Source organism: Thermobia domestica, chromosome 3 (assembly GCF_964235325.1).
Source record: "Thermobia domestica chromosome 3, izTheDome1.hap1.1, whole genome shotgun sequence".
NCBI lineage: Eukaryota > Metazoa > Arthropoda > Insecta > Zygentoma > Lepismatidae > Thermobia > Thermobia domestica.
In genome coordinates this window covers 336,943,142-337,015,230 of record NC_137456.1, presented here as the reverse complement: position 1 = coordinate 337,015,230, position 72,089 = coordinate 336,943,142, and the positions used below count along the sequence as shown (strand labels likewise).

The 72,089-nt window shown below is 36.4% G+C and overlaps 1 protein-coding gene and 1 long non-coding RNA gene across 4 annotated transcripts; one reads left to right on the top strand and one right to left on the bottom strand.

Moving 5' to 3' along the window:
• Nucleotides 1–17,513: 17,513 nt before the first annotated feature.
• On the top strand, nucleotides 17,514–34,995 carry LOC145681241 (uncharacterized). Its single transcript, XR_014130746.1, has 3 exons — nucleotides 17,514–17,684; nucleotides 31,121–31,227; nucleotides 32,274–34,995. It is a non-coding gene; the product is annotated as an uncharacterized LOC145681241 (long non-coding RNA).
• Nucleotides 34,996–35,148: 153 nt separating this feature from the next.
• LOC145681240 (uncharacterized) lies at nucleotides 35,149–56,226 on the bottom strand. Of its 3 annotated transcripts, XR_014130745.1 has the most exons (3): nucleotides 55,624–56,223; nucleotides 40,855–40,995; nucleotides 35,149–39,560 (listed from the first exon to the last, which is right to left on the bottom strand). XR_014130745.1 is itself a non-coding variant. In XM_081752791.1 (2 exons), exons 1-2 carry the CDS (start codon nucleotides 55,983–55,985, stop codon nucleotides 39,546–39,548), a joined length of 456 nt encoding a protein of 151 aa, XP_081608917.1. In that variant the 5' UTR covers nucleotides 55,986–56,226; the 3' UTR covers nucleotides 35,149–39,545. The 3 variants fall into 3 exon arrangements, 2 of the variants coding, with proteins under 2 accessions (XP_081608917.1, XP_081608916.1); XM_081752791.1 differs by lacking the exon at nucleotides 40,855–40,995 and having other exon boundaries at nucleotides 35,149–39,639; nucleotides 55,624–56,226; XM_081752790.1 differs by lacking the exon at nucleotides 40,855–40,995 and having other exon boundaries at nucleotides 55,624–56,221.
• Between the last annotated feature and the right edge of the window lie 15,863 nt (nucleotides 56,227–72,089).

Sequence of the window (72,089 nt, the reverse complement as noted above, 5' to 3'; positions counted from 1 at the left end):
TTAATCTCGGCTTCATTTTTTATCCATTTGAGAGAAAATATTGCTTCTTTACGCCTTCAGGTAGTCCACTCTTTTCGTATTTTTCACTGTAGTTCACAGTTAAAGTAACTGACTATTATTCTTTCTACGAATGATGGATCTTCTCTTTGGCTTCATGTCAAACACGCACACGTAATGAAAAGACGCTGTAGATAATAATAATAATAATAATAATAATATGAAATATTAGTAGCTAACTCGTGTGTGTATTTCGACAACATAATTTTATATTATTATGTGGAAATAAGTAAGGCTGGCTGGCGCCCCCCCCCCTATTTTTTGGATGCGCCTTATGGGTCCACTGTGTCCAACGTTGGTCCCATCCCGGTATCACCTCCTGTTTTCTCGATATAAGCTATCGACATTTTGCCTAAAGAGGGCTCTGCCGTGGCCCCATGAGTACCCATGACAATGACTCTTCGTTCATTTTGCATTGAAATCGCTTACTTTTCTGAGTACTATGAGTGCATACTGTCCAACGTTGGTCCCATCGCTCTACAGTTTCCCGTTCTCACGATATAAATTGCTAATATTTTGTTTGTAAGGGAGATATGGCGTTACAATCATTACGTTTGAAGAAGAATTGATTAAGATATTACCTTGCCACAAACAACACCTATTATTATTATTATTATTATTATTATTATTATTATTATTATTATTATTATTATTATTATTATTATTATTATTATTATTTTATTTACCACTAATGGTGCCTACCTTCATTTGCAATGCAATGTGTTACTAAAAAGCAAATCAAATAACACTCCTCGCCATTCAGGCTCCCGAACTCGAAATACATGATTTACAGTTCTCTGTGTTAGAGGAATGCACATTTATTATATTATTCTTTCAAATAACACGTTACACAAGTTACTTCACTTTCAATGTGTAATTACATATCATCACTAACAATCATCTTGTTCCGATAGGAAAATAACCCCCTCCTGCAAAAAAAAAAAAAAAAACTGACCGTAGCGAAAGGGCGTGAACCTTCTTCAGGCGATTAATCGGGTCCAATATTTCAATAAGTTTCTGCACACAAATATTTCAGTAAAAGAGGAAAATTTATTCAAACTTTCTGAATACCTATTTATGGGCGAAATTTGGTTCCCTTGGAACTTTCTAAGAGTTTGAAGGGCCACCATTTTGAACATTTTCATCTGATTATTCTGGTTAACGAACTCATCAAGATATTTCAACAATTAATGTTTGTGCCAAGTTTCGTCTCAATCCGCTGAAAATTAGGGTGGTTATGGCATTCACAAATAGCGTTATATATATACAAATAGATAGATAAGTAGACACACAGAGGGAGAGAGAAAAAGTGTTTTTCTCCCTTCTCTCACCTGTGGTGCGTCAGAGCTAAACCGGGCCCCTTTGCAAAACGTATTGACGAGCCTAACCTAAACACAAACCTCTTACTTGCTAACGTAGAAACGTGGTCGGGAGGTGTAAGGCATGTAGAAATTGTATTTTTAGTAACCATGAGTATGGTCCACTTCCATGTTTTTCTTTTTACTTTTTGCAGCTACATCGGAACGTTCAATTTTTATTCTTCACTAATTGCAAATGGCGTTTACATTCAAAATATGAGGAATTTTGGTGGCATTTCTTCGGATATTCTTCTCTTTGGAAATGAAGAAAAGAATAAAAGCAATACGCAAAGACAAAAAGTATTATCAGTACTAAACATTACCAATAATAATTGCTACGAAAAACTAAATACGACCTCTTTTACCATCTCTCATGAGTTGTATGTATTATTAACAAAAATTTTTAAAATGTCCTCGTTTAAGATTCGAACTTGCGTCCTTTGCATTTGTAAGCCAGCGCCTTAACCACTACCAAGATCATGGCATGGTGACCGTTTAGTTGTCGGCGTATTTGTTGGTATTTGTGTTTTATGTTCCCACTTCGACAATTTTTACTCTTTTTTTGTAAGTTTAACAGCTGTTTCTGGCTTTCTCTTTCGGTGTCGTCCTTTATTTACCCAATGCACTATTCGTATTCACAGCTTTTGCCCCTCTGCAATGTCTTATTCAGATTAAGCTTTTCTTTTTGCCCCTCAGTAAACATTTGATTGATTTAATTCTCATACTCTCCACGGATGGAGCGCAGGAATGCCAGACTCGAAAAATAGGTGTACATTTACTTTCCTGACAGATCATACATATGAAGGGCTCGGGGAGAAAACACGATAACTGACATTTTCGGTATTTTGACATTTTTAGATATCTGTATTCTTCATCATACGAACAGTCGATCGGTGGCGAAATTTCGTCAATCCTCCAATAGATGACACAGTAATCCGCGTTGAAAGTTTTTTCTCTTACGACTTCCTGCAAGTAAATTACGGTAAATAGAAAAGATGGCGACAAGAAGAGAGCTGGTGTTTCCCAGCACGTCCAAAGAAAAGAGTGATAATAAGAGTAGTAGCGACGGCCAGACTTATTCGGAGGATGATTATGATTCCGATAAAGATCCAGAATATGTACCAGAACAGAGAATGTTCCAAAACAAAGGGGATACTGATTTTGAGGTGAGTAAAAATAGGCGCCAAAAAATCTTTACTTTCATGTACAATGTGTTATCTACTGTTGATGTCATTGTTTACATGCAGCAGTGTGCTTGATAATAGTTGCGAGCGGAACGCTATTGTTGTATGTAGGTATTGGTCATTATTGGAAAGGAGAGAAAATATTTGCAATCTCAGTGCCACAGACCATGTAAAATAATAATATTGTTTGTTGTTTTATTATAGTTACGCGCTAAAATGGCCGTGACTAGATACCACATTTTACTTGCAGTTATTAATTTTTCTATGTAGATATACCGTACATACCTCATAGCAGCAGTCAAAAGAAGAGTTACCTGCATTAAGTGTCTCCTCTTCATACGATGGGCAAATGGAAACCGTTTCTTTGAGGAAAAAAGGACGACCAACTGCGTTCTTACCACAGTTCAACAGAAAACTGCCAATGAAATACAGTGAAGCGCATTCAGTTGATCAATCAAAGATTCGAGATGTACTGTCGTGCCTGCAGTGGATACCCCCTGTGTACCATAGTTTTTACAACAGTCTTCGAAAGTAAATATGTTATTTCGTAGATATCTCTAGCTAGAGGATTAGTAACATGTCATTCTTTAGTGTCTCACATTATGCGTAAGTAATACTTGCACTAAGAAAATGCATAGGCAAATTCTCAAGTCTTGGGGAGGGGGATTCGAACAACGCACCTGCTGATTACCGGTCAGGCTCTCTACCAGTTGAGCTACCAAGCCAAGAGACTTCTATGCATGTTTGTAACGATTCGCCTCAAACATTAAAAGAAATCTCGTTGTCTTGGTAGCTCAACTGATAGAGCGCCTGACCGGTAATCAGGAGGTGCGTTGTTCGAATCCACCTCCCCAAGACTGTGAGAATTTTTAGCTGCATAGGGCTTCTATGTAAGCAAGAGCCACATCTAATAGTTGCACTATTTCATTCGTAAACAAAACATTGTAATCTTGAATATATTCTTGCACGTAAAACATGGTATCTATAAAACATATTTTCATATACTTTCTTTAAAATTTATATAATGTTGCAAGAAAAAATATATAGATGAAAAACTTGTGTTCCTGTGGTTTAAAAAGGTTAAGAGAATAATATTTCATGCAGTTAATGTGTCTCTTTGTATTAACTTTTGTGTAGGATTTTTTCAAAATATATGTACTCATTATCTCGAAACATGAATTTGTCAGTTATCGTGTTTCCCCCCCGAGCCCTTCATATATGTAAACTTGTAGTATGTACTTATTTCTAATAAATACATATCTTTGGGCATATAAGTTTTATTCAATGTATTTATCAATATGAAATAAATCGAAATTCAACAGCAATGATTTCCACTTTAAACTACTTCAAAAAAATAATATTGGTCAGGACTTTCACAGAAATACTCCATTGTGCGATGCGGTCAAAAAGTTGTAACATTGCTATTTAGAGATGTTACTTTAGTAAAGAGACAAACTTTCCCATGATTGTACGTTTTCCGCTAGAAGGGAGGGGGAAAATTTCTTAGTTTCCCTCCGGGTTTGCCTATGTTTAAGCTTGAATTCATTCACTCTTATATTTGCCAATATTGTCGATGAACTTCTGTGGTTTAACGTTTCCTCAAGTGTGTTCGCACGTTGGAGTGCAACTCGGTCGAAAAATATATAATGTTTCTCAGACCAGTCATCATGAGTGTGGATTTCCCTGGGTTTTATTCTACCCACATTCGTGTGGCTTTGTATCAATACATAGCAAAATTTACGTTTTACTTTGCGATAACAGGTATATAGCGCGAATTTCAGGGTAAATACCAAGTCGCTAAGCTCTCATGATCCCGAGATATACAGAATTTCAGTTGAAGTTTACCACAAATTTTCTCAGCGTCAACGCAAATCGTTACCGAATGAGTGTTTTAATCAATGATATCAACATAGAATTTATGCTTACTACGTTTTCCTTTTCATATTGCAATCCACAAATTTTGCGGGTATCGTTATAGAATAGAAATTCACTGAAACTCCACTGCTAGAAATTCTCTGAAACTTCCGGTTCCAGTTTAACCTACATCATAAAGCAAAGATGCAGGAAGGAGTTGTTTTGGGGATCAATTTAGCGTTGTGGGAGTATTTATCATCCTCTCTGCATAGGCGTGCCCACCAAAAATTTTCTGGGGGGGACAGTACTATTCACTCAACATTGTGAGCCAAATTTAAAGAAAGGCTGATGTTATTGCACCCCCCCCTCATTTTCAAAATGTCACACAACATGAATTAAAGTGCTGCAATTTAGGATAAATAAATCATATCAATGATGATAACAGAATCTATTCCAACGACACGAAAAATCCTATTCATGGTACTATTGACAATATTTATTAAAATTAATGGGGTTTCCTTGGATTGATTTGTAGGTTTCATGACAATACAATGAACTTATGATCAGTGACTAAGCATATTATTCAAGTTCATGTTTTCATTTATGATTTGTATTGTTTCCCATTTTGACCCTGAAATTGGGTCTTTAACTGTCCTGTTAAGAAGCTTCAACCTCTGATAATATCTCTAGCCATATGAGCCCAAGAAACGTAGATCCTTTTTCAGAAAGCCTCAAAAGCCCAGCTGCTGGTCCTAAAAATGTTTTGACAATTCCGTCAGTCTTCATCTTTTCCGGGTTTAATGTTTACAATGTTTGAGGCGAGACCACCAGCATTAGCCTCGATCAGAGCAGAGAATCTTGACCTTACTAAAAGTGAATGCGAAAACAGTACTTCTGACGCACTACAGGCACCCTTAATCACAAGATTAGTACTGTGAGCTCCACAATGTACGTACAAGACAAGAAGTTGCTGTTTACATATAATAAATTTAGATGGAACACTAACGTTTGCACCACTCGTATTTCCAGAGCCATTATAAGCTTGTCCTCTGAGTTGAGCAATGGGAAGCTGGAGTATCACCATCTCATCCAGAATAACTGAAGCTATAAACTCACCAGTAGTTTACACATATATATATATATATATATATATATATATATATATATATATATATATATACTGTAGAACACAAGAAAACTTTCATGAGAACAGAGATCTTCATCAACTCACCTGGCACAAATACTTAATTGTTCTTGGGGGGCCGCGGTTGCTCAGTGGTAGAGCGTTCACCTCTGGTGCTTGGGGTCCCGGGTTCGATCCCAGCCCCCGCCAAGTGAACTTTGTGGTGGACAAACACGGCGTGCGTGGGTTTTCTCGGGGTTCTCCCGTTTCCTCCCACTTTCTTCATTCCACCATTTCATTCATTACTCATCATCACCGTCTCCTTTAGCCTAACCGGCATAACCGTGGGACGTAAAACTCAAAGATTTCATTTCATTTCACTTAATTTTTCTTCACCATTCACATCACGGGAACCATCATACACGATAGAGAACATAGGATGGTTTTGAGATTTGATTTTGTTACATATATGAAAAGCAATTTCTTGGCCCATGGTTTCGAGATTTCGTTCTGGATTTTAACATACATGAAACTACATCTCTTCGTGTTTTCCTTTATCCAGCTCTTCAATTGTGGAAAATCTTCAGAACGAAGGCTCATCAACTTAAAGAAATTCCTGAACCGGGAGTCATGTCCTCTAAATGCAAGTCCTTGCCTTGCAAGTTAACGTGTATTTGAGATTACATTTTTTCCAGGAAGTTCCTGGTTTTCAGTTGTTCATCTAAAATTTGTCTGTTTAGTTGGTTTTCTATTGGATTTTTTTCTCTGCATGTAGCGCAGTACAGCCAGTTTGTGGCATTCTGAAGTTTCGTGTATACGGAATTTTCCTTTAGCCTTCTTTTAGTTGCAAAATCCTACAGTAGAGAAAGCATCTTCCATGGTTTTAGTAAGAACTTTTTTTAAAATTGTTTTTCAAGATGTCCATACAATAGAAACAAAAAGTGACGTTAATTTTGTTTGGATCGACGAGCAACCACGGAAAGAACCAAGTTCGTACAAATTTCAATGTTATATCTTTCAGAGACTGTTGTGGAAAATTTGTAGGTAACACTAAAGTTTAATTGGGCTTTGGAAATTTCGAAGGGTGGAGAGAATCTGAACCACTTGCTAGACGTGGAGATTGAGAGGTTTCTTCTATAGACATTGAGGGTGATGGTGGCCGATACGAGATTTGAATTTCCATTGTCACTTTCAGGTTGTAATCCATCAGCAAAACTATCATTTGAATTATTTTTTTCTTCTTTTCTTCAATAATGGCACTGCTTTGACCCACGTGCTGTCTTCTTTTCACTTTCTTATGACAGATTGATCCATTTCAAAAAATAAAACAACAATAAACAGAAACAACAGATAAAAAACTTCATATCAACGTTATATTCACAGTAACACACATAAACACAGCTGTCTAAATAACATTACTGTTGGAGAAAATACGCTGCAAAACATGTCATTTCAAAAACAGTGGGGCACTTGCGCACAGCCCAGTTGACGAAGTTCAACAGTACATTAGAAAGGACACGAAAAGTGACCTACGTTACCCGCACACGAAGAGAAAGGTCTTTTTAGGCAGATTTTGAGTTAAATTTCCGAAACTAAACACAGTGTTGTAAGTCTTCCATCGATTGTCAAGGTTGATGCAATAATGGTGGTATTTTTACACGAAGCCGATACAGCAAGAGTCGGTATATTAAATTTAAAAAATTCATTCCACGTTTTCTCTTTTCTCTTTGTAATGCTATAAGTGTAGAGGGAAATGAATCTTTTTGGATATTTAGAAAGCGACATTTTTTTTCTTCCGGCTACCCCTTTCGTGGAAGACTAAAGATAAAATCTCAAGGCAGAAATATTTGAAACTGAGCATGAAACTTTTGATGAGTGCTAATTCGAATTTGAAATATTTTTGCCTTGGAACCAAGTTGTAAATCTTTCACAAAGCGGTAGCTGTTTAAAATGAAAAGAGACACTAAGAACTGCATATTTTCAATTAGATAGCTCAGCCTGCGCTCACTACACAGAACATCATTCACATATGAACATGAATCTCCATGTCATTCCTCACAACATTTGTACATGCCCCTCTACAGACACAAGTGAAGGATGTCTTGATAAAAATCGGCAAAGGGTATCATAAAGGGGAGCTTTTCTCGATTATTTTTTCAATATCTTGCACCGTTTGCAAGATTTGAGCCTAATTCCGGCTGGAGTTTCTAATTCATGTATGATCAGTGTTTTCTTTCTTCTTGCATGCAGTATGCAATGAGCAAACACATTACACACACAATGAATTATAATGTCAGTGATAAGCTATATGGCGTTCACTGGACCAAGCACTCTAAACAATAAAGATTCATCTTACACTGGAGAAATAGTTATGCTTCGTTTTTCATTATCATTTGACCATGAAACAAATGCCTGATATATATATATATATATATATATATATATATATATATATATATATATATATATATATATATATATATATATATATATATATATATATATATATATATATATATATATATATATATATATATATATATACTAACCTGGTATACAAATGTACGGTGTTGGGATGTATAACTCGTAGGATATGATGTTTTACTTTTTAAAATTTCAATACTTCCGTGTACTCCTAAACATGTAATAAAGAAATAACGTCCATTTAAAAAGAATATTAAATTAGAACTCAGTCTTCACAAAATTTGCAATCGATCAGTGAAACCGGCATCTTTCCAGAGTTTGTAGTTTCCGAGATATCATTGTTAAAAGAATTTGCCACAAACATATAAACTTTTCTTAACCACAAACATGTAAATGTAGCATTTTAATATATAGATATTTCAAAATTTTCTTTTTTGCTGCAAATGAATGTGTGCACGTTTTATGGTAGTTTTCGACGTAGCTTAGCTATTACAGTGTCCCTATGTTCTGTACTTCATTTGTATGCCCTGAAAATTGTTACAGAATTTTCTTCAATGAAACTGTAATCCCTTTCAATTCCAGGAGTTATTAATTGACAATCGACGTTCCCATTGCAGCATTTCATCATTTTTGCCGAGATACGAGAAATTTCTGGGGAAGGATTCCTGATATACAATTTTCTTGGGGGGACAATCCCCTCCTAGAAAATTTCTGGGGGGGACGCGTCCCCCTCATCCCCCCGGCTGGCACGCCTCTGCTCTCTGTTAAACTCCTAATCAAACCACAAGTGGTGAAAAGGAAAACATTTCTGAGTTTTAGTGTTGATAACTATCGGTATGGGTAGATCAAAAACATTAAAAGATAGCGAAAAGCAGCTTTGTTTAATCAAGTATTTTAAGAATGTTCTATCTCGACTCTAACTTTCTACTAAAACCGAAGGTGGGGAAAATGAAACAGTTTTCGTTTTAACGTTAATGTCTGTATAATGCAGCTAGAAGGGCTTTTGTGTAATTCATGAAGTGCCCCAAGATTATATCGCATATCAACACTAATCTCTATACTCAAACCGGAAGAAAAGATCCGGTTTCCATGTTGAAAAATATTCCATGATCCTCTTTACGGTATTTACTAGTGTTCATTTATTTGTTTATTTTTACAATAAATCGACAGTCGTAACTAACCAGGAATAGGAATTCTGTCGTGTTCAATGGATGATTCCTTTGGTATTCATTCTGCTAACATCTTCAGGTTATAGCAGAAACAAGGACTCATCTGCAGGAGCGTAAATGATCCGTTGAAGAAGATATCAAGCGAATATTCTAGTATAGTAATTTCAGTCATCTGTGTCTTGCTTTTATTATGATACTGAAGAGAACATGATGAGAAAGAAGATGGAAACGAAGTAAATGGTACTGAAAAAAACAAGGTTAGTTGTTTCGTTAGTCGCACGAGCAGTTTATCAGTGAAACTACCACAATCTTCGCCATCTATGTTGCCTTTTCTTTGCTCTGGGAGAGGTATTCATTAAAAATCCCAGAAGCAATGTGTGATGTCAGGGAAGATTCCATTGGAAATAACTGACGTAGTATGCTTAATTCATGATCCATATTCGCTAAACATTTATTTTTCCCACCGCAGTGTCCAGGTTACATCCACGGACCTACACAGACTTATTTGGATGACAATTAACGTCGCAACGGACCCATTTGTAAATCCGTAACAGAACGGACCAACTAAGAGGTACATAAACGTACAAGCGCATAGCTTGGATTTGGTTAAAAGCAGGGCATAGGTAAGTTTTTTTGTCTCTCTCTTTGATACATATATATATTCATATGGGGTGTCGGGTGAGAGAGAGAAAGCTTAATGCAAACGTTCTTGACGATTTGTGAACATGTTTTCGCACTTGGTACGAATGGCTCCTGGCTTGACTTTCCTCAGGAAATCAAGAATTTAGGTGCTGAGAGAGTTTAAGTGCTACTTAGAAAAAAAAACGAGTTTCAGACCTCAAGACTTGATAAGAAGGGAATTATGGTTATTTTAACAGCAACAATCTTCTAAATTTGATTTCATGTTGAGTCAGAATTCACAAAAATATACTCCCATGGAACTACTCTTACAGGATCACCGGAATAGATAGCTTGCTGAGTTATTTGTATCTCTCTAATTAGTTCTGATGATGAACTAACATACGTACAACCTGCAACAATCAAAAGTATATTAATACCCACACAGCAAGGAATATTTCCTCAATCAAAAGAAAATATTTTCCTTGGTTTCCAAAAGGTTTTCCTCTTCTCTGAAGATTTCCATGCTGATTTCCCCAATGTATTCCGAATATTTCCCGAAAATATTTTCCCAAAAATGTTTGTAAAAGATTTTAGAAATTACCAGGAGTACATTTTGAGAATGCTTGCCGGAAAGTAAAACCAGGAAAATATTCACAAAATGTATTAGAAATATTGTTTTGGATCTAATTTAATATGTTTTCACTGTTAAGAAGGAAAATATTTTCGAAATGATACTAAAAATGTTTTCCATATATGATACGGAAAACAATGAAACGAAATATATTCCACATATTTAAAAAATGTTTTCTAATACGTTATTTGTAATATTTTCTACTTTTACGAGAAAACGTATTAAATATATATTTTTTAAACACATTTAGAATATTTTAAAAATAAATTATTTTGTAATATAAGAAATTTTTTTCAGAAATGTTTTAAAAAGGTTTACTTAATTTTACGAAAGTATTTTGGTAATCTTCTCCTATAACTTAAATTAAATATTTTTTTATGATATTTTAGTATTATTTCCAAAATATTTTCTCGAATTTTGAATATAAAACTTTAAAACAGGTAAAATGAATAGTAAATGTTTTCCATTGTGTTTTGGAAGATATTTTGTGTCTTTAGTGAACAACATTTTCTGTTATAGGTCTATTATAGAAACATTTTTATATTGTTTTCAGAATATAATCTTCCGTTACTGGGGAAAACATATTCATTGTTATATCTGAGAAGTATCCCAAACATTTGCCGGAAATATTTTTTAAAATGTGTTTGGAGAACATTTAATGAAGTACAGGAAGCAGTGGCGTTAAATAAGCTTTCCGCGCTTAAGACCCCCCCAAAAATTGTTTTACTATATTAAAGTAAATGAAATATCCTGCACAATTTTCATATTTTCAGGAATAAAGTTAGCAAAGATTTCCTCCACGAAACAAAATCGTAAATACGCCACTGACAGGATGTGCATTTTTAGAACGTTAGTAGGAAAATAATGTCAGGCAATTTTCACAAATTGTAATGGAAATATTGTGTTGAATGTAATGTAATATGTTTTCAATGTTGAGAGCAGGGGTAAAAGTGGATCTGAAAAGTTGGGGGGACGGTAGGTAGCGTAAGACGTCACGCTGTTCCCCCTGCTCTGCCCATTGTATTTTTGTTTTTTAGAAAATGGGGAGACGTCGTATATATTTTTTCGAGGTGGGGGCGGCGTCCCCCCGCACTTTTACCACTGGTTGAGAGAGAAAATGTTTTCGAAGTAACACTAAAAATGTTTTACATGCATGATAAAGAAAACAGAATAGGCCTATGAACAGAATAAAATGTTATCCAACACGTCATTTACAATCTTTTCTATTGTTACAAGAAAACATAAAATATAATTTTTAAAATATTTCGAATATTTTAAAAATAATTTCGTTCGTAATATAAGAAATATTTTTAAAACGCCTATTAATTTTGTATGGAAATATTTTCGTTACCTTGTCCTGTAACTTAAATGAAATATTTTCATGCAATATTTTAGAATTATTTCCATAATATTTGATCGAATGTTGAATAAATTCTCTCACGAGAGTATCGTAGTAGCATTATTACCAATCATTACACTAATTATAGTAGCATCAAAGAAATATATTTGTTATAAATTTGAAATTTATGATATCCTGTCTGAGATCGCATAGCATTATGTGAGATTGCAAATTAGCATCGCTACATCAACCGTCATTTGTTTATCAGAAGTACCTGCATTCCTTACGCGCTATGTTGAATTAAGACATGATGGCAAGTGTTATTACGAACGTACGAGACGTTGTGAGCTTCGACTGAGTGTAATTCTGTGCTAGGTCTACAGCCGATTTTGAGTGCCCTTTAGTTTCGTTGTTCTCGCATTATAGTGTATTTGACTTGAATAGTGTTCTCTTCCTTTTATTTACTACGTGTGTGGTGCATTAGTGCAAGTTTTTTTTAATTTTTTTTTCACTTTCGTCGCTGCCAAATATAGCAGCCTCCTCAGATGGACATGGGCTCCAATCAACTAATATGGATACTTCATCATCTACTAATTCTACTTCTCATGTATTAACTGTGCCCTATGCACACACTACCAACAACAGTTATAAAAATCACCATCTAGGACCTTATGTCGTCCACGTGTCCTCCACGTCTGCCTTGGGCAAACAACATCCTATGAAGTTAGGTCGACTCTTATATAATAACAATCTTACAGATGTCACCGATATTCGCACTCTTGGCCCTCAGGGTTTAAAGGTCTTTTTTCGAACTGGCAAAGCAGCCAACGATTTCCTACAACATCCTTTATTAGCGGCACATAATTGGCGTGCTTATATTCCGAATTACGCCGTTTCATGTCAGGGTATCTTACGAGGAGTCGATCACTCCTTAACGGACGATGAACTCATCACTGCGTTACGCAGTAGCGCTCCAATCTTACATGTTCACCGTATGTTTCGAAAACGTTCTTCGTCTGATGCTTCTACAGTTCCCCCTCCCTCTGACTCTTCTTTACCTCCAACCTCCGATTCTCCACCTTCTGTTACGGATTCTCCCATCCCCACCGGAACAATTGTAGTTACTTTTGATGCCAACACTCTCCCCTCCCATTGCAACCTTTTCTATTTTCACCTTCCCGTCGAAACATATATTCCGAGACTCAAGCAATGTACTAACTGCCTTTTTTACGGCCATTTTAAGCAGGCCTGTCGTGGTAAACAATCTTGTGTTAGGTGCGGCCTACCCGACCACCCCTCTTCCTCCTGCTCTGCACCTCCCAAATGTAAGCACTGTGCTGGTGACCATGTGGCTACCTTCCCTCAGTGTCCTGAACGCCTTCTACAAATTCAAATTAATACTCTGATGGCTACAGAACATCTATCCTATACAGATGCCAAACGACGCTATTTAACCACGACCCCTGCACAGCGCTCCTTAAAGGGAGATCCACTTCCCCATTCCACTTCGTCCTCTCTTGCCAATTCTAGCTTTACTCCGTCCTCTATCCCTACCTCCGCTTCCTTTTCATATTCAGCTGTTACTTCTCGGCCTTCCACTTCTCATTCTCCTTCCTCTCCTTCCGGTGTTAGAAAAAAGCGCTCTCTCAGTCCTCACTCTTCGCCTTCTTTTTCTGCCCGTCCCCCACCTATTCCAACTGACCGATCCCCTTTAGCATTTTCTCCCCTTCCCAGCACTGTTACAGCTTTTCAGAAACCGTCAAATGCGGCACATCCTATACCTTCTTTTTCCTCCGCTGTTTCGTCCATCCTTTCTATTTTAGAAAAATCGCAACATAAATTTTCTCCTCCCGACTATAAATCTTGCATCACCATACTCAAGCTATTACAATCACATTCACTATAAAATCATCTGGTTCCTGCTTTTCTACTCTCTTACAATGGAACATGAGGAGTTCTTGCAGTAAAATGTATGCCTTACATCACCTCATATCTCTATTTCATCCGTCTTTTCTCTTACTCCAAGAAACCTGGCTTACAGATTCCTACCGTTTTAACACCCCTTCCTACCATTGGCTTCATGATGTTCTCCCAGACGGTCGAGGGGGACTCTCTCTCGGCATTCATAATTCTTTACCTTACGTACTACACCCTCCTCCCATCCAATACCCAGAAGTTCAATGTCAAATGGTCACTGTTCACTCTCTCACCCTGGTTAACCTCTACATTCCTCCTCACGTTCACCTTCCTGATCATCTCTGACTCTATCTTTTTAATTTCCTTACCCCTCCCTGGATTGTAGGTGGCGATGTAAATTGTAATCACCCGCTCTGGGGGGCTCCTTTTTCCAACCCCGTTGGCTCTGCCCTGTATCGTGTACTTCCCACCTTACCCTGTACTCTTCTGAATACTGGCACTCCTACGCGTCTTCCCCGTCCCCGTGAACTTCCTACCGCACCTGATCTCACCTTTTGTTCTTCAGCTTACTCTAGCCACCTTACATGGACTGTTACTTCCGATCCCTATGGCAGTGATCACTTTCCCATCATTTTACATAACTCTACTTCTCCTTCCTTTTCATCCTCCTCCTCTATAGGTCGCCCATATTCTACTAACCTCGATTGGTCCCTTTATTCTTCCTGCTTTGACCATTTCTCTCCCCCTCCCTCGTCTAGTGATCCTCTCCATCTTCACACTGCTTTTTGTTCTCCCCTTTCCCAAGCAGTATCACACTCCCACCTTGATCCCTCTCCCTCCATTCGTTCCTCTCTTGTCCATTCTCATTATCCTAAATGGTGGACTAGGGAATGTCAACAATGGATTTTTCGACGGCGTCAAGCCCTTAAATCATACCTCGCCACTCGCTCCTACTCCAATTTCCTGGTATATCAACAAACCCAAGCCACTACGACCCGTATTCTTCAACAAACCCGTCGTAATGCCTGGCGCCAATTTTGTTCTAACTTACGTTATGGTTCCTCTTTACCCTCCATTTGGAAATTTTACCGGTCCCTTCGTAAGAAGACATGTCATCCTCCCTCTGGTGAATCTATTTCCTCTCCCTGGCTTCATCAATTCCATTCCCAGTTAGCGCCATCCACATGTCTCTTCCCTCCTCTCTGGCTTTCTCCTCTCTATTCTCCAGAACCATCAACCCCTATCCATCATCCTTTCACTATGTCTGAACTTTCTCTCATCTTATCCCGTCTACCCAACTCCTCATCTGGCAAAGACGGTATACATTACCGCCACCCACAACATCTTCCTCCACTGTACCAGAACTTCCTGCTCACCTTATATAATACTGTATGGTTTTCTGAACGAATTCCCCCTCCATGGAAAGATTATGTTATTATTCACATCCTCAAACCCACAAAACAACCAGGTATCGCTGAACATTATCGTCCTATTGCCCTCTCCTCATGTCTTTTAAAGGTCTTCGAACATCTCCTGAAACAACGCCTCCAATGGTTTTGTGAACACCACCTTTTATTTTACAAACATCAATACGGTTGTCGATTAGGTTCCAGTGTTTCTGACTGTCTGTCTGTTCTTATCTCTGATATATGGCTTGCTTTTTCCCGTACCCAGTTTGATTTTGCCGTATTTATTGATCTTTCTCAGGCTTATGACTCTGTTCCCCTTTATGATCTCATAGATATACTTTGGCAACAAGGCATCCCTTCGAAATATCTCCGCATCATTTACAACCTTCTGGTCCAACGTATATTGTATCTTCGCCTCGCTTCCCAACTCTCTGAAGGTCGCACCACTTCCCAAGGTCTTCCTCAAGGTTCTGTATTATCTCCTCTTTTGTTCAATCTCTTTCTGGCCCCGATTCTTCGCCAAACCAGTAACACTGTCCGGGTTCTTTCCTATTGTGATGATTTAACCTTCTATATTACTTTTCCCTCCCCTCAACTAGCTATACCCCAACTCATTTCAGCTCTCAGCACTTTCTCCACCTGGTGTTGTACACATGGCTTAAGAATAAACTAGAACAAAACTTCCTTTCTAGTCTTTACTCGCAAACGCTCTCCCTCCCTACCCTCCCTTACTTTCACCGGTATCACTCTTCCTCGCCGTCCTTCAGTTAAATACCTTGGAATCGTTTTAGACTCTTCTTTACGTTGGACCCCCCATTATCATCTTCTGCATCAAAAAACAACATCCTTCTTACGTTTAATTCGTTCTATTTCTACTTCTACTTGGTCTACAGATTTTTGTGTTCTCCTCCTGTTATATAAACAGGTTTACTTACCTATTTTAACGTATGGTGGTTTCTTTCTATCTCCATCTCCTTCTCGAGTCTTTCAAAAATTCCAATCCCTTCAATATACTACTCTCTGCCGTTCTCTTAGTCTCCCTTCCACCACTGCTGCCACTGCGCTTTATTCTGAGACCCGAGTTCCACCTCGGGCAATTCACTTGAAACACCTCTCAGACAAATTCTGTCTTCAACGTTTCCAATTTACACGATCCTCTCTCCTCCCTAAACTCACTCTGCTTCGACACCTTCATACAGGCCGCAAACGTTCTCCATATCTCGCATCTCTCCCTTTCATATACTCCAGTTATCTAGATCTTGCATTACATCTATTACACATCCAGCGCACGTATACTCTCCCTTGCTACTTGCATGACTATCCAGTTCTTTCCCAATCTTTTTCTATAATTTTTCCCCAATACCCTTCTACCCAACTTTTCCCTCCCGCAATTTACCAACATTGCTTTTCGTCATCCATTCCTCCTCTCCCTCAGGACACTGTTCATTTGTACTGCGATGGCTCTGCCCAGGGCGTGCATTTGGGATCAGCCTTCTACGATTCCTCTCTTCAACAATGTTTCAGCTTTCAACTGCCCCATTATGTCTCTACCTTTCTCACTGAAGCTTATGCCTTGTTTGCGACTCTTCTTCATTCTCTTCAGCATCAGTATACATCTATCTGTATCGCCACTGATTCTAAATCTCTCCTCCAATCCTTACAATCTTCCCCCTGGACTTCTAAATCCTCCTGGATTCTTTATGGAATCCGTTTTCTTTTATACCGCCGGACTACCGTCAACTATACTACTTGCTTAATTTGGTCCAAAGGCCATGTCAACATCCTCGGGAATTCTCTTGCAGATGCCGCAGCCCGTTTCGGAGCCCTGCAAGGCACTCCCATAGATCTTTCAGTCTCGCCTATTGACCTTTTTCCACGACTTATTACACTTCATTATCAACGCTGGACTGCTTATAATGCCTCCTGTACAAAGGCACGTTGGTACTGGTACCATCCTTGCTCTCTCCGCTCTCCATCTTGGTTTATTCAACATCCTTTCTCTCCCTCCTACCTCCATTTTCTGCTCCGTAAGAGACTTCACATTCTGTATACTCCTCAACGCTTATATCTTCTCCGAAAACGTACTACTCCACTTTGTAATTGTGGTCTCGATACTGGCTCTATCGATCATCTCATTTTCTCTTGCCCTCTCTATCAACAATATCGCCCGCAATTTCTCTCTATTCTTCATAAATTTCACGGTTCTGGCCCTTTTAATGTAGATTCGTTCATTTTTACTTTATCCCCACCTGTTCGTACTGCCTATTATCTTTATTTACAAAGAACTAAGTTATTTAGCATCTTATAAGCATCTCTAAAGATTCATCTCAATTCCTCATCTTTTTCTTTTCATCATACCGTATATAATTGCCGGGAGAGCGATCTTCGCTAAGGCAAGTTGCAACCGCAGAAGAAGAAGAAGAAGACATGACAACATACATGAAGTTCATGTGAAGCACTAATTCGAATGTTATAATTTCGCAGTTATACTTATTACATAATTAGGGAGAAGGCAACTGGAATTAAACGGTCGTGCTTATGAAGAAGGTATCCAATTGGAGGCCGAAATGAAATGAAAAGAACATACAAGAAAAGTCGGTAAGTATAACGACTACATAAAATAATTTAGTTTTATTTTCTCTAAGGCATGTGGGATGCTAGGTTGTCTCCTAAATGATTTGCGCTAGGTGATTTGAAATACGTCACATGGCATAGATGAAATTCAAAAGGTGCGTCAGAAGTAATTGTCGAAAAAGTATAGTTATTCTTTTATGATTTGCGTATATGTATACGCTGCCGGATGTATGACGTAAAAACTACAGTGCAAAAAAATATAAATGAGCCTGTACTACGTGACCACTAAAAAGCACCAATGGGCAGGGTTCTAGAACCCAGGCTTCTCTTTCCATTTATCTGCAATAAAGACAGAAATCAACGTGTCCTGCGGGGCTCTAACCCGCCTTCACTTGCTAACGCTCGCTCGGCAATATTATGTGAATTAAATATTTTACTTTGGTACAGAAAAAATATCTATTAACCTATATGGAGGACCTGTGTTCTAGAACCTTCCCGCACCGATACTACCTGAGTCAAAGCATTGCGAAGGTGGAGGACATAAGGAGCGAGGGGATGCTTCCAAAGGGAAAAGATGCGAGCAAGTCTTTACTTTAGGTAAGGCAGTGACAATAACCAAATGATCTGAACCGGTTCCTGCAGTAACATTTCCCAAGAAGGAAAGAGAGAAAACGACGTGCCCGGCGGGGCTCTAACCCGGCTTCACTCGCTAACGCTCGCTCGACAATACTATATACTGACATAATATCACTGCCATGCCCAAAGTAAAGAGTTACAAAAGATGCGTACGTAACCATTCTTATGACAGGTTATAATAATTCTGCGGGCAGTTTTACTTCTGGTGTGCCACTCGAAAGCAGTGTTTCAGAAGTATTGTTCCGGGGACATTGCTTATGCTAGTTATTATTGTAAACGTATCATTTTGGTCTGCTCCGGAGAGCCACCACCCTCCCAAAAACAGGTCTGGAAGAAACACTGCTCGAAATACTTAGTGAAATATAATTCTTTCGCTATTTTCCTTCTTGTTGTCTATTTAATGATTTTCGCCAAGAGACGTATCAATTTTTCACTCGGCATAGAAAAAATTCAAAGGGACCGTCAGAATTGTCGAAAAATTACAATTCTCTTACGATTTGCGTATCTATACTGATTCCTGTTGTGTGGATAAGAAGTACAGTACAAAAAATACAAACCAATATGTTTTAGGGAGCTACTAAAAAGCACTAATACGATCTAACTGAGTCAGGGAGTGTGAGGGCGGGGGGGGGGGGGCAAGGGGGTGCTTCCGAAGGGAGTAGGCACGTACATTTTTATTTTGATGACGGGTTAATTGCGCGTATATTACTATTTTAATGACGTATTTACGATTTTTTTTAGGTAGAAGGGTTTGGCTAACTTTGTTCTGCAAGATAATTCATTTACTTTAATATAGTAAGAACAATTTGAAGGGGCTTAAGGCCCCCTTAAATACACCACTGGGTTATAATTCTGGGGTTCGCTCCAGCAGACGTTTACACCGAGAACAAATTTTATAGATAAAATGTGATGTGAAATATTTTTCGTGAAGGAATGAGAGTGTTAATGTAAATATTTCTGTCATTGCACAGCTTATTGAAATGGATTTTGAATGCAAATAGGGTAGAAGTAAGCTCCGGGAATTTGCGGTTTGTACGTCAGTTGTGGACATTGCGGTGGCCGTAATGTAAACATTTGATTTTAAAGAATTATGTAATAAAGAGAGAAGGATTATAAAGTTTCTGCAGTCATGGTATGGTGAAGCGCGTAAAACCAACTGCGCAAAGTGTGGAAAAGATTTATTGAAGAAGAAAAATTCAGAACAGAGTCAATTGCCCTACATACACTATTTTCTGTCGTAAAGGTAAGAAAGAAAGGGGGTGCGACACTTGTGTACTAGCTGTGAAAGGTGTTTTTTTAAGGATCGAAATTAAGTGTTTTTGAAGATAAGAATAATTACAAATATTGTAAAGGTTTTTCCACCATTCTCGTTTATGCGTACCCCTTCCATTGTCGCTGACGTGCGTGCTCGCTACGCTTTCACTCGAGCCCATCTGCTGTGCTTCTGCTCTGACTCAGTTAGATAGCATTCGTGCTTTTTTTACTGGCCACCTACCAGAAGTTGTTTCGCTTTTTTTAGAACTCCCCATTTAGTGCACAGAGGGGCGCGGTTGCTCAGTGGTAGAGCGTTCACCTCCGGTGCTTGGGGTCCGTGGTTCGATCCCAGCTCGCGCCGTGTGGACTTTCTCGGGGTTCTCCCGTTTCCTCCTACTTTCTTCATGCCATCATTTCACTCATTATCACACTCTCCTTTAGCCTAACCGGCATAACCGTGGGACGTTAAACTTAAGGATTTCTTCTCGTTTAGTGCATGTTTTGCAAAAAGGAACCGAAAGATGCAAGAAATGCGTCAAAATTTGGTAAAACAGTCTCCTCTAGTATTGCCTAATTCTGCGTGGAGGTTTACTACTGGCGTGCCGCTCGAAATAATTGTTGAAACATTATAATTCTTTCGCTAATTTTCTTATTGTTTCTTAAATGGTTTGCGGCAGGCGACATGTAAATATTTCACTTGGCATATATAAAATAAAAGGGGGCCATCAGACTAGATTTCCGGAAAGATTACAGTTATTCTTTTGCGATTTGCGTATATATATATATATATATATATATATATATATATATATATATATATATATATATATATATATATATATATATATGTATGTATGTATGTATGTATATATGTTTGTGTGTGTGTGTGTGTGTGTGTGTGTGTGTGCGTGTTGTATTCAGGGTTTGACCAAGTGGGCTCAGCCCGGAAAAAAACACCTGGATTTTTGAGCTTTTCGTTAGTATATTATTCGTGCAATTAAGATGATCACATTGGAAGTGATTCTTATTACATTTTGGACTTTCCTTGGGCGAATTAGTTGCTTTCACGTTAAGATATACAACATTCAACGTAATACCTTTATAAAGTTCTGAATGCATTAAAAAAGCCGTACCTTAGATTGAGATAATTATAGAACAAAATAATGTATGGATTTTGCTTATAGCCTATTTGAAGTAAAATATGCAATTTTATATTTTAGAAAATACTTTCCGTGAATAGTGTGCTCGCCCACTCCCCGACGCGAAGGACATTATTCCTGATAAATCTGATAGATATAGGGCCATAGGTGCTGGTACTACTAGTAAATATGTAGTGTATTCAACAGTTTAGTTTAGTTATTTGTTGATAGTTTTCAAATAAGCTTTCTGTAGAATCAACAGCAGCAATAGCGTAAAAATTCCTGTCAAATTTAAGAATCTTAATGCTCGGAGTTTCGAAGAGTACGTAACGCTTCCTATTTCAAGTGCTGCATTCAAACTTCGTACTAGTGGAAGTTTCGATGTACAGTAAAGAAAACTTGCATTTTCGGTAAATAATAATAAACCTTCGTCGCGAAAGAAGTGCTCGGGAAATTCCCGCAATTAAACGCACAAAGCATCGGAACTGAATACTTCAACAATAAAACCATTGGCAAGAAATGAAATAAAATCTTCGAGTTTTACGTTTCACGCTTATACCTGTTAGGCTAAAGGAGACGGTGATTATGAGAAATGAATGAAATGGTGAAATGAACAAAGTGGGAGGAAAGGGAAGAACCCCGAGAAAACCCACGAGCACGGTGTTTGTCCTCCAAAAAGTCGAGACCGCGCGAGCTGGAATCGAACCAGGGACCCCAAGCACCGGAGGTGAACGCTCTACCACTTTTTTTAAAATACTTTATTGTACCCTTATTAACCAATTACATCAGAAAAGATTAACAAACAAAATTGTACTGTGAGCATCCAATTATACCAACAGAAAAAAGTACAGTAGACACATCAATAAATTGCTGCTAGAAAATTAGCAAACTTTTGTTTACGAATTGAAAGTGTTAGAGTTTGCATACGGAACAACAGTTGGTTGACATACAGAGTCACATTACTATTAAAATCATTGCATAAAAGAATATCGATTGTTTGGGACGTGATCCATAAAATTGCGTTATGTTTAGTGCTGGGATAAAATTGATAATCCGGAAGCAGGATGAATGGCGTACAGTGAATATTAGATGGTGTTCTGCAGATACGGGCAATGATTTTTTTGATAATGAAACCATATAGCTGTTTCGTAAGCAACTTTCGAGCCGGTGTTGAAGAGTATCGAGAACATAAAAAGTACCACAGAAAGAAATATTACAGATACCCAATTCATAAAGTCTCCCGTTAGTAGGATATATATTATGAACAACACTGTACGAAAGAGATTGCATGGCAGGAGACAATACCGGAGTATGAATGTTTGCCCAGATTTTCTCCCAGTTTGACATTGGGTGATGTTCTACAATACGGGGAACCGACATTGTGGTGGCATGATAACGATTATATAATTGTGTAACAGAAAGATCTTCAAGGTGACTCCGTGCGATAAGCGAGTAACTAATATCAAGAAATACGTCCTTGAGGTATGGCACAACGGAAATCCAAGGTTGTATATGCAGGGGAGCTTGTAACTCGATATGACGGTGAGTAGGAGCATAATGTTTGGCAGACGCGATGTATCAGCAGCGAGTAGCTCTGAAGTTTAATGTCTTTAAGGCCAAGGCCACCATCACGTTTTGATAAACACGCAGTCTCGTGACCTACCCGTAAGCAGTAATTATGCCACAGCAGTAGTCCTGAGTGTTTTCGTATGATACTGAGGTATTTCTTCGGCAAGGAAAATAATTGAGTCAGAAACCAAAGACGACTAAAAATAAAAACATTTAAAAGGTACACTCTGCTTGCAAGACTTACCTGTCGGACTTTACTTTGGTGTGTGAGTGCAACCAAAGTACAGGTTGTGGTATGAAAATGCGACGTTGCCAAGTTACGCCTAAGATTTTGGTGCGATCAGTAAAGGGGATCGTAGACATATACACGTGTTGGTCAGTCGTATTTATACACATCAGGCGTGACTTATTTATTGAGAATAGCACCTGAAACGCACTCATAGTTCGATATGGGAATTTCAACACGTGACAGTTCCTGGGGACTGTTAATGAAACAATGTATATCGTCTATAATTGCTTGTAATTTTAATTTTGCACCAATCTGTATACCTTGAATTTGTTGTTCCAGTGTTAAAAGAAAGGGAACAAGAACCAAGCTATATAGAATGGAAGACAGGGGGCAACCTTGTGTAATACCTCGACGTACATTGATAGGATATGTGAGTGCACCATTTACCTTTAATCTTACATATCGTTGAGTATAAAGAAATTTAATCAAATTAAGAAAACTGTCTCCGAAACCATAGTTTTCAAGTACCTTAAATATGTAATCATGTGACAATCTGTCAAATGCCTTATGAAAATCAAGAGCCAATAAAGCGACCTGCGGAGAACTTGTTTTCTGACACCAATGAATTCCTTCTCGTATATTACTTAATGCTAAAAACAGGTTTTGTATGTTTTAAGCCATACTGATCATTGTGTAAGACTTGATTTAAAAACGGTTCTAAACGAGAGGCAATTCAACGAGATAAAATTTTCTGGTCAACATTAAGGAGGGTAATCGGTCTAAAATTATAAAAGTCATGCGCACCTGCATGTTTAGGCACAAGTATCATAATGCCAGCGTTAAAAGAAGAGATGCACGTGGGAGTGAGTCGGATTTCGTTATACATTTCTGTGAGAAAAGTGTAAGAATGCTGTGAAATTGGCGGTAAAATTCTAGTGTAAGACCATCGGGTCCCGGAGATTTATTTAACTTCCCCGCAAAAATAGCGTGCTTGACTTCTTTTTCTGTAAAGGGCGCATTGAATGTTACGAGCCTCCGGGGTGAAAGTACCGGTTGGACGCTCGAAGAAAGGGTCACAAGATTGGGTTGGAACGGGGGGATATAGGTTCTGGTATGCATCGTACAAAGCTGGGATTACCTGATCATGCTCGTGAACAACACCGTTAGGAAAGGAGACCTTGGAAATAATGTTTTGTTTACCTCTGCGCCTTTCACAGATAACTTTATGTAAAGAGGGAACTTCATGCTGAAACATCGTTGTTTTGCCTCTCGTGAAAAAACCTTGATTTTTTTACGATGTAAAGTGAGTAGGAATGCCTTAATTTCCTTAATACGAGGGAGTACGTCTACTCCTTGAGCAAGTTCTTTATAGTAGTCACATAATAAGTGATGGTAATAATTATATTGCTCTTTAAGAAGAGAGGATCTGTGTTTGCAGTGCTGTTTACAGATAGATCGAAAGGACGGTTTAATGTGATGTAACCACCATGAAAACAAACTTTTCTTGTGAGATTTAAAGTGCATTAAATAGTTCCGCCTATTGGTAATTAGCAACTGTAGATCCTCGTCAGTTATAATGCTGTTATTGAGTGACCAAACAAGGGATGACTTTAAGTACTTACGGATAGGTAGATCAATGGTACAAACCACAGCACAGTGATCAGAAAAGCATACCGGTTGAACGTTTATGGAGCGCACAAAATTAATTAAAGTGGTACTGACATAGATCCTATCCAAACGTGAGGATCCATTTCGTCGAAAAAAATTGTGCCCTGGGGCGTTACCTTTATAATGACGCCATACGTCAACTAACTTAAAATCTTGAATCAATTTAAGTAATGTAGGAGAAGTATTGTAACCAAAACTTGAGTCTTTAGGATCTAACACTGCCTTGTAGTCTCCTACACAAATCAAATCTCTGGCACCAGAAAGTAACTCCGTTGGAACGTCGGTTAAATAGGAGTTTCGCTCAGCACGTTTGTTATTCCCGGACGGCGAATATAAATTACAAAAGTGTATGCTTTCATAATTGGCTGTGATAATACGACCTGACGGAAATTTTGAAAAGGCAGTTAATGAGATATCTTTGCGATATATAATAGCTGTTCCAGAACCAGTTTCGGAAGGACTGACTGCTTACAAATGATTAAAAAGAACGGAGAAATTGTCAATGTTGCATTCTTGAAGGAAAATTATATCCAGAGACGATGTGTTGATGTAATCGGCTAGCGCTTTTTGCTTGGTGAGACTAGAAATGCCGTTGACAGTAAGAGTCGCTATACGCGTGGCATACATATTTAATGGCGACAGAAAAATAAAGACACCAAAAAAGCACGACACAAGGAAATGACACAATACACTTGAGAAAACAAAGACGGGGGCAACACTCGCACACATTCTCGTTCTATACTGGAAGGTGATATGATCACTTGTCCGAAGAGGCAGCACTATCATTTGCCTTAGTACTTGCTTCACTGTGATGGGGATCTACTCGTGACCTCGTGAAACCAGACACACAATTGTTGTCTACAGGGGAACACTCTTAGTTTTCTGAAGTTTATTGGCTCTACTGGATGCATCACGAGGGGAAGACTGAGATCGACCTTTGCGACGCCTCTTCTCGGGTAGAGAGGGAAACTGGGATGCTTCTGTAGATACTGAATCTCTATCGAAAGAATCACTCACTTCCTGTTGAGAGTCATCAATGCCCACTAACGGTGGAGTACTTACCGTGATTTCAGGGTGCGTATCCATCTCCGATGCGGAAGATGCTGAAACAGTAATACTCTGTTGTGGAATATGCGAACTATTAGGCGCTATGGTAGTGGAACTGGATGAGTCACTCTGCGTTGTATTGGAAGCAAGGGTCTGCTGGGAAGCAATATCAGAACTGATGTGTGATGCAGCTGTAGAATTTGGGGCAACATCAAGCGGACAAGTGGATTCAGTTTCATTGAGTTCCTTAACGAAAGTATTTGTAGAAGTTGCAGTGGGAGGTGGAAGATTCTCCTGTAAAGTTTGAGGACGTTTTTCACTTAACACAGGAAAACTAGTAAACGAATGAACGTTTGGTAGAGTGAATGATCCACTTTATTCAAATTGCCGGGCATGGACGGGGCTCTTGATGGTGAGAATCTGCATACGGAAGCTGGTACGGTTGGAGGAATACGGCGCTTTGTACATTCCGTCAGAAAAGGATTAAGTGAGTCACAAATGGCGCAGGTTTTAACTTGACCTCCATACGTAAACCACAGATAGTCACATAAGAAGGTATGGGGCGCTTAATGCTCAAACGTATTATCTTTCTTCCAGTCCTTACTTCATAGATGTGTCCAGTAGAATACATTTCGTCTGCAATTGACTTAATTTCACCGTACTGAGAAAGCACACGAGAAATATGATGATCTTGCAACTCGGTGGGTACCAAATGTAAACGCACAGTCATAATATTGGAACTGGCAGAATCGATTAAAATGTTATAAGTACCAAGGTCATCTGAATAACTAACCTTTCCATTCGCTCGAAACAGTATTTGTTCACAAAGCAGTTGCGAGATTAAAATATAACTGTTTGCGACTATAATCAAACTCAATACTGACAACTTGATCAGGAAGCAGATGAAGAGTGTTGCGGATCCATTCATGCAAGACTAATGTGTTAGGTTTGTTCATAACATCTTGAAATGACAAACGTAAAGTGTTCACTCGGATAACAGACATAATGCACTTAGTAGGTAAACCTGTACTTCAGACTAGACAATATGATGAAAAAAGTAAATAGAACCCGAACTACTTGGTAGTAGAAAATACTCCACTTGGCAATGCAGGTTGAGTTGAAGCAAGTTAACACACTCACTGCTTCCACTCGAACACCTACCGGAACAACGAGGTGAACGGCACGACGTCTGGCGAGCAACTTACTGAGCCACCGCTCCCCTAATAAAAATATTTACTTTATAAAATATGAATTATACAGTGTTTCAAAACAACACCGACAACGTTTGGGAGACGATTCCTGACACCAAGATAAGACAAAAAGTATAGATCAACCTGAGTGCACAAGTGCTTCCTTTAGGACTTATAGGCTGCCGAAAATAAGAAAAGATGAACTTTAATGGTCCAAAGCGCCAAAACTATGGGACCTACCGTAGTCGTGTCGAGACTTTACTTAGGAACTAAAATGTGCAGTATAAAAAAATACAGGTTTCAGAATCCTGCGGTACTCACGACACATTTTTTATAGATGGAGCTTTGCTACGGGCATATAATTTAAAGTACTCACCAACTACCTCTTTTTCATCTTTTCGGCAGCTTATAACTCCGAAAGGAAGCATTGGTTCATCTAGGTTGATCTATACTTTTGTCTTATCTTGGTGTCAGGTATCACCTCCCAAGCGTTGTCAGTGTTGTTTTCAAACACTATGCATATATATTGTTTTAAATTAATTTTCTGGGAGAACGGTCTTGCAACAAGTGCTCGGGAAATTCCCGTAATTCAACGCACGAAGTATCGGAAGTGAACTTCAATAATAAAACCATTTATTTTACGCGAGAAAATATTTAATTTTATTTTCATACATTTTGAAACATGCATTTTATAAAACATGAGTTATAGATTGAGTTGTTCTAAATTAAATTAATATATTTGCTTTAAATAAATATATTTGGTGTTCATATTTCGCGAATGTCACTGAGGATATTGGGCTGATTCGTTCTACATTTGTTCGTTCGTCTTCCTGTACCACACATATAACAGGGTACCACTTTCCGTCTTTTAAGTTTAAATTTTCAGGGTACGAGAGACACTAATTTCCTGTACAGATTTTGGCAACATACTAACCTAAAATTTCGAAATAGCGGGTATCCACGCCGCAATTTTCTGTTTTTCAAGTTGAAATTTTCAGAGTAGAAGCACAAGGCACTACATTAACTGTATATATTTTGGCGGCAATCCAACATACAATTTCAAAATGACAGTCATTTTTCAAAACAGCAGAGAATAGAAAATCGTTGCAAGTTGTGACAATCATAATCTTGAAATATAAATCATATTTTAACACTTTTACCCCAAAGGCATTGGAATACTTTTTAAAAAAAACTCAAACCCGAAAACCCCCATATGCGCCCAGGTGGGTTCGACTTTTTCAAATAAAGCCCGGGTTTTCAAACCCTGATTGTATTGTATTTATTTTTACCCGTTTTCATACAAATTATTCACAACGTGAACGTATGAGTTGGACACGTCACAAGAACATTGAATGTGTACGTATTTATACATTTAAATCTACCTGTATTGAATAGTTTTGAATTTTACCTGTATATCTTCCAAAATGTGGTGCGCCAAAAGTAAACCAGCACCTAAAATTTAAAGGTCTGAGTGACGACTGATTGGTCCTCACACAAGCCAAGCCGATTAACTTAAAAACTTGAAATTTGGACAGTACATAGGATTTGTGACGTATGGTACCAATAAACAAGATCTTTTGGTAATTATTCGGGAAAGGGAGAATAAGGGGTGGGAAGTACTTTAATAAGGTGGCCATATCTCTGAATCTCGTAGCTTTAGATGCTTGAAGTTTTATTTGGACTTCTCATTTAAAATAATTTGATACGTTTTTAAAGGTTTTTGATATTTTAGTAAAAATGGGAAGATGAGAGGAAAATGAAAAACAGGGGATGGGTTTGCAATTATTATAATCAAATGCCGATATCCCGGAACATTTGAAGGTTAGGAACATATATACAACAAACATATATACAGGTTATATATACTTTTTGACATAATGGGGGCCGCGGTGGCTCAGTGGTAGAGGGTTCACCTCTGGTGCTTGGGGTCCCGGGTTCGAACCCAGCCCCCGCCAAGTGAACTTTGTGGTGGACAAACACCGTGTGCGTGAGTTTTCTCGGGGTTCTCCCGTTTCCTCCCACTTTCTTCATTCCACCATTTCATTCATTACTCATTATCACCGTCTCCTTTAGCCTAACCGGCATCATCGTGGGACGTAAAACTCAAAGATTTCATTTTTCTCATTTTTTGACATATCTTAGAATGGAAGAAAAAGGGCAGATACGCGGAAAGGAGTGAAAGCATTTTAATATGATGGCCACATCTCCGAATCCCTTAAGCTTAAAAACTTGATGTTTTGTATTTAGGCTCCTCATTCAAAATAATTTGTACGTGTTTCACTGATTTTTGATATTTTAGTAAAAATTTGAAGAAAAGAAGGACAAAGGAAAAAAAGGTTTATGTTTGAAGGTTAGAAACATGGAATTTGGTATTTGGACTTCTAATTTAAAATAATTAGGTACGTAGTTAAACTTTCTTTTTTAAATATATGTCCTAGAAGGAAAGAATGGCGCTGACGGCGATGGAGGGAGAATGGAGCTGGTAAAAATTAGTATACACGTGTCCAAGAGTTTTTGAAAATTCTGTGTATTAGAGTGAAAGGGGCTTAATTGTTGGTCTCACAGCGAAACGAGTACGTTTATAACTAGTTGAAACGTTTAGAAAGTACGTAGTTCATCTCTGCTGCATGGGGTCCTTGGTTCGATCCCAGCTCGCGCCAAGCGGGCTTTGTGGTAGACAAACCGTGTGCGTGTGTTTTCTTGGGGCTGTCCCGTTTCCTCCCACTTACTTCATTCCACTATTTCATTCATTTCTCATCATCAGCGTCTCACTTAACCTCGATGCATAAACGTGGGACGTTAAACTAAATGTTTCATTTCATCTTAATTTCCATGTAAAAGTACCTGCTTCTTGAGTTATACATAATATTTTCAATTCGTGAACAATGGTAAACTTGTGTATTAATATAGGTTGCGGACGTTATAGTGCCTACAATTCTGATATTTATGATGTGGTGGACAAGCACTGTGTGCGTGGGTTTTCTCGGAGTTCTCCCGTTTCCTCCCACTTTCTTCATTCCACCATTTCATTCATCTCTCATCATCACCGTCTCCTTTAGCCTAACCGGCATAATCGTGGAACACTCAAAAATTTCATTTTTTTCCTGATATTTATGAATTCTGATAGAACAACTTCGTGTAGGCTTTACTTTGGAAGTAATTTGGAAAGACGTGACTTGTTCAATGCATGCCGGAAAGTATCTCTCATCCATGTTGAAGTTCGCGAATAGTTTGTGGTTTCTGCATTACTACTGCCTGAATACAGCGTGCGTGTAAAGTCAGTTCTTATTTGTAATGTATATTTCTAAAAGTAAACAACCTATCACAGTTTTATTTTCATGGAATACATTATTGGAGTGTACCATTTGGTTAAGTTAAATTTCAAAGTATACACCCGCATTTTTCACAACTTCTAAAATGTTAACAGTATTACACGCCAGCTAAAGCTGATGCTAGTTTCTAGGATAATCTAGATTAAAAATAGGTATTGACTTTACAAGCACCGTGTATATTCTGAAACTGTTAAATTATTCCTTGTCTTCCTGTAGATTTCGTAATATTTTTTGTAGATACGTTGCTTTCATCAATTCCTAATTTACAACTGCAGGGTTGGCTGGCTTAAACAAAAAAAAACTTTAAATCATGTGAACTTCATGGTGACGTCTTCACATATCGCACTATCTGCATTACGTTTATCTACTTTTCCCCTTTTAATCAAGGGGTCCCGTGTTCAATTCTCGGTCGAACCTCTTGTAACGCATCTCTCAAGTGTAAACCAAGTAGCGATTCAAGGTGTCCCTTTAAGCGAAAGTCTTCTCCATGATAACCTTGGTATTTTATAAGGATGTTAAGCCTAAACATACGAAACGAAACCAAATTATATATTTCTACCTGTTGTTTTATAAAGAAGCCAAGGTTGCTTAAATATATTGATAGAAATTGGCAAAATGTATCAACTGCCTACGTAGCTTCCAACAGCTTCAACTTGGATTCGACTTTTTTTTTAATTTTGTTGAATGTTATCTACATAAATTTGTAATTAATATGATACGTTGACCTTAAAATTTTACATACAAACACATCTAAACTAATAACAGGATTTTCCCAGTGGCTAAGGCGGGAGCTTCTCGATTTATATGTAATTCAGTATAATGTTTTTACCTGTGTAACTGCTTATCTTTTTGTAATTCTGAAATGACTCTTGACAATTATATTAACAACTAGGCCTATGTAAAGTTCAGTACAACGAATTTTTATCAGGCGTCTGTGAGTGAGTCGGCAATTTCATTTGTGACCAATTAATCCCGGTTACGTGTCGAAATATACAATTTTTCTTGAATGTAAGCTGAGAAACGGTTTGGATTCCCTTCCAGCATAACCTTGTTGTTGCATAATAACACCAAGACGAAACAAACTAATTTCTGTCCATATCTAATATAAATACATAGAGTAAATTATTTAAACAAAAAACCTGGTTTTTTTGTTTTTTTTTCAATAAAAACCATGGTTTTTGCCAACCCTGTACAACTGCTTGAAAATTAGTATGTAACTTTCTTTTATTGGAAAAACGAAACGTCAGTGCAAATATTAATTGTTGAGGATGCGCCAATTGCAAGTGACTCGGTGACACTGTCCTTTAAAATCAATGTAATTTGTTTAAGGACATCAGTTGTATGCGCTAAATTTCCATTACTATTACTTGAGTGCTTAGTGTGTATTTCGTTACAGGTCTAAGAAATGACAAACTTGGAGGTCACAGCTCAGAAGCCATCACATGAAACACCATAAAAAGGCAAGTGTAATAGCTGAGCAATTTAGTTGGCACGCTGCAAAAGGTAACAGCTTTCACTCATTAATCACTAACACAATAATAGATAAGAAACTCTCCCTACTGTTCTTTAATTTCATTTTCAGAGTGGAAAAAAATTATAGAAGTTGTCATTTGAAGAGCGATACACTATGTTTAAATTCTTGTAAAAAAAAAAGGAAAAAACTTTCTGGTGCCCTTTTTAAATACATACTGTTGTGCCATGAATACTTCTCAGAATCATCTTCCTGTAAACTTTACTTCCCAAAAGCATGTACTACAAGCGCTGTTATAACATTTAAAACACTTTGAAAATACTTATTTTTAGCAAAATATGCAATTTTCCCATCTTCAAGTGACACGCTATATTTAAGTGTCCGTGGAAGAGAGAGCTGAATATGTATAGAGTATATTTCATCCTTTTACTGAATTGTTCTGTCATGTTGGTAGTTTTCTTGAGCATTTCATGATTCATTCCTACATTCGCGATTTTTTGTATTCTTTGCAATGCAACGTTAACAAAATTATTCATTTGTATAAGGCAAAGTAATATGTATGGCCTGCTCCGTGGGGAAAGAAATCGAGCAAGGTAGCGGTCATCAAGGCCTTAGTAACCACCTCAGCATTCACCTGGTGCGACTGAGGGAAAAAGAATGATCGGGTCCAGATATGATATCAGAGCCTTCGGAATGAGACGCTAGTTCTTCATCAACTCAAATGCTGCCACATGTTTTCAAATTATTATTATTATTATTATTTTTTAATATTAGGTTTAATATTTATAGGATGCTATACTTTTAAAAAATAAATGTGTGACCGCTTCAACATGTTACAACGTCCGTAAGTAAGCTACAATCTGAGGTATGTCACTTTCACCTGTAGCTGTTGTCTTCCTTGCCATTTACATTTTCTTCAGGATTTTAGTTTTGTAACACAATATTGTCTTCACAAGCTGCTGTAGGTCCTACACAAACATTTTAAATATTTTTGTAAGTTTAAGATGTAATAATTGATCTTTAATCATTCCCTGTTGTTATTATGTTATTAAACACTGTCTATTATTTTTATTTTCAGAAACTGTGTAACACAAGAGAAACGTAACTAACGATGAGATCGCGTAGATTATTGGGATATGGGTTCAGCATGTCATACAGGGACGAACAAGAAGATCAGTTAAGAATTCAGCTACAGTTCCACAGAACTTTAACTGACAATTCACAGCATCAAAATTATAGTTAGTTGTGGTAATCAAAAGTGACGTTATAAAGAAGCAAATATATATTTCTGGTTATTCAGCAATGTGATATTTCTTGAAAGTAGCAAAAAGTAACATTTCGTGAAAATATCTATTGCCTATGCGCCGTAGATTTGTAAAACATATTTTCAGCAAATATTGTTGTTGATTTTTATTTAATTAGTGTCAGTGACATAATTTTCTAGAACAAGTGTTTCTAAGTTAAAATGTGAATTTCTGATATTTGAGAAGATTGTTCTTAATGTATAGAAACAAATAATACGAGCAGCATGAAGATGCTGCTGAAGAGAATTTAAATAAATAAAGCCAGAATAGTGTACATTTATATTTTTATTTAACTACTAACCGATATAAACTGATATATATGTATATTTATTATAGTGGACAGTGTAAATTATAACTACATAATGTTAGCTTGCTCTCGTAATAAGCTGCTTTATTATTATCATTATTATTATTATTATTAACTCAAACTTATTTACACACAGAATGCTTGTGGGTGTTCCACTGCTATTACTGGAATGTTGCCACGCCGTCTATGTATGTTGGGGTGTCTTATGTGATGTTGCGACGTTGAGACTGCAAATTAGAGCCTTCACAATCATCGCGTGCCAGTTTTCAAAGCGGCTATATTGGATTTATTATTTTTAACATAGGAAAAGGATTGCCAACAATTGTTTCTTGAAATGGATGTCTAAACTTCAATCCTTTTCGTATTAAAAAGAATCCAATACAGCCGCTTTCAAAACTGGCAGGCGACGATTGTGAACACACTGATATGCAGTTTGAATCTCGTAAGTCACGTAAGACCCCCCAACATATATGCACGGCGTGGCCACATACCAGTAGTACCAGTGAAACACCCAGAAACATTCTGTGTAAATAAGATTTTGAGTAAAAAAAAAAAATGCTTAAAATTATGAGAGCAAGCTAACATTATGTAGTTACAATTTACACTGTTTATTATTATTATTTTATTTTGTTTTTATTTATTTATTTAGTCTGAGTGTGGACCGCTATGGTTCCTCGTCATGAAGACAGAATGAGGCAAAGATGTCTAAGCAGGTAAAATTGTACAGAAAAATCTTATGTTTTCTTCTAGCTGCTATGTCACAGCCTGGCCGCCTTGTTTTCAACCCACTATTTGTTCCCAGCAAGAAGCCGTCATATATGCAGAGTGGCGAAAAAGTCCGGAGCCCATAGGCCAACTCGGTTACTATTGCAGGTATGGAAACAAGGTAAGATATGTAAGGACTCTTTTAACTTCCAGCAACACTTGTTTTTGTACTAGTGTAGCACTCAATAAAGAAAATGCGTTACCATACATCATGTCGGGCTACACGAGTGAATGAATGTGTGGTTTGAAATTATCTACACCGAGAAGAATTGAAAGGAGACACAGTGAACGATAAACATGCAAATGCAATATCCACGCTAGTGGCGTAGGAACCACGGAGTTGGGGGGACAGGGGGGAGTGCAGATACGAAGGACGTGAAATTGGGTCTTGCACTATATTTTTCATTGTGTCTTTCCGTTCCCTTTGGTCCAAATAATTTTAAACCACACTTTCTTTCATTCAGTGTTGTCCAACAGTAGCAGCGTTGTACTTTTCGTTATTATTGGGCAGTATACTAATATAAAAACAAAACTTGCTGCATTTTAAAAATTTCCTTCTTCATCTTACCTTGTTTTCGTATCTGCAATAGTAACAGAGTTGGCCTATGGGCTTTGGGTTTTATCATGTACAGAAAGTATTCTGTAAATATTTTGTCATATACAGAAAATATTCCCTAAATATTTTGTCATGCACAGAAACTATTCTCTAAATATTTTCTGTGATGTACAAGAAATATTCACTAAATATATTCTGTCATGTAAAGAAAATATTTTGGCATATGTAAGAAAATGTTGTCTGCGTTATTAGTAAATAATTTTAAAATATTCCATGAGAAATATTTTAAAAACCATTCCGTTAACATTGTATAAAACGTTTCAAATACCTTTTCAGTAATGTTTGGAAATCGTACAAAAAACATTTATGTGAAAACTTTTCTAACGGCGTATAAAATATTTCTACAACGTTTTTGAGTGTATTCAGAGAATATTTTCAGTATTATGTGGAAAATGTTTTCAACAACATATGGAATATATTTCCTTAAGGGAAGTAGGATAAATTTTCTGAAGGAAATGATGGCATGTTATAGAAACGTTTTGAAAATATTTCATTGCTGTGTGGGTAGTACTTATCATGTCCAGATATAAAAATTGTGCTACTATTTTTACATTGATTTTTTTTTAAGATTACAACCAGACAACCAGAATGCTACTCAAAAAGTATAACATATGCTCTGAGATGTGAATAGAGAATGAAAGTTATCTGATAAAATTCCGTGGTCAGACAGTAAAGTTACAAGCAAACGTATAGAATTAATGCAAACTAACTTATCTCCTTATATATAGATCATAAGACAGTGTAAACTACCCTTAAATTTAGTTTTTCTTTGTAATATTTGCAAATGCTAGGAAGCAATATACGGTATGTTTGAAATGGCTACTTCTGGAGTACGTAGGTCCGCATCCAGGATATCTGAAAAGGTGATTGTTTCTCTTAGACCAGCTTTTTATATCTTGTTGAATAATCACCTACATAAGGAACAAAGATGGAATCCTGTCCTCAGCAATTAACTGGTATAGGTTACCAATCATAATCGGAGAAATATAACAACTAGGGTTCGAATCTCTATGACCAATAAGTTGAAAATATGCATGTTTTATGACCGAAAAAATACAAACTATGACTTAAAATGTGCTCAAATACACACGAAGTAAATCATTTTTTACTGAAAATGCATTTAAACTTGAATTTTTAACAAATATATTTCTAAGAATAATCATTTGTTAAGGCATTTACGTAGTTATTTTGGCCTGAATGAATATCTGTAAGCTCTGAAGAATAGATCACAGCATATTACTGACATTATAAGACAAAAGCTGAATGACCATCTCCTCAATCCTAATAATGACATATATCTATTTAAACAAAAATGAAACCCGTCTAAAATATAATCAAAAATAAGTTTTTGTATCACTTCAAGCCCACATGGCCTCACGCCAAAATATGGTTCAAATATACATATATATAACTAACAAAAACATTTTCTTTATTACAACAATCAGAAATATGTTTGTATTTAATTATACATATAAAAAGATAGGATGAAGATATGACCTCATAGAAATCCGAGCCTTAATGAAAAACTTTATTTCTAATTTACATATTAACTCGGATGTTGTGACTGTTTTTACAACATAATGTTTAGCCGATGTTTGTCTTTGATGAGGAGACAGAAAATATTGTACATTGATTTCCATGTAACTGTTCGTTGAAAAGTGTCTCAGATTATTTACTGTGTCCTCTGTCATAGAAAAGGAAGGTATGATATGCTTATCTTCGTAATGTACCCGACAAATTCTTTACGTAATAATTTACTTTTTTTCCGCAAATATGGAGCCCAGCAGTAGGTTTGGGCATGGAAATATAGGAAGAATTCGCACAATACACAGTTCATTCAAAATAGATGATTTAATTTTAAAAGCTGAAAAATACAGAGGAAATGAAAGTATTTTATTAACCAGAGCAACTAAATGCTATTAAATTTTATGTATGATTGTTTGGCAAACTTATGAATCTCTGGAAAAGATGATGTACTCGGTAAATAAAAACTAAGCCGTCGCAAGGGGGCACGTTCTTGGGTGTCCCAAAACCCTTGATTAAGGCACCGTACACGTACATTGAATCTCCACTGGACATATTTAGGCATATGTATGCTGTATGTGTTGTGTCTTTTTATTCATGACAATTACCTGTTTTATTTTAGTTATAACTATATTGATGAATGTGTATGTGTAACTGAATGTGAAGGGATTAATGACATTACGTGTCTTAATATGTGATTTTTTTTATTCTTGTTGTGAAGCAAGTGGACATAATAACCAAAATTGAAGTCAATTTTGTACAGTCAATCACGTAAATACAGTCACTCCTGTCCATTATAATTTAATTACATGGAATGCATGTATTCATAATTATACTATCAAGCTTTGCCTGCACGTGGGGAAGAATTGCACGTATTATAGGCGCATGTAATTAGTGTTTAATTCTTTGTTTTGTAGTAGATATTATCTTGAAGAGTAAAGCCATACCAAGGGCGTATATACTTTTCTCTTTGTTTGTAGAAATGTTTTAATATGTAGTTGAGTAATTCTTAACAGTTGTTTAGTTACTTAATGTATTCCAGAGTTCATGTAATACAAATATAATATCCGCGTAAAAGTCAAAGACCTGATTGCTGAAGTACATTTTACAATGTTTCTTGAGGTACTGCTTGATTGGTATCCACTTTTTATATAGCCTTTTTTGTAGACGTCAATGTTTTGATTATGTCACTTTTGTTTCCACAGGTGCGTTGGTATGACGAGCTGTGTTTTTCCGCTACAGACGACGCATAGAGCCAAAATTTGAGGCGTCTCTTAAGGGAAAGCATTTCTGTAAAACCAAGAGGTTTCTTGTCTGGAACTAAGGAAAGGAAAGCAACCTCTTCTACTGAATTAATGTTGTATATTGTTATATTAAAATATACGTTTAACGGATGAGTTCGACGCGAGAAAACTATATTTTTACCTATAAGATTTCCCTTACGTGCTGCCTTGAATTTGAACATTCGACGCCTGTTCACATCCATAGTCGCACACACAGAGATTGTCTAACATCTAGTGGACGTCTCTATATTCTTATGAAACGACCCTCGGTATACGTATGAATAGCCCACTGGACCAAACGTTCGTTTTACCTGCGTTTTACGTCTACGGCAGATTACTGGGCGTCTGTGTACGTTCACAAAACTCAGTTACTGACATCGGCACGACATATATTGCACTTTTATACAGGTACGTATATTGCATATATTGCACGACATATATTGCACTGGGCACACATTTGAATTCCTGAAGGTTTACTGGAAAAAATTTCGACAAAAGCTTTACCTCTGTTAAGGTTCACATCCACGACAAATGAACGTCTATAAGCGTACACATCAATGTCTTAATGACAAATACTGAACATCTACTTACGTCCGATATGTCCCTCACTGACCCACTGACTCTCAAAAAGCGGACATGTAATGGACGTTCCATGGGGTACTATTAAGATCTATACAAACGTTCAGAAGACATCCTCTTAGTGTTCTGTTAAGGTACACTATATGTTCATGGTCAAGTATCAATGGATGTTTACTTTCTGGTGGACGCAGTTCGCACGTAACATGTTAGTCCATCTTACATTCAGACGACCTAAAGCGGCTAAATTCCTAGATCATATTTGGACTTGCCTGTGCTGGGTGGGTGTTTTACAAAAATTGAATTTGCGAGAAAAATTTATAAACTTATGGCACCTGTGAGCTTTATAACATTCATGTTTTAATATCTTTTGCAGTGTTTGATCTTTTCCAAAATCTTTCTTTTCCACACTCCTTCGATATATCAGGTTTCTCATTACTGTGTGCTAACATATGCTTTGCCAAAATTGAACTTAAACTAAATCACTTTTCACACACTGAACTATTCTTCCTGTGTTAATTACTGCCTTCTGCCGAATGTTAATTTTGCACAAATCGCATCCCACACTTTTTCCATGGGATCTCCTTCATGGCTAAGCGGTTACCGTACGCACCTTTGGTGTTGGAATCCTGGATTCGATTCCCGGCGGTAGCTCGTGGTTTGGATACCACGCTTATAAGAAGGTCCACATAATCTCGATTCAGAACGGGACGTTAAACTCAAAATCAACTTCAAACTCTTGGCATTGAAGAAAAATTTCACCTATGTGTAATAACGTATGTACAAGCAAATGCAGTTTGACGAAATCTCTACTGACAGTCTTGCCGTGTATGAGGATTCTTAACTGTGTATCAGGATATGTTTAGTCAAGTTTGAACGTCGACAAAGTATCCCAAACCGTTGGTATAAGTAATGTTTTTCACATGCATGTATCAACGTATGTTTAACCAACTTTGAAAGTTCACTAAATTTCATTCGACTCTTCGCACATGTGAAATTTTCACACCTGTATGTATTAACATGTGTGGAGCTCAATGTGAACGTCGAATAAATTTATTCCTATACTTTTAGCATCTGTGAGGATTTTCACCTGTAGGTACTAACATGTGTGCAACTAAATTTGAACGCTGACAGAATGTGTTTCCACGCTCTTCCCATTTATGAGATTATGTACATGCATTTGCATGTTTTAACTTGTGTCTAGCATGTTTGAAATTTTTAACTTGTATGTATTAGCATATGCCTAGTTAAATGTGGACGTTGTCTAAACTTTCTACCACAGTCTTTACGTGTGTGAGGTTTTTCACCTGTATGTATTAATACGTGTCTAGCTAAATCAGAACGGCAATTAAACTTTTTCCCACACTCTTGGCATGTGTGAGGTTTATCATTTGTATGTGTTAACATGTGTCTAGCCAGATTTGAACGCTGACGAAATTTGTGACCACACTCTTTGCATGTGTGAGGTTTTGCACCTGTATGTATTAATATGTGTCTAGATAAATCAGAACGGTAATTAAATTTGTTTCCACACCATTGGCATGTGTGAGGTTTTTCATTTGCATGTGTTAACATGTGTTTAACTAAATGTGAACGCTGACTAAATTTTCCACCACACTGTCTGCATTTATGAGGTTTTGCACCTGTATGTACTAATATGTGTCTAGCTAAATTTGAACGCTGACGAAAATTCTTTCCACACTCTTTGCATGTGTGAGGTTTTTCACCTGTATGTATTAACATGTGTCTAGCTAAATCAGAACGTTGACTAAACTTCCCACCACACTCTTGGCATTTGTGAGGTTTTTCACCTGTATGGATTAATAAGTGTCTAGCTAAATCAGAAGGGTAATTAAATTTCTTTCCACACTCTTGGCACGTGTGAGGTTTTCCATTTGTATGTGTCAAAATGTGTTTAGCTGAACTTGAACGCTGACCAAATGTGTGTCCACACTCTTTGCATGTGTGAGGTATTTCATTTGTATGGATCCTGTAATAAATTCAGTAAAATAGGGAGTGGAAATCTAGGTACACTATATGGAACAACAAAGAAATGCAGAAGTTTCCATCTAAAATAGAACAACAAAAATATTGAATTTTTATCGTGAGGCTTTTCAAGGCAATCATAAGTTTTAGAATGGCGAAAGTGCTAAACCTCATAACTCACCATAACCAAACTTTCAGGAGAGCAATAAATCTGTTCTGTTTTTACCCTATCTTATATGCGATACCAGGTTTTAAAAGTTAGTTTTTTCACGTTTTTCTTTACCGGGTTTTGGTTTACGATCTTTCACACGCACGTAGAATCAGATGTGGGAAATTGAATGCAACCAAAATCTGAAATTCCATAAAAAGTGGAGATACGATGTTTTGCACTTTCCCCCGATAAACTGATTTATAATACTAGTGTAATATTACATAAAATCTTGTAGATATTAGAAGAAGAGAACTATTGAGGTGTTCCAGTATCATTTCTAATCTCCGAAGAAAAGGATGTCCTTTAGTTTGATATCTGAAATCGTATCTACATTTATCTATCAGTTATCGGATTTAACTTAAATGCATATTACCACGTTACACTATCGAATGAACATCTGAATATTACAGGTGAAAATGGTGGCATGGCACGCTCTCACTGACAGTACTTGTGTACTATATCATTATTTTTTGTGGTATAACATTTAGTAATTGCGGGAGATTTTTGAAATTACAACTACCAAAACAGTTCGTATTATGACAAAGAAAGAAAACAAGACTAACACCATTTTTATAAATTTTGTAGAAAACACGTCATTTCAAGCTGTATGCTAGTCTCTACTAGTGCTTCTAATATCATTTGAATACTCTGAGATATTAAATTTTAAACCGTTATACAATCTTTAAGTCTATTGATATACATCTAGGTGAAAAAAGCACTCTTGTTAAATAAGAACGTTTGAGAATGCTACGCCCTGAATATTAATAAAATGAAAGAAACATGGTATATATTTAATTATGAAAGAAAGTCATCTTTACTATTTAAAATAAGTTAGCTATTTTGTTGAGTACCTATCTTTACTTAAGTTTTTATCATGTTACTTCCATTCAAATTGATATTATAAGGAGAGAAGGAGGATCAACAAATATACGTCAAAAATTATCATCTCATGTGTCTCGCTTGTCAAAGAAGGAAAATTAACATAAGCTTATCGTTTAAAATAAAGGTTGCATGCACAGGTGTATTGGAAAATGCTATATTCAACAGGGAGAAGAGTAACATTGAACATAAAATTATCAGTACTTACAGTTGAGCTACAAATTCTCTGCTATAATTTCAGGACACATGTGAATACCTTGAAAGTATACTTTACACAGATGCGCACTCTGTCTCCATCTTTTGTTACTTTTTATTGTCTTTTTACGTTACTATCATTAGAATTAGTGTCCTATGAGTAAGAGAAAAACTTTAAATTGTACGCGAAAGCAGAGTATCAGACAAGTGGATTACGTTACGAAGGTTAAATTTACAATATACGAAGTTCGACAAGAAAGTAATAAGAAAACTGTTTTAGCTTCTGCTAGCAACGCTGCAGTGTGAAACCGTCGTCAGAGTGTGGCATTGGGCCTGCTCCAATAGCACAGCACGTGGAACGCACGAAATATTTTTCACTCTGAAGTTAGAAGTTAAAGAGTGCGATCGTGTGTTCGACCCTGTCACAACAACGAAAGCACGTAATATTGACCAGTGCTACGCAATCGCCTTCTGTATGAAACTTGGTGAAACTGCCTCGATAACGTACCGGAAGATTTAGCAGGCCTTTGGAAATAAACTGTTATCAATAGCAGAGGTGTATTGTTGGTACAAAATTTTTGCGGAAGGCAGAACAGAAATCGAAGATGAACATCGTAGTGCGACTCACAACAATATGGATGGAGGAGGGCACAGACAGAGAGAGGGAACTTCTCTCAGAGGATAGACGATTAACCGTGAAAATGATTGAGGATAAACTGAACATAAATCGAGAAAATGTGCGTCTGATATTAACTGCCTCGCACAAGCTCCCTTAACCCGTTTGTAGTGGCGGTTTAAGTTTGCAGGGTTTCCAGTATCAGCTAAAAAAGACATTCTTCTTACGTTATTGCCGGGTCTCGTAATTGAAATGTTTCCTGAAAACCAGTTGACAAGTGTTGTTGGATTTAAGGAACGAAAACGGGAAATTCCCATTGTTTCCTAAATGCATAAAATTACCATATGATTTAAATTCGAGGGCAGAATGTATACCACAATAATTTTTTCTCCCCATGTGTTCCATTGGAATTGTGAAATTGCATGACGAGAGAGTTTGACATTTGCGCTACTGAGATTTCTTTGTTTTCCTATGTAGCTCTAGTAACACATACTTGAACTACGAAAGAAATATGGCGCCCTGTTACTGTCCCCCAATTGTGAAGAGAAGCCAGTTATGATTAGATTTCAATGAATCAAAGGGCATACACCAAGAGAAAATTACTGTAACATGCGTACCGTATATTTTCTTGGGACGATTATATGGACTGTTGCAATGTTTCCAGTTATTGTGCATTCAGCCAAGCTCCAGGCGCCCGGTAACAGCTTCAACATTGCAGATTATCAGCGCCATCCAGCCAGCAATTCTTAGTGACCGTCGTGTGCACCTGCGAACCTTATTGCAGAAATTCAACATTTACTATGCTGTAGTGTACGACCTTGTTCAGGACACGTTGCAATTCCATAAAGTTGGTGCTCCCAAGGTGCTTAAGAACCTGACAGATAACCACTAAGTTCAGCGAATGATGACATGCTTGGATCACTTAAAGCGTTATGCCCTCTGTATTCAATCGTGGGTGTCTTGGGCATACTATTAGACGCCCGAGACCAAGCACGTGTTTATGGAGTGGAAACCTACTGGTTTCCAACACGACAAAAACTAAACGTAATTCAATTTGCGAGAAAAGTGCTTGTGACAGTGTTCTGCGACTTTTGTTATTTTATTGGGGATTTGTTAAACACAGGACCACTGTAAATGCTGCAACGTAAATTAAAACTTTGGTTACTGCTGCGTCGTGCCCTGCGTGACAAACGCCGCTACAATAATGGTGACAACGTTAAACTTCATCATTACTGCCAGTCCACAAGTCTCTTATGTCTCACACTTTCACATCTCTATGTTCTCATGAAGAAATTCCTCACCGGTCAAAATTTTGCGACAGATGCGGAAGTTAAAACAGCAGTCCGCACATTCCTATACTCCACCATAACAAACTTTACGAACAGGGCATCCTTAATCCGGTACCACGCTCATAGAAACGTATTGAGAAAGTTGGTGACTGTAGAAAAGTGGATCAAATACGTAACTTTATTTGTGCTTTGTTTGGCTTTTGCATATTAAAATTTTTTGGGAAAAAATATTGCACGTTGCTTTCCGATCTGACCTCCGAATAAGATGTATTGCACAGATATCCATTACACATCATCTGATGCAGTTTAGTGATCACAGCTTTGCCAGCATATAAAAAAAAAATAAACTAGGATACCTACATTTCTGTTGGAATGCCAAGAAAAATTATACAGCTGTGAACCCATACATCTTAAACACTACATATAGACTAGTTTCGGTATTCTAATATGTGAAACGTCTAAAACTGCAGAAGGCCTCGTGGCACAAAATTTAAAAAAGAAAAAAAAAAATCAGGCAAACAAAATATTTTCATCATTTTTCATATAAATAACGCAATTTCATGTTAACTTATGTGAACTGGCAAAACAGAATCACAATTTTTTCCTAAGTAAATCTAGTTCGAATTGCCGGTTTTGTTCGCGAGTTAATACACAAAAATATTCAAGGGAGAGCACCTTGTGGGAAATTTTTCTTCAGTACATCTACTTAGTTTTAATGGTTTATACATGGTATAACCTTTTTTACGCGATAGAGGGATTGAAAATTATGGTACAATATTTTTAATGTTGTGATTAACACTTAACCTATAGAAATATTTAAAAGGCCGAAACTAAAGAAGAAGAACACATTTAAAATAAAAATTTAAAAAATATCTTATTTCGAGGCTTCACCAACTGATTCCGAAGAAAATACACATTACACTTATACTTTCTTAGTTAAAGTTTCTTTATCTTTGTAGAAATGCATCTTGAAACAGGTCAATATTTCAATCCAGCCGAAAGTATGACTGTGAAAGTGCAACGATCCTGAGCCAGTGTACAATAAGTTTACCCTGGCTCTGTATACGGAACGATCTGTAGAATTCAAAAGTTGAAGTTAAGCATTGGTATTTTTGATATACTGTTGTAGAGGTGTCGGGTGCTTGTTTCACTGGCTAAAAGCAAAGAACTTATTGTGCATACGTTCACGAAATTATGAATGAGAGCCTAAAGAGTTAAATATTTCCAACAGACCATGGTTCCAATAGAAGTTTTGATAGTAATTTTTGCTGTGTAACTTTACCTGCATATGTGAGAACTGAAGAAAATGCAATATACTCTTCATCGTTAAACTTAAGTATACATACGGTAATATACAAAACACAAACACCCTGTGGTTAAGTGGTTCCGTAGGCTCATGGCGTCAGATAAAGAACACCTCTACTGGATATAATCCACGATTAAACCAAACTACACTGGTTTTCTATCACGCACTTTAATAGGCTTCTGTTGTATAATCTCTCTTGTCGCTTCTGACCTACAAACCCGCCTACATAGTTTTACACTTTAAGAAGAATATTACAATTCCCATGCATATTTCTGTCGCAAACAAAGTGAAACTATTAGCTTAGATATTTTCTTTGCATTACTTTTGTAAATATATCTGATATCTTTCTTTTATGAACATCGATTCTACATTTAGTGACGTGAACCTTCATTTACTTCACATAACGTTAAGTAACTTACTCCAATTTTGTTTTGAAAATTCGTAGGTCTTATTTCCTGCATGTTATTAACCATCTATATAATACAATATATTGCAAAATGTAATGTTATTCAGCTTAATTAGAGGCGAGATAGTTGGGTAAATGATCCATTTTTCAACGTAGTATTGCATGTGCATTTTTTACAGTTGAGATATCTTGTGAATCTGTTCAACAGACAGTATCTTCTTTCTACTCGATTACAAGTAATGTTTACAGGCCATATGTTAAAAATACAACTGTAGCTGTGTGATAGGTATATACAAATATCTACATTTATCTCCATGATTACATCAACAACTATCACTTACAAAAATTATTATACATCCAAAGGAAATTTCTTCTACAACACACCACTGGTATTTTGCTTTAGAATTATACAAGCTAGTAAACTTTTGTAACACACACATGAATAAAATTCATTGAACGGGACGAAAGTTTACTGATATAATTACACAAGTACTAACGATTATATCATTGCATACCAAAAAATGTGACCCAAATTAGAATCGAACTCACGACCTTACACTCGTAAGTCCGGTGCGTTACCGGACGCTAATGCAGAGTAGTTCTGACGTATGATTACCGTCATACTAGGGGCCGTCGAACCCTTCAGCATGGCTCTAATGACACGTCAGAACGATTCTGCATAGAGCCCAATAGCTTTAGCTTTTATTTATGATACTTAGCAAAATGATAGAAGCGGACAAAGTATCGCGTACATATGAAAATGAGGAAATAAACAGCTGTTCAAAAATCTCACCGAAATATTTTGGTACAGTAAGAGAACTACAAATGATCAAGTTAAACGAGTTCGTGAAATGCTTTTAATTGATTGAATAAGTGATAGGATGTTAGCGAATATGTGAGATATACAAAGTAAATGTCGAAATGGTAAGAACGTGGCGTGGGTAACAATATATCATTGTCTTAACGACGAATTAAATATCGTTGCTTTACTTTTGGATAGTAGTTAAAATAACAATAACTGGTGGCACCGGAGGAAAAAAGGGTGAAGCAGCTACATCGTCCTTAATAATTCGCACGTCTGCCACAAATCTGTTACACTACTCGAATTTTTTCATCTATGACTAGGGGTCAACCTAGTGACATATATTACACGAATCATCAGTGCCAATACCCAAGTTAAACAAGTGAATATAGATTTAAAGTGTGAAACTAAGACTTCCAAACTAAGCGAATTCAATATTCAGACTGGAGGTAATACATCTGTAAATACTGGCTGCAATAGAGAACAAGGTCAAAAATAGTGTTTGTTCCTTGGACACTGATTCCATGTAAAGAAGGGGTTATTTTTTCTTACGCTATTAATTCTGTCCAAATAAATCTTGAAAACTATCGTTAATTTGAAGCACTTCCAATTTGAATAGAGGGTGGAGGGATGAGATACAAGCTACACTTGGGACGCTGAAAAGGTCTCAAAAACATCCCTCTACATCTTTTCGAGTTTTTCTGTATGAAAATCTGATAACAGAAGTACCAATAAATTCAACCACTTCCGGTTTCGATGCGCTGCTGCGGGTTGTGAGCTTTTATATAAGAAACAGAACTTATATTCTTTCCAAATATAACTTGTCGACATCTATTATCATTTGGGTTTTTTATGGTAACCTTTGAAACCAGAAATGGACAGTTTCAACCTCTTCCGGTTTCATCTTAGAGTTAACGTAAAACAAAACCACTTGTTGTCAAATTAATGAATTAAAAAGCACTTATATCAATATGTTTTATCGTTTTAATAAAAGTGGTAATAATTGTAAGCTTGAAACAATTTCTGTTTTGGAACAGTGTTGTCGATAGTTATGCTAACTTGACCTGAGACGCTGGAAATGGCTGAAATCTTTTTAAATAAAATAATTACACGCTATTTGTCACAATTTTCGTTTTACGTCGATAAAAGTTGAAACTGGAAACTGGTAATTTTAAACACCTATGGTTTGAATAGAGCTTCAACGGAAAGTAATGTTTTCTCGACCAGCAAACTCGAGTCGAAGAACACATCCATATTTTTTAGCGTTTTGGCTCTACGGAAATCAGTGTTTAAACAGCAATGGTAAATCTAAGATTTCCGTTTCTCGTATAGTGCTGTAAATAGTCACGTTGAACAGTTTCAAGAAAATACTTCTCCCCATTTATTAGAGTTTGTTCTGTGGCGATAAATGTTGAAACCATTTCTCGTTATTTCTAATCACTTCTAGTCCGAATAGAATCTCAACGCAGGAATTGAACATGTTCTTTAAATGCCAAATCGATTGCAGGAAACCGCAAGTTAATAGCTTTTAGCGCTTTTGCTGTAAAAAAATCAGTTCTGAAATTGGATGTAATTGTAAATGGGATCAACTTGCCATTTTAAAATTCTTTGAGTTTTATGGTCAACGTTTCCACCGGCTTGGCTAAAGGAGACAGTGATGATAAGAAATGAAAGAAATTGTGGAATGATAGTAGCGGGATGGGGGAATAAGCCCGACATAACACACGCACACGGTGTTTGTCCAACACAAAATTCACTTGGCAGCACTTGCGTTCGAAACAAAGACCCATGCACCAGAAGCGAACGCTCTACTACTGAGCCAGTGCGTCCTCACTTTAAGAATGTTGAGGATAGTCATTATATATTGTGTTGCGAAGCTGAATCCTCTGCCCAAGTGTTTTTCTTAATCATATGTTGCAATTAAACGCCGAATTGTTTTCAGAGATCCGCGTTACCCTACCTGCTACCGTTTTCGTTTTGATACGAAAATGAAATCTAACTGTTATGTCACACGCTTATGCCGACCAGGCTAAACGGGACAGGGATTATGAGAAATGAATGAAATATTGAAACGAAGAAAATAGAACCCCAAGGAAACCTACTTACACGGTGTTTGTCTACCACAAAGTCCGATTGGCGCGAACTAGGATTGCAGCACTGCTCAGGTGTATCAGAGGTGAATGTTCAACCATTGACCCGTTTTCATTCAAAATGAAATTAAATGAATTCTTTAGTTTCACGTCTCACGGGTATGTCGGCTAGTCTAAAGACAAAGGAATGATGAGAAAGGAATGAAATATTGAAATGAACAAAAAAGAACCACGAAAAATCCACATACACACGCTTGTCTGTCTTTGTTCAGAAGCTATAATGTTGAAACTGGAAATGGTCATTTAAAAAACTAGCGGTCAAAATAAAGGCTTATCGGAGAAGATGGTACCGACATTTGGGAACTGAACCGATTGTAACAAAGCATATCTCGATATCCCTTACCGTCTTTTGTAGATAGAAGTCAGTATAGAAACGAATTATATTTATAATTTCAGACACTTCCGAATTTGCTAGGTTGTTGCGCGTGTGGTTTGTCATCTTTAGACCGTCCATTGAATGTAAAAAAAAAAAAAAAACATTTGTCAATATGTGTTATCGTTCCCGTTCTATGGTGACAAATATTTAAACCGAAACGCATCATACTCGGTTTTAATCGCTCCGGTTTGAATAGGAGTTAGCAGAAAATGTAAGAAGCTGAAGTAATAGTTAATTTGAACAACATCCGGTTTTGCCAGAGTAACAGACAGTCATGATACGTATGTTATATATAAATACTGAATCGTTTACAAACAATCACTTCTCGTTGTGTGTTACAGCTACCTTCTGTGGCAATAAAGGCTAAAATCAAAATGACTAAACTGAATAAATTTCGGTTTGAAAACAAGGTTAACGGACGAAATAGGGCCTATTCTTAAGACACTGAAATACTTATAATAAAATCACCTTGAAAGCATTGACCGTTTATCTTGTACGGAAGTCAGTCATGAACCGGACGTCATAGTAAATTTGAACTACTTTCCGTTTCGGGAGAACTGAGCGAAATAGCGCAAGTAGTAGAGCATTTCCTTCGCATTCGGGAGGTCTTGGGTTCCATTCCCGTTGCTGACCATCCTGACTGGGGTTTTCCAGTCTCCCTCAGTCCTACTAGGCAAATACCAGGATAGTACCAACTAAATAGGCCCTGGCCCACATCTGCCTATTTCTTTTGATTTTTATTGCTTTTGCTAGGTATCCACTATAAAATGGCCTCTGAGCTGTATTTGGTGATTGTTAAATAAATAAATAAATAAATTGAATAGCCTTGAATGTTGTGCTAAGACGATGAATCATGCACAAACATTCGCTTCTCGATATAATAAAATTTTCTATTAAACTTAAATATATTAAACTTATGCATGTAACACCTTAAAAGTCTCAAAAGCTGCTTTGGTTTTATGGACATTATGTAATATTACTTACCAAAAAGACTTCTGTATACAGTTCATAAAACTAGAGGTGGTATTATATCAGATTCCAAACCAGAAGGATCCATTTTCGAATTTCAGATTCGAAACCGTTTTAAGAAATGAAAAAAATCCTTGATTTTAAAATATATTTTCTACTAAAGCATACAAGAAACATTTCTACAAAATACAGAGTGTGATTCATTCACTGCTAAAAGATTACAAAAATATTTATTTCACTCGTATAATAAAAGTAAAATAAGGCCGAAAGTACATATAGTTACAAGCTACAGTGGCGAGAATAATCCGCATAATGTCAAAAGACTTTCAAACGAAACAGATAAAAAAATATGGTTGTTTTGTATCTAGGGTCATTCTCACGTCCAAAATCTAGAAAAACAACAACAGATAATTTATTTTATTCTTCTAGTAAGAAAGACTGACCTCAGGTTCCATTTTCTGAAGTTAGAAGAAAAAAATGCAATACAGAAGATGGCTGAATCTTAAAATATACTTGAAATAGAGCGGTTTGGAAATTTTTCGAGGCTTGTACTAGAGATCTTTTATGTTTCCTAAATTCCCAAAAATGATATCAATATTTGTCACTCACCGAAAAAATGACAGGATCTCTATTTTAACCATCCGCAGTTACAAGCCGAAAAGCAGCACTTTAGATACCCAACCTTACAACAAGATTATATACAACGATCCAAAATGTTTTTAAAGCTTGCCAGTAGAGTTAGCGTCATGCCAAATATATACTTTGACGATAGTTTCCAATAGGGTGCAAACAAGATTTTCTAAGCCCGAATGTGTTTGAAATAGAACGAACTAAACTCTCTTTGTAACTTGTAGCTAGGTACATTTTAACATTTTTCTCACATCCGGAAAGATAAAGCTCGAAATTTACTACACATATCTCATAAAAATTACAAGATAAAAAATCATACATTTCGCACTTTGAAGTTGAATCGTTCCGTTTAAAAACTACAACTCCAGAAAACGTTACCAATCATACTATTTGAAATGTTATCAAACTTCGAATTTGTAATGGTAGATTTTCTGTTTCTCAATGCAAAGGATATAATTTGAAATTTTCTTGTATCTACTGCCTCAGTAATATATATATATATATATATATATATATATATATATATATATATATATATATATATATATATATATATATATATATATATATATATATAATTTTATGCAATCTAATGTAAAAATGTCATCAGATACCAGCAACGAAAATCTTTTCTTCTTCTATTTTCCATTTATTCTAAATTTTGACCTGTTATTTATGCCAATATGAAAAAACTACCATTGAAGTGTTTCATTTTAAATATTCATATTGAAATTTAAACAATGAAAAAAATTGAGTTGTTTTTCTTTTTAGAATTTGGAAAAGTGTACGGAGGCATAGGTATGAGGCATGAAAAAATTACCAATAGTTCTAATAGATACACGCCTTCAATTTTGAACGATTAATGGCGGATATTCTCTTTTAATATAGGGTACAATTTGAAATCAAGTCAATTTTCTTAGACCAATGTAATGGGTTAATATCTTTTCTAGAATCTATAGGAGTGTAAATATCGACCTAGATATGTCACGAACTATTTCCAAGCTTTTCCTCCTTGAAACGGGTTTCGAAACATTACGGATCATTGGCGTCATTCTCAATATTAAAGAAGATTATTTCTTAGGTTTGTTCTTCATATCAGTAAAAACACTGCATGCTGTGATTTCTTCAAATACTCAACGAGTATGATTATCAATATACATTTTGCAATTATATTTCTTGTGTGCTTTGTCAAAAAGTAATTTAAAATAAATAATTCTTATTGCACTTGGTTAGCTAAAAATTGTTATTGTGAACGGCATTAACTTCTATTTCATCATTTCCAGTTGAAACACCAGCAGCTGCATCAAAATAATTTTAAAGATACTGACGAAAATAAACACAGAAGAGTATTTTTTTTTTGCGTTATCCGTGCCTCATCCGGTAAAATTACAATTCACTATTAATAATAACAATAATAAATATTATTATATTTATTATTATTATGAATGAGCAAAATTAATATCAATGTGCAAATTGGGATTGTTCTTGACTTACTTCAGGTTTAGTTACTGAATCTATCACCAATTAGTTTAGTGACCGCCAAGACAATGGATTAGATACCGACAGCAGCCCTTTTCGATTGTTCTCATATCTTCCCCCATTCCAAACCCTAGGGGGTCTCTCACCTAGATAGTACTTTTCTCCTGGTTTGTAAGTTACATGTGTATTTCAACTCATTGATTGAAATCAGACTACGAACCGAGTTCCATCTTTGACACGTGATTGATTTGTTTATATATATTTATATATATAAGTGGGAGTGTGTGTAAATTTTGAACCAACCCTATTTCGTTATGTTTCCTTGTCTCCAGTTAAAGTTTACAACCAAACGTTTATAAAAAGGCTACGATTTCTTCCAAACTATGATGTTCTTGATACAACTACTTTAAACTATTGAACTCTACTAAAACTCTACTCTGTGAATTTCTACACCAGAGCAATCAACACGCAAGCATTCATTTTTACAGATTTACTGTAAAATCCACAGAATTATAAACAACATATAAAAAATTCGGGCAAGCTTTTACTTTGACCCGGACAGTGCAACCGATTTCTCTTACCCGGTTCCCGAAGCAGTTTAGGAATTACATTGCAGTCGCTCCGACCGATCGTGACGTAACGCCGTGTGGTATTATCATGGTGGCAAACGTGCAATGAAATTACACCTACGTGGCTTCTAACTCCCTTCTAACGCGCAGCTGATTCGTACGTAAATAGGTAACGTTTTCGTTAACCGTTTAGGTACCATTGTTCCCTTTTCGAAGCAGGAAATTTTCAGTGTTCTAGCGTTGTATCTTTTCTATATTTCTGGTCTAACATTGAGTGGTATTATAAATGAATGAATGGTTAATTGTTTTATTTGCTTTAATTTCACAAAAATGTATATTAAATAATTTATTTCGATTTTTTTACAATTGATGTTTTCGTGCTTTTTACAAGAGGTTGTATTACTGAGTGCTTACGACGTAATATAGAAGTTGGTAAGACTTTCTGTGGACAGTTGAGAGATCAATGTTTGTGCTTTTTATTAGGGTGAGAACGTGCGTCTGAGACGATCGTTTCTTATTGCGCAAATGATATATTTTAATGTTCAGATTTGGGAACATTGGTACGTAGCGAGTTAGTTTGAATATTTATTGTCTAAAATCGCGAAATGGCAAGGTAATTTTTTACGCTGGATGAAATAGTAGGCACTTTGAACACTTTGTGTGTTTCTGATCATGAGCAAACGAATATTTACATTCTCCCTCCAGATTGAACAGATGACATTTCAAACGAGGAGCACATAAATGAAGACGAATTAGTTCCTGTCATGCGTAAGGACGTATGTGGTGAGTTGACAGAGGCAGTGAATAATGACATCTATGACGAAAATGAGCTCGAAAATATACCATAAACATGATCATCTAAAAAAGGAAGGGAAACAGTGTGTGCCTTAGTGCAAACAGGTTGCGAAAATTAGCCTCAATCCCATTTCTTGTTCACCAGAAAAACTTGTGGTTTCTCATCCTAATCTTGACGGTAGTTCTCCGATAGATATTTTCTTCAAGATCTTGCCTCCATCATACACTGAGCACCTTGTTCAAATGTGTAATTTGTACGCACAGCAGAAGTGAGCTCCACACATAAAAGTATCATATGAACAGTTACAATTTTTTGATTTATTACTTCTCAGTGGGTATCATATTCTCCTTCTGTTAAGTCCTATTGGAGTACAGCAGACGACCTGTGCATACCGAATGTGTCATCCGTAAAGCCAGGAGCCCGTTTCGAACAAAAAATATTACCATATTGTTGACAATTTTAACTTACCAAGAGGTGACAAATTTGGGAAAATAAGACCTATATACGATGAACTACAGAAGAACTTGCAGTAGTTTGATATCTTTCACCAATCTTTGAGCATTGATAAAAGCATAGTTTCGTACTATGGGCATCACATCTGCAAAATGTTTATTAGTAGAAAACCACTCCGTTTTGGTTACAAAATGTGGTTTTTAGGTTCTTCTGACGGTTATCCATATGCAATGGACCTCTATGGTGTAAACGACAATAGTACTGATAACGTTACTGAGGATATCCCATTAGAACGAGTTATTCGTAGTCTCACATCAATCATAGAAAATAATGCCCAGCACGAAGTCTTTTTCTATAATTTCTTCACATTTTATGATGTTCTTTTAGAATTAGAAGGAAAAGGCAATCGAGCAACAAAACAGTAAGAGATAATCGTGTTCAACAGTGTCCTCTGACTCCACAGAAAAACTTGCTAAGGACGAAAAAGGAAAGTTTGACGTCAAAAGTGATGGTAATGTGTGCTTTGTAAGGTGGAATTAGAGTGCGGTTGTAACTGTTGGTTCAAACTGTTTTACAAACTTGCCAGTAGAATCAGTGAGGAGATACTCTCGTGTACATAAAATAAAGGTTCCAATTAGTCGACTATTCGTTATTCAAAAGTACAATGAAGGAATGGAAGGACTTGACGTTATGAATCGTCTTCTTGCATCATACAGACCCAAACTCAGATCTAAGAAACGGAGGTGGAATCTTTTCAATAATGCGCTCAATTTAGCAGTTGATTCTTCTTGGAAATTGCATTGCGAATTTAACACAATGAACTCACACATCTAGTTTTTGAGGGAAGTTACCATGTGTCTTCTTCGCATTGGAAACATGACATAAATTAATTAGGACAGGTCCAAGATCGTATATCCCTATCGAAGCTCGAAACTCTGACACGCATTACATTGTAGATGCATTACAAGAACGATGAGTAGTGTGCAAATCTTATACAAGAAAAATGTGTTTTCTGTGTCAAGAGAGATTACACCAGAAGTGTTCTCCAAAGTACCATGGGTTGTAAGCATCTTTTCAAAGACGTGAAAAAAGACTGTTAGTTTATGCTCAGCAAAATTAATGACTAGTATCGAATTTGAAACACTTTTTTTGCTATTATAAGTTTTTCAATTTCCTAAAAATTGTTATATAGTTTATAAATATTGTTATATAGTTATATAGTTTACAAAAATACTAATAAATACAGGTACATATACTAAGAGTAAGTGAATTGTAAGAATAGTAAATATACATCTAAAATAAAAGCTTGTAGGTATACAAGTGAACTCATACGTAAAAACGTCGAGCCCTCCAATATATATTTACCCTCATATCTACCAAAAATGTAACAAGAGAAGAAATGTTAGACATATTTGAATTTGCCCCGTGTATAAACAATGTCTTATTTTACTTCTAAGTATTAATATATGTAACGTGTAGGGAAGATAAGCAAATCGTATTTCGTATATATATATATAAATAATTAGAGAAAGTGTTGTGAAAGTAAAACTAAGACGTTAATTCTGCAAACGCGAGGTACCAATGTACCCAAACGGTTAGCGAATTTGCGTGTGAAAAGTATATACCACGTGAAAGCTCCAAAGGCACAAACAGTTCCAAGAACTGACTGAGGCGGAAACAGTTCCAGGAAGTGACTGAACCCATAAGAACCGATTGAAGTCATTGCCCGAGCCAAAGTAAAATCTTGACCCAATTCGAAATAATATTTTAACAGACTAGTACATAGATATCGTAAATATCTTGTATTCTTACTTCTAAGATACCTACCTTCATAAAAATAAATTAATCATGATCGAATCTGTTATACGCGAATTCACACACAAAGAAGCTATTAACCATTGTAAATGAAATGAAGTATAAATGTAATTGTCGCGGTACTAGAAAAATATCCGAGACTTGAGGGATCAAGATAATTGCAAAATTTACGTTAGTAATGTATTATATTGGAACACAAATATGTAAGCAATGGCAACATATTGGAATGTTTCATATAACATCTTTACTAACGTACAAAATCAGCATGAAAGATAATACACTTTATGCCATATAGTGTGTTTCGTCCTATGCTTGTTTACATGTATATTGACCTTTTGTAACGCGCCTGTTCCCTACGCAACACTTCGCTCCTTCTCCGGCCAACATGCTGCGGTCCTGCCCTGAATTACATAGCCATACTTCTTTGTAGTGGCAAGCCAGCACAATTTGATTCGTGTCTTTTACATAATAATTCTTATTGTATACGTACACTAAAGTGCTGATGTGAAACTATATGGATGAGTGCAACTTCGTCCCCCAAAAATGATTTTGAAAATAAAAACAGCCGACTTTCAGCAAATGAAGTAATATATGCATTGAATTTATGTATAGGTTTTTCAATAAATATCCACCTTTTTTTAGTTAGACTTATGTTTTATTAATGACTTTGGAAGACCTTCGGATAAGTGGCGTATTCGAGATAACTTGGGGATAAAGTTACAAAGATCTATATGTTTGGTCCGGTATAAAAAAATCACGGTAGTATTTCGGAAATTTTCTGATCCCATTCAGCCACGGAGGTTTTTTCTTAAACAAGCCTCTATATATGGAACACTATCGCAAAGTACCCATATCAAAAATATCTACAAGAATTGGTTTGAAATGTGTATTCATTTTTAGGCAATGATTCCTTCATTAAGATGGGTACACTCAATTGTGTTTCTGGGTACAACTAGTCTATGTGTGCCGCGCCACTTCCAAACTGTTGATTATCAATTTATGTTAGACGTAGGCCTACCTCCCGTAACTATTTCTCGAAAAGTATTCCTTACAACTATAAAATTTTGTACTCATGTAACTGTATTATCAATCTGAACCAGTTATTGTATATAAAATTTAACATTACCTTTCTGTCCCAACTGAATTTGAACTACTTGCAGTTAATTGTTTGTAGTCATCACAGTAAGAAGCGCAAGTCTCTTCAACCTCTACTTTTCTTAGTGTTTCTATATTATTTTGACAGGCAGAATCTTTTACTGCAAATTCAGATTTCATCATACCAATGTTTAATTTGACATACGAAGAATACATAGCTACATCTTTCTCTCTTGTTTGCTCCCCTTCGGTTGAAGATAATATTAATTCTTTGCTGTCAGTTATCATTTCGTATGTCCATCCTTTCCCTTCGAGTGGATCTTCCTGAGGAAAACCATAATCATTTTCTTCTTTGTACAAAAATTCCAACTTAACAGATGCTTCACCAGCCATTATTGCTACAAATTTAATACGAACTTGCAACTATGCTTGATACTTCCATTTTATTTTATGGTGCATGTGTTAATGAAATGGCTTACAAGAACGTTCATAGAAGCAATTTTATACTTGCAATCAAACATGCAATCACATCTTTAAAAATTACAGACTAATTACTCCAGTGTTGCCAGGTCCCTAACTCGAGAAGTCACTACTGGGCCGCCAAAATTCCGCCACGTTCCGCTACCCTTACTGAAATTCCGCTATTTTTCACTGCATTATAAAATTAAACATAAATGGTAAAAAAAAAAAAAAAAAAAAACGCTGTTAACAAAAGTGCAAAATATTTCACATATTAATAATAGGACTAAATTCGTGTATATAAGATCTGCTGTCACCTGTCTTTTCTCAGTGTTTGTATCTGATGAAGAGGATGTTGGGTCCTTGAAACTGTAACACATTGTAAGTATAGTTTTTAATATATTTCATTCTGCTCTGGTCAGAACTGTGTTTTATTTGTTACTCTACGTTTGAAGAACTTCATTGTTTGTTTCCCAAAGCTTCTATCAGTGTTGGTAAGTTACAGCGATATATCCCTATTATAATTAATCTATACCTATATTATCAACATTGATCAGAGGCGCAATAATCAAGCATATAGCCTATATATAGTTAAAAGAAAAAACATTGTTATTGACATGACATGTTGTTATTGTCGAGATTATTAGTTGTCATGAAAAAAGATTATTATGGACGTATACACGAAATGGACGAATATAGATGGAATATGTTTGTGTAAATAAAAGGAATAAATCGATGTTAGTTGGTATGTATAATGTTATGACATATTAATCTGAAGTTGATAGGTTTATTGTAATAACTTGATATATCTGCGAATTAGGGCTAAAGTGTTTATTCGCTTTATCTGGTGCCGGAACCCGGGACTATACCGAAAACCTTTAGTTCCGAAGGATAGTAAGAACGGAGTTTATGTGCATATTTTACCTTTTATGAGTTTCACTACTTTGAGAAGTGGAAAGAAAATCCAAAGAACTGGAATTATGCAGGATTCGGAGATTGAAGAAGTGCCCAGTACTTTAGTTGAAACCATGTCTGGAAATGCCGTAACTGTGTCCGAACGTTCCCATTCTAATCTTATTGATATGATTAGTCAACTACTAGATGCTAAATCCGAACAATACAATAAAAAGCTAGAACAGATACAGAAATGGAATGATGAGAAGCTGGAGCATATGAAGAAATCGAATGATGAGAAGCTGGAGCATATGAAGAAATCAAATGATGAAAAGTTCGAGCAAATATTGACCCAACACAAGTCTCTTGCAGATAGAGTTCAGGGTATCCATGAAAATTTCGATCGGTTACAGCATAATTTGAAAGAGGACTTGCAAGTGTTGATTGAAAAAGTGAATGGTACTGGTGTGAATATGAAAGTAGAACCGGAAGAAGGTCAGAAGAAGGTCGATGGACGAAATGAAAATATTGAAGAACAGGATGTAAACGAAACAACTGAACCTGTGGTGAATTGGGATGCGGAAGATGCTGCAATTAAAGAAGAACCATCATCTCCGGCCAAGGAGATCACCACCACTACTACTACAGACGTATTCAAAATTGAAGTGAATACAGGCGTATTCAAAATTGAAGTGAAAGGTCTGCCGAGATTATACAGGTTAGGGGAATTGAAGAAATTGTTGACAGACGATTTGAAGTTGGGAAGCCATACTATTAGGTCACCGAAAAGAGCGAGTTCTTGGATTTATTTGATCTTCAAAACTGAAGAAGACCAACAGAAGGCAGTAAAGACCTTGAATGGATACAGTTGGAAGAAGCGAGTTCTTTCAGCCGAAGTTGCCGGAACTGATCAACGTAAGCGAAAATTGGAAAAGTCTGATGATAAGGATTCTAAAAAGGCGAAAGTTGAGTTACTTGTAGAAGATAGAATAAAACAGGCTACAATACCTTTGTGGGATGTTACTTATGGAGAACAGTTGAAGAAGAAGACTGAAGAAATAAAATCTTCACTCACGCGAGCGACGGATTTGCTGCTGAGAAGAAATCTGGATTTAGCAGGTTGGACAGAAGAAAGAAAAGAGAAGAATAAAGGACTTGCAGATTTTCTGAGGCGTTTGCCTATAGGAAAAATTAAGGATGATTTGAAAGATTATTATCTCCAAAACAGAGAAGGAAACAGCTTGAATGTAACATCGCTCTATTTCCAGATCTTCACTGAAAAGGAAGAAGGTGAGAAACCTCCACCTCTGCAGCTGTTAGAATATGTGAAAGAAACTATCTGTGACATGAGTTTCCGATTATCTCCAGATTCTGATTTTCAAGTGAATACCTCGGGAGCCGAGCAGCTTTATACTTCCATCGCGGAAATGGTTGAAGTTGACGAAGAAACTTCCTTGATAGATGTGTGTTGTGCCGCTGGAGGAATTGGATTTACTCTTGCTAAGAAATGTACTCAAATTCTTGGCATAGAAATGTCCAACCAGTCAGTTGAAGATACAAGAGCCAATGTTGTAAAGAATGTCATCACAAACAGGGAGTATTTTGTTGGACGAGCTGAAGGTATTTTGCCCACCGTAGTGGAGAAAGTAGCTGGAAAGAAGATACTTGTTATTGTAGATTCACCTAGAGTTGGGCTTCATCAGAAGTTTCAGCGATGTAGTGAAAAGGTAGAACAAGAACAGGAAAATAAGTATCAGATTAAAGTTGGAAATGGCTGAAGCTAGTTCAAACTTTAGTCAACCCTGATGTGTTAACTAAACTAAACTTGGCTAACAATTCTTGATCTATTCTCTTGGATGTTACGAGTTGTGTTATGAGTACTTCATTTGGACTTTATATTTCTGCAACATGTTATGATGTGATTAATTTATTTTATCTTTGTATTAACTTTGAGTGTTATGTTTACCTTTATTTTATCTTACGTGTTCAAAAGAGATTTTGATTGTGTTAAATTGAAATTCATGATATTGATCTTAAATTGAAGATTCTAAATGTAATTATTGCCTTCTGATCTTGTTGTCGTTTTGATATGATGACGATCTTAATTATAAATAATGTTATTTGTATATGGATGTTATCGCTCAATGTAAAAGAGGAACAATTAACTAGTAACTCTGCGTAGGTCATCAATTAGTTATAATTTTGAATAGATCCATAAATGATATTTTTAATGAATCGACGTTTTATGATATGTGATTAATAATAAAAGAAAAATGTTATTATAAATGAATTGATATATATATATATGGAGAAAGAAGAGAAAAGAAAAATATTTATATTGATGTAATAATAATAATTAATACGAGGATTGATGTAATAATAATTAGTACGAGGGCTATTCAAAAAGTGAGTGTTTTGAAAATATCCAGGGTTCTTTCCTTCACTGTAATACTGTTACGGAATTCCCGTTCTGGGCGACATTTACAGCGATATATCCCTATTATAATTAATCTATACCTATATTATCAACATTGATCAGAGGCGCAATAATCAAGCATATAGCCTATATATAGTTAAAAGAAAAAACATTGTTATTGACATGACATGTTGTTATTGTCGAGATTATTAGTTGTCATGAAAAAAGATTATTATGGACGTATACACGAAATGGACGAATATAGATGGAATATGTTTGTGTAAATAAAAGGAATAAATCGATGTTAGTTGGTATGTATAATGTTATGACATATTAATCTGAAGTTGATAGGTTTATTGTAATAACTTGATATATCTGCGAATTAGGGCTAAAGTGTTTATTCGCTTTAAAGTTTCCCTTAGAAAATTTCCCTTTCCTGACAAAATTTTTCCTAGTTGTTGAGTGCCTAATTACTATGACCGAAATCATGTGATATGATTAATTTCAGCTATACTAATGGAAATATCGACTAAAGTCGTTTCATTTATTTCTTGCTTATACTCTTTTACTTTTTTTTTTTTTACAAGAATGCAAGTATATCCAGCCAACAATATGGGCAAATTACTCTAATGTACCGTAAGACGTGGTTACTTTGCACATCAGGGATTACTTTGAACAAAATATGAAAAGAGTTCCACAGTCCTCTGTCGGCAAAACCATGAACAGAAATGTGGAAGTATCAACTGCAACGTAAGATAGAACATCTAACTTTATTTTGGCTATAATGTCGAGGGTTAACATCAGTTCTAATTACTGAAAGTGTTCATTTTTGTAGAGGTATGGGAACCAGCATCAAAGTGAGTGAAAAGTGACAGTGCAAAATTGCGGAAACTAACGATGTAGTGAAATACCACCGGTAACCCGCGAGTACTGCGCCTTCCGCGATTGTAATAATAATAATTGGGCCAAGTGTTAAATTTTATTCTCATATTCAGTTATTCAAATTAAAGTGCCAAAATGTAATACAATATGTGTTTGTGCAGTTTTAGTGTTGTTTATTAAAGTGAAAAGTGAAATCTTGCATATCCTTTACCAAAATATTATCAAATGGTATAAATTTATATTTTCTAGTTTAAGAAATAACCTAATTTTCTTTCCTTTCCTGCATAAATAACTAATGCCTATGCAACATAATAATTTTCACATTGTTAAATTGCATCGACATTGAGAATACAATTAGAATCAGCTTTTATGTCGATTTCCCAGAATGTTCTCACCCGAACTCTGAACCGTGTTGTCCAGTGGCTATATGGTCGGCTTTGGCAAAAGATCCAAACTGTTATTAAAGCCTAAAGGAGACGCACGAAACAGAGAGGATCGAGTCCCGAACTGTTATAAATGCCAAAACCCTCCTAGGGAACTGTAGTACACGAACCACATACAGTAATAACCTCCTGCATTCATAATTTCCTATTTAGGAATAAGCTGGAACGAATTTCTTGTTGGAGAAACAATTATGAACAGTGGTAGATCCAGAAAAGTAGTTTCATAGAGGCTTCACACACAAAGACTTTGATTTTTTCTTTCTTAGAAATCACTAAACCTTTTTAGGGGGGGGGAATGAAATGAAATTTTGAGTTTTACGTTCCACGGTTATGCCGGTTAGACTAAAGAAGACGGTGATAATGAGTAATGAATTAAATGGTGGAATGAAGAAAGTGCGAGGAAACGGGAGAACCCCGAGAAAACCCACGCACACGGTGTTTGTCCACCACAAAGTTCACTTGGCGGGAGCTGTGGGGAGGGGATTGTAGACTCTATGCATAGGAATAAGTAACATTAGATTTTGGGTGAGTTTCAGCCTGAAAATCCCAAATCCCAAATCCAATATCAATGTACATTTCTACAATTGAGACACTTGACTAATACGTAAAAGACTTTCATAACGATTTAATGAAAAACAGTTATAATACCAGCCATTTCAATTTCTATATTTTCCTTGAACTGAGATGAAAAAGGGTAAAGAATTTATGGCTGGTATGAATTCTCTCTAAAATTTAAAGGACAGGTAATTAGAATTTTTTACCTTGATCATAGGCCTGGGTTAGTCTTTTAATCTAAGGTAACTGTGAGAAAACAAGGGATATCAATATCTAATTGATTTGATAATTTAAATTACTCCGCACAATTTGGACAAACACCGTGCTCGTGGGTTTTCTCGGGGTTCTCCCGTTTCCTCCCACTTTCTTCATTCCACCATTTCACTCATGTCTCATCATCACCGTCTCCTTAACCTAACCGGCATAACCGTGGGACGTAAAACTTAAAGTTTCATTTCATTTTTTTACTCCGCACAATGTCGCTTTTCTATGTTTTTTTTAATTCCAAGGTTGCAATTGCTCTTTAACTATATTATTATTATTATTATTATTATTATTATTATTATTATTATTATTATTATTATTATTATTATTATTATTATTATTATTATCTGTTCCATTCCTACAGTTGCCTGATTGCCAAAACAATACAGAATAATCATAAATATTTACATTCTAAGTCATGCTTCTCATTCAGTACCACGGCCTAGCTACACTTTCTCATAGTAACCCACTTGCTTTCTATCAAAACCTAATTAAAAACGCGGTTTATCTTTTTATAAGTAAATTCACGCACAGATGCGTGTTAGCCTATCTTGAAGAGAGACAACGGAAACCAAAGAATCAAAGAGAGTCACTTCACGCATTCTAATCAAAGAGGACTACCTGCCACCTGTGAAAGTTATTGAATACTTGAAATCAAATCTTCATGAAAAAACAAATAATGTTGAAAGTCTTCTTCAAGAAATTAAGAGGACTGCTGACAACAAGGAAAATATGTCTAACAGTTTAAGAACGCGTTATTCAGCATTTCTTCCAACCAGTCCGAAGACATCTTCCACTGGAGTAGACTCAGTGTCAGATATATATATATATAATTTGCAACCAGGCGCGTATCCAAAGAGTCTTCTTGTTCTACACCAATGAACACAGATAGGAGTTTTTTTTCTGTACGAAGAGGATTGATCTGCTACATCTTTACTTGCTAGTGAGATATTCGATAATCTTAGTCCTAAAACATACCAGATTTCCGCATTGGACTTCTAGAGCCTACAAATACATCTGCGATATCAGAAATAGACGGCTGACTCAAACCAGGAAACCAACACATCCGTTGTGGCATCTTATGCTGAAACGACGCAATGTGAATGGTATGCTTCGGTTTCTACAATCAGTAGTGCCATAAATAACTTCATATGATCTCAGAAGAAATTCAAAGAGAACCTTCGTCAGACATTTCCATATCATCTGCCTTTGATTAGTATACTTTCTGGCCAGCTCCAATCAAAAACAAAACTATCAAAAATGTGCCCAGAGAAAAAGTTCCAAGTGCGATATCCTCCCAAGAGTGGAGAAATTATCATATGTTAAAGAACGAAAAGACAAGAAAACTAGAAGAGAAACGCTTAAAATGAAAAGGGAAGAGAATAAAAAAGAAAGGAAAATCTGCAAAAGTCAAGGAGAAATAAAAAGACTGTCAAGCCAAAAAGCGCTAGTAGTTCGGAAAACGAGATGGAAGAAGTTGTTGAAAGCCGTGTAAAGTGTAAGGTCTAAGAAGAATTCATAAGTGACATTGAGGGCGACACACTTAAGTATATTGGGTGTGATTTTTGTGATCACTGGTGCCACTTGAAATGCACGTGCCTCAGTGAATTTTCGTACGGAGAACCTACTAAATAAGTGTGTCTCCTGAATGTGCCTTAAAGAATTTCATATTAAAAGATTAATGTCATAGCTAAGTATAAATATCAATGTAAGTAAAAATAGGCCTGTATATTAGTTTTAAATAGTCCAGTCTAGGCCGAGGCACATTTTTCTTAGTTTATGGTAAGTACAAGAAGTCTATTTTCCTAAATTGCAGTAGATTTTCCACGTAGTTTTTCTCTGTAGGAACTCTGAGTGCAATATAATTGTCCCTTAATTTGATAACTGGGGAATTGGTCTCTTAAATTCCATTAAAAAGTCAACGCAATAATGTGGCTGAGTACTGGTTAAAGTAATGGCTGACCTTTGGTTTTCATAGGCCGACTACTGATTATTTTAGGATTTCTGGTATTTTCTTTTACCTGTGTAATTATTTATAAAAGATTTCCTATGTGAGCTACACAAGCATAAAATTTAAACTCTGCACTTTGTAATAACATATGCAGTAAAAGTTATTAGTAAAAAATGAATTTTTATACTTTAAAAAAGTTGAAAATCTCCTTAAATGTGTGTGCAGGGTAACCGCAAATAACGCCACCAATTCAACATATTGTTCTGGTGTTCAAGTGCTCTTATATCTAGAACTGTGCACATTATATGGAAGATGGAGTGAACCCTCCGCTATAATGATATGATAAAACAAAGATCCTACACATACAATGTCGACCACAATGCATTGAGAATCGGAGTGAATATGAGATAGCGTTATTACCAGACGTGTCGGCAAATAACGCCACTTGCTTTACAACAACGGAAAGATGTTTGAATCGTAATGAAATACATTTTGAACACAACTAAACAATGTTCTTGGCAATGTGCTACCTGCTTTGCTGGTGCACAAAACTCATAGTCATCGTACATGTTAACCGGTAACTCTTGTGATGATTGCGAATTTCTTAACATAACAGCTGCAGTCATATGGAGCACTACTCGTCGGAGGGAGACAACAATGCACAACCAGCGTCACAAAATGTTCAGAAGCCACATTTAACAATGCTGTCAGAATCACATAAGTCGTCAAACCATAATCTTGCATTCAATACATTGAATCCACGTTTCAAGACCCCTGAGATCGTAGTAATATCCTCCAAATTCCCCACGGAGTATATCTCCAGCCTTCATCTTTCTAGAGGATGCTTGTTTCTTCGTGCCAGAAGAAGCGAAAGGGCCAGCTCTTGCGAATAGGTCTAGTGTTACCAATACTCCTCTGGCAGTAAGAGAAATCCCCCTGAGATGAGATTTGCTCCTAGTTATTTTAGCTGTAGGCAGAAGCTCGTGGATGGAGAAGGCACTCGGTGGTGTTGAAGGAGAGATGGAGGCTGGTCATGTGTTTGGAGGTGTTGGTGGAGGTTGCTGTTGCTCTGACACATCATTTGGAGAAAAAGCGACATCAGGTATAGCATTTTTGTTAAAAGGATGCCCTGTAGCGCTGAATCCCAAAATTGTGGTCTGAGGTGTTGCTGAACGAAATCATGGCTGTGAAAACAGTTTTGGAAACTGTAGCTTCCCAAGTGTTATTCCGGGATGCGTTCGTCGATAACTGTCAAATGTTTCAGAGCAGTTACAGTTTTAACGAATTTGAAGAAGCTTTTGTCGAGTGGTTCAAGTTCACGGGTGCAATGTGCAGGCAAGCACATCAGTTTAATATACATGGTCTCAGCAGCATTTAAAATGGTAATATCAAGATGAATGCGATGGCAGTCTACAATAAGCAGCGCTCGGCCAGGGATCCGATGTCTGTTGAAATGTTCCAGAAATGTACGGAATTCTCCCTTTGTAACACAGCCTTTAGGTGTCATTACATAAGTGTTATCTGGAGGAAGATCATCACTAAACTATTTTTTTAATACTTTCTCTTGTATAACACCATCGGAGGGATCTAATTTGAACCTGATACAATAGTGCACGCACTAACACTCACAGTTTCACCTTTTTCGCCATGTGTGGCATTAAATACTCGCTTGCTCCCTTTATGTGCCAATATTGTTAGGCTACTGTTGTATGTTATAGTCCTGCATTTAATCTGCATTGCAAATAAGTTCAGGATTGTCACAAAAGATTCATAGCATCAAGTGTATTTCCCAATATCGTATACAATTCGTTCACGTAGTTCTTTTGAAACGCATTAGATTACCATAGCTCAAATTCTCCGCCTTTCTGCACACGATATTCGAGTGTCTTGCCATGAAAGCATAAAACTAGACTTTTCCGGCTCTACAACTACCACAAAGAAATGCAAACTTTTAACACTAGTATTAGTTTCGATTAGCGATTAGATGGAGTGGCGTTATTTCCCGACGCGATAGTGGCGTTATTTCCAGAAACAATAGACTTTGTTTTGGTCATTATTTCTATACCAAAAATAGTGGTCCTGCATATTTTATCTATATCATAATATTATGCAAGTACGTCCCTATCAACGCATACCTTTAGTAATAGTAAAATCTTACTTTTACCCAAACAATTCGCCTACCTCGTTTCACATACTAAAAATTTGCGAGCTGTTTCCTCTGCTCCGTGGCTGTCACGTCAACATTTGTTCACCGGTTTCTCTTTACTGACGCCTGGCTTGCCTCTAGTCTTTGTGCTTACAAAGACAATAGGCATCACTGTTTATCACACACTCATAAGCGGTAACCTTACGAACCACGCGTTTATGCTAGCATTGTGGAAAGCTTTAAATGGCGTTATTACCCGACTGGCGTTATTTGTCGAAGTTACCCTAAATATATATATATATGTGTGTGTGTGTGTGTGTGTGTTTTCATCTTTGTTGTTCTTGATTTTACTCTTTTACAGTGAAAATGTAAGAACCTACTACCTCAAACAACTAGGGTACATTAATAGAATTGATTTCTAATATAAGTAGTTATTTAATCACGGCGTATAAAACAAGTGTGGCTTGTTGATTTAAGTGGAAACAGAGAAATGCAGTTTTACAGGTAAAGAAAATAACTTATAGGTTCATGCCTCTACTTAAAAGAGGATCTTTCTATTATTGTGGATAGCAGTAAACTTATCAACAATTTCAACAAGATCTAAGGATTTAAATTCATCAAAAAATCAACATTGGGTTTCTCTCGTCTTCATACGACTTAATTGTTTTGCGGGGATTTTGTATTCACATTTAAATATTCCCAGATCACTTCCATAATGCTGGTCCATAGGATCGACAATGTTGTAATTTAGGAAGTTTTCACTTTTTGGATGTGCAGTGGTGATTGATCTAATGATTTTGCTACGTGATCCAAAGCGTTTTTCCGTCTCAGTGATTGCTTTATCAATAATAGGCAAAAAGAATGCCTCTTAGTACATTATCTTTAGAAAATTCTGCTATTACCCTGTAGTCGATAGTAAATTAATATTGTTAGTTTTCGGATTAGATTTGAAGGAGGGCCATTAGTTAGAATATCCTGTTAAAAATTCGTCACCACTGATTTACAGTTCCGCATAATTCCTACAATGTAATTTTCTCAGAAATGCTGAATGCTTAATTTTCTTAGAAATTCATATTTTAACAAAGAACAAATATTAATCTGCGATAAAATTGGGTATTCACTGACTGACTAAATTCACTGTATGGAATATCCCTGGACCAGTCCCACATAACTCCTCATATCTCTCTGATTACTAAACATTAGAAAACGGGATAAAAACAACCTGGTCACGTGACTAACTACCACTTTTACATAAAAAAGCATTACTGCCGCGACCAAGTTGTATCATCTCGGTATCTTACCTGATGGTTAGTAATCAGAAGATTGTAGCACTGGCATTGATAATCTTCGGAATTTCTCTAGAAGTAGTATTTTTGGGATTAGGGTACAGTTAAAATCGTTTAAAACAAAATAGTTCTGAACGATTTATTTTTACAAATCACTGATTTATACATTTCCCCAGGCTTTAGTTAGTAATATAGGTCCACCAAACGCTGACATCCTTTTCCTTGGAATTCGCTAGTATCGCTAGTTAAGTCATAGCAGAAGGTTTCTACAGAGTTGCCAAAGGCTAAGAGCGTTAGGAAGAAAACATACTAGAGACAAATACAGAAGGTAGTCTAGAGGGAGAATCATTATCGGTAGCAAGTACTAGGTGTAGGTAATATTCAGTATCAAGCGATCTGGGTACGAACAACAGAGAGAATGACTATTGCAGAAATAGGACCTGATAAAAACTTTTGTTCTCTTCTTTTACTGTATATTAAACAAGACGGCTCGATATTAAGATTCTTTGAAAATAATAATACCAAATTATTTAATGGATGCTATGCATTTGTTCTGTCGCCATAATCAATGAAAGTTAATTACTTAGTGTACGAATTATAATAAGTAGCGTACGAAGACTTCTTTCGTTGAACGCAAATGCCATGTTTTGCTGTAGTGTTTGCTATTTGTAAGCAAGCATCTATATGACTTTCAACATTCAAGTGAATGAGAATGCTGACTAATTTTGCTTTTTTTCGGATTATTTGTTGAAAACAAAGAAGATAACCAGATAAGGGACAGAGGTTAAAATGAACGTTCAGATAGTGAGGTCAATGCATGCACGATACAGATTTCGATGAATTAGATCTTGCTGTACTACAAACAAAAGAGCTGCCTGAAGCTTTTTACTCTGAACCAGGAGGGGATCCAGGGGGCGATCGGGGCGATCGCCCCCCAGAAGAGGAAGCTTTCTTATTTTATATATATAAATAAAACCCATCCCAAAGTTTGGAGCTCTTAAAAGTAACAGTATGACAACCCACCGCTCCCCCCCAGAAGTCGGTGCTGGATCCTCCCCTGCTCGGAACGCAGACTACTGCAACATACGATACTCTGCAGTTGGTAAAATTGCTGTTTCGCCTATCAACTAGGCTACTTGTGGCGACTCCGTTTGTCGACCTATAGCAGTATCACTCTGTGTGTGGGGGCCACTTGGGGGGGCCAAGAATTTGAGCAAGGGGGCCTGGCCCCCCGTGGCCCTCTCCTGGCTCCGCCACTGCTCGGAGGCTACTTGCCTCGCAGGCGTTAGTTTGAGGTTAGATTGGCTTCGCAGCAACCTGTGGAATATCATCTCAAATAGGTTACATAAGAGAAAGTCTTAAGACAATAGTATTTATGTGTCCCACTGTACAAGGGGGTCTCTGATTCGATTCCAGGCCAAGTGAGTCTGTGGTAGACAACATTGCGTTTGTGGCTTTCTCCCGATTCCAATTAAATTACTCCACGAATTTTTCATTTTTTAAAGAAGGTATTAGTTATGTAAACAAATAGAAAATTCCCGTTATTCTTCATGTTCTAGTTATTGTGTTTTACATGTATATACACCTTATCTCTTGTCAATCCGTGATAAACGCTTCTGATAATAAGATCAAAAAGTAACAATCCACTATTGTGTTTGATAATAATTATGTACTGGTAATACTTGTAGTTATTTTGATTGTTTATGTTGCTTTTGCAATCTCCAGCTTAGCTGGATGATTAGCACACGTACCTTAGGTATAGATGGACTCTTAACCGTAAAAGTGGCCCAGGGCTAGCGCATAGGCTTTTGATTAACGTAGTCCTAAGTTAAATTCCCACTGGGAGAGCATTAAAATACCTCCGAAGAAAAACCCTTTACGGTGTTTTTGGTTCTACCTCAAACTGTAGATGCACGGCTCTACAGGATAGTAGCTAATCACACACACACACACACATTATATATATATTATGCGTTTGTTGTTGCCCCCCTGCTTTATCTTCGTATCTTCGCGTATGTTTGTAACTGTTAAGTCAGTGAATCACATCTAGTGAGCTCTCACCATTATTATAATAATTATCTCAAAAATGTTTCACCATTTCTTGTTACTTTTTATTTATTGTTTATATTTCATACCTTCGTTAATAATTGAACTTCACAAGTATTGAGAATTAGCCGACTTTTAAACTTTCTTTGCTCAGACTTGTACAAATGCTACACTCTCAATTACCCCATCCACTATTCCTTTAATTTATTTCATATCTATTTTAATGTCAAATTATTTCATCATTTTTCATTATCTTATCTGACATCATGTTTATTTCAGATTCAGGTTCCAAAAGCAGCCATATCAGCTGGAAACAAAATATACTATCGTTTGATAAAAGTTCTTCTAATTTCTCTCAATTAACTTGTCACGTAATCAAACTCTTTTACATTACTCATCAAGATTGTATGATGAACATATGTCACTCAAAGGATAATAAATTGTTCAGTATCTCTCCTGACTTCATTATTCTATATAGTTTCTTATAGATATACAAGTTTTTAAGATTGACTCATATGTGGATCTTTAATTTCATCCCAAAATAATTTTATCCAGTTCAAACAGATTTTAAAGTTTTTTTTCTATGTCATGGGCGTCCATGGCATGTAAAAATTAAGTGGGAGGAGTAGAACAAAGAATATATGTAGGCGAGAGCTAAATTTACCTGAAGATCGTTAGATAAATTGAAAGCTACTTGAATTCAAAACTGTTAGGATACGATTTCTATCTCTATCAGTACTATTAATTACGGTTTCCTCCATTATTGTTAGGTCACTTGCTGCATTTATTGAACTTTCCATATAAAGTAATATGATCCTTAGATCTTCGTCTGGATGCAGGGATTACATCATTAATATTAACAAACCTAACTAACTAACCATAATTCTTTGGTCTATGATACCAGAAGGTTCAATGTCACGTTCACAAGCAGCTCTCAATTGATTGTCCATAAACATCTGGATTTAGTTTCTATTTTAAATTCCTATTTCTGCGAGATCCATATTAATATTGTTTTCCCTCCTGTCAGTAGGTCTTCCTAATAGCCATTTTCCGGTTAGATTTCCAGTTAAAACTTTAAAAGCGTTTGTACTTTCTTCATTTATTGCTACAAGGTTTGCCCACCTAAGCTTCCTAGACATGATTACCCTAACAGTCTGTTAATGGGTACAAATTATCCAGATCCTCGTTGTGAAGTTTTCGCCATGCACCATTCCTGTTCCTCTTCAGTGCAAATATTAGTCTCAGGATCTTGTTCTCTAATACTTCCAGTTTGGGCTCTCCTCTCAGAGTAAGCGACCATGTTCCGCAACCATACAGGACAACAGGCATGGTCATCGCGAGTACAAAAATTTTGAACTGAATAATATGACTTCCCTACTTTCCATCGACATTTAATTTCCTCGTTGATATGGTTTTGGTTTGTTAATATCGGGATTCTAGATATTTGAAAGTGTCCAATGTGTCGAAAGTATTATTTGATATTTTAACGTATTTACAATTTCCAGGACTACGAACCAGTGAAATTCGACGTGTTTCCTTTTCTGTGCATTTACTTCAAAACTCATGTCTCTGCAAGCGTTCAATACGAGTTCTGCATTTCTTACAATTTAGACGATGATTTCAAAAACGTCGTAAGTCAATAACATCAATAATACCGAAAGTCAATGATTTGTGACGTTTCTTAACTCAGAAATACTTGTTGCAGCTCAATATTCCATGAATTATTAGCATGACTTCTGATATATTACAATCTAACGGTGTAGCTACCCTTATTTAAGAAGTTCGAAAATGTTATTGTTTCCCTCATTTATATTTATTTTTAATATTACTGCGCAAATGGCAGACTGCTTGTTTCTCCTCACTCCTCTTATTTTTCATACCTTCATTCTCACCGTCGTGATTAATCCGATTGGGTAGGAAAGCGTGATTAACTGATCAAACTCATCACTATGAAAACGCCGAATACGTACTTCACACTCGCTCCTGCGTACATTATATCATTCATTACTCGACGCCTCATATATCATATGGTCATTAACTAATCATATATTATAACTTTCTTTAAGTAATAAGTACGATTTTCTTGTGACTATTATTGAAACTTTTGGGTTGCGAACGGAGCTTGGAAGAAAATTTTTAACAAATCTATTTCTTATCAAGCTGACAACAATATTGATTTATTAGTTCGGCAGTACTTTCTTGAAGTGACGCGTCGTTGACGCATTTCCAACACTTAATCTTTCTTCTTGCTCGTTCGGCGCCTTCTTGCTACCAGCGCCTGGGCAATTGCCTCGCTTGTCTTTTCCCCTAGCTAAGGCTCTACCTATATGATTTCTTACATAACGACTATTAACTATGGCTCACATATGATTTTCTTTTCTGTCTAATCTGCCATTTCATCACTTTGTCCTGTTCAAACACATTTATTTTTTTAATCATAGACGTTTGTGACATGTAAAAATGAGGGAGACGAGTAGAATAAACAATGCTTGTATTTTCCAACTCACAAATTAAAAGCTACTTCAATTCAGAGCTAGTGGGATCCAATTTCTATTTCTATCATTTCAATATTATTTACAATTTTTTTCCATCACTATAGTAGTCGCACCCTGTCGAGAAGCTTCGGCTCTAAACCAATCCTAGAAATATTTTGCTTGAGCTCCGATGCATCGGAAAACTTCGGTACAATTCGTGGGATCGCTTCCCGAGCGCTCACTTGGAGAAACGTCAAACAGCTTAAATTCACTAACAATGTTGCCAAACTTATGACATAGTAAGTGAGTACAAAGAGAGAGAGAGAGAGAGAAAGAAAAACATCTTACCAATTCCAGAAGGACAGCAAGTTGTTCTTCCCCTTCATACTTTTGTCCATCTTCGTCTGTTTCTACGCAAACTTCGCTCTCTGCATCGCTGTATTCTATATTTATAATAATGTTTTCCATTGTGTTATCAGCAACCACTTCGAGAGGAAAATCTTCATCTTGTACTTTTTCCGCGTGACCAACATATGTTTCCCACTGATGTATAGATACGCTGTCCAAAGCAATATTTACGGGATTTTGGACATCGTTTAGCCTAAACGTGTTGGTTCTCTCTGCAATCGATCACTTCACTTGCGCACATTATCATCTCTATTGGATTGTATTCGCAATGAT

What these genes read in the sequence shown, in the direction of transcription:
- LOC145681240 (XM_081752790.1), bottom strand. Translation starts at nt 55,985, where the DNA reads ATGGCTGGTGAAGCATCTGTTAAGTTGGAATTTTTGTACAAAGAAGAA. An exon ending in AATTCAGTTGGGACAGAAAG is followed by an intron (nt 39,561 to 55,623) that starts GTAATGTTAAAT and finishes AATTTATTACAG; the next exon opens with GATCCATACAAATGAAATAC.